General features: G+C 35.0%; 2 protein-coding genes and 1 long non-coding RNA gene across 3 annotated transcripts; all 3 read right to left on the bottom strand.

The window, feature by feature from the left end:
- Nucleotides 1-1,521: 1,521 nt before the first annotated feature.
- LOC131026995 (uncharacterized) lies at nt 1,522-1,919 on the bottom strand. The gene is made up of 3 exons (XR_009102430.2): nt 1,852-1,919; nt 1,687-1,755; nt 1,522-1,590 (listed from the first exon to the last, which is right to left on the bottom strand). It is a non-coding gene; the product is annotated as an uncharacterized LOC131026995 (long non-coding RNA).
- Nucleotides 1,920-9,487: 7,568 nt separating this feature from the next.
- LOC131026961 (heavy metal-associated isoprenylated plant protein 20) lies at nt 9,488-10,939 on the bottom strand. The gene is made up of 3 exons (XM_057956952.2): nt 10,707-10,939; nt 10,163-10,241; nt 9,488-9,988 (listed from the first exon to the last, which is right to left on the bottom strand). The coding sequence occupies exons 1-3, from the start codon at nt 10,827-10,829 to the stop codon at nt 9,690-9,692; spliced, it is 501 nt and encodes a 166-aa protein (XP_057812935.2). The 5' UTR covers nt 10,830-10,939; the 3' UTR covers nt 9,488-9,689.
- Nucleotides 10,940-33,872: 22,933 nt separating this feature from the next.
- LOC131026962 (heavy metal-associated isoprenylated plant protein 20) lies at nt 33,873-35,504 on the bottom strand. The gene is made up of 3 exons (XM_057956954.2): nt 35,274-35,504; nt 34,589-34,667; nt 33,873-34,414 (listed from the first exon to the last, which is right to left on the bottom strand). The coding sequence occupies exons 1-3, from the start codon at nt 35,394-35,396 to the stop codon at nt 34,116-34,118; spliced, it is 501 nt and encodes a 166-aa protein (XP_057812937.2). The 5' UTR covers nt 35,397-35,504; the 3' UTR covers nt 33,873-34,115.
- Between the last annotated feature and the right edge of the window lie 36,585 nt (nt 35,505-72,089).

The following is a 72,089-nucleotide window of genomic DNA, read 5'->3' as shown; positions in this document are numbered from 1 at the left end:
TAGAGGAGGCTCATGTGACCCCACAAGATCAAACAAATTGATCGTATGTGTTGTGGATTGGAAGAAATAGTCCGTCAAATTTTGACAATTTTTTGGACTCAGGGCACTTGAGAGATGGCATCGGTAGGGTATGACTCTCGACGTTCTGGTGCTTTGGGATGCATGATAGGGGCATGCCTAGCGTAAAACTACCCACCCAAACATGCTTGCGATGTTAGTTTGTGCACACGACGAACATAATCAATTCTAGCCAATCTTGCAACTTTTCCTTGCAAGCAACTAACAGTTTTTGGAGCAGGCGAAAAAATGCTACTTATTGAAAATGGCTCCGAGTCATTGAAAACCAAGGTAGGCCATTATAGAGGAGCCTCACGTGACCCCACGGGATCAAACAGATCGACCATATGTGTCATGGATTGGAAGAAACAGTCAGTCAAATTTTGACAATTTTTTGGACTCAGGGCACTTGAGAGGTCGCACCGGTAGGGTATGACTCTCGAAGTTCTGGTGCTTTGGGATGCATGATAGGGGCATGCCTAGCATAAACCTACCCACTCAGACGTGCTTGCGACGTCGGTTTGTGCACACGACAAACAAAAAATGACCATTGCGAGCGTGAGGGTGCTCTCGCACCAAACACATTGTTGTTTATATTCATATTGTCGATTTTTGTTGTTTATATTCATATTGTTGATTACATATGCAAATATTCATTTAAATTTATAAAAGGGCAGCCACCAAATACAATGAATACACAATAATGAACTGAATACAAGGAGTTTTGTAGGGTTAATTCAACATTTTAGAAATTTTATCAAATCATATTCCACGATTGCAATGTTTTATATCATATATTTTTGTTGTTTATATTCATATTGTTGATTACATATGCAAATATTCATTTAAATTTATAAAAGGACAACCACAAAATACAATGAATACAAATTAATGAACTCATTACACATTTATTGGATCGAATATCGATATTTATATATATAAAAAAAGGCATGTCTGCCAAGTCAATACAAGTATTACAAAAATGTGGCATATGCCATGTCCAAATCGATATACAATAAAAATGTAGAATATATCTACATGTATTGGTCATTCTATGACCAAAAATAGCACTATATGATCCCAAACTTGTGGTGGATCATCAAAATCAAGCCTCTTCGGTGCAGGACGTGGCTTTGTAGATGGTTGCAAAACCACAATTCAAAAGCCAAGTTAGAATTCTTTTGTAGAAAATAGTTCACAATAAACAACATAACTATGCATTTAACTTTAATTCCTTTGCAATTGAAATGTAGATTACCTCATCGGCTCATCCAGGAGCTAATATCTTCGCTCTCCTCTCCTTGTCACTCTTAGGAGTTTTCTTGAAGACATACTTAAATGGATCCACATTATGGCCGTACCGCAAAGGAGTCTATTGTAGATTAAATGTACAATTAATACAATGTACTAACATAAATATATAAAAAACACTTAAAAGCTATAATATAGAGAACAATGACGTACCTGTGCTTGAGATGCTTCTCCAATGGACTGAGGATGGCTCGCCATCGATGTAGAAACTGTCGCTATTACCTATACAAAAAATGTACAAAGATTAAATATAATTAATATAATGATAAGTATTGAAGGTTGAAAACAATTAATTTTACATATCAAACAAAAGTGTACCAGATCCTGAGATGCTTCTCCAGTGCAAGGAGGAGGGTTCAACATTGACGAAATAGGTATGGATATTTCCTATATGAAAAAATAATAAGATTATAATATATCACAAGTTCACATGTATGTGTGCATATAATCATGAAATCAAGAAAATAAAGTAGAGATACATACCTCCACCCTCTCTTGATCCGTGGGCGAATCAGGTGCATTCAACATATCCACAAAGCTCAATGGCCACTGTACATGTAAAATAGACAAAAAACACTAATCAATCTACAAACCCCAACTAATACTTGATTTCAACATTTTCAAACAATTGTACAAATAAAAATGTGTTCAATTACCTTCTTCACATGTTTTGGCGTCTTCGAGGAATTCTTTTTCTTAGGACGAGCCCTAGACACAGAGGGGGTACCCTAAAAACACAAAATTAACATGAGATATTAGTACAGATAATAAATTAAACATAATTTTAAAAATCTAAAATGAAATGACTTGCATATTCCATCAAAACAATACACAAAAAGAGTTGTACAAAATATGATACCGTATAGCCTTGTAGGCCAAAATCGATCGCCGAGAGCGTGATGTCATCAATCTGGGACATTTCGTCCCTTGTCAACACCTACAAACCAGAAATTGGACCAAGCATTAAAGATAGTTAGTATATCTTGCATTTTTTTGAATTCAAAGTGTACTATTCTATTTTAACATGTTACAAAATTTATACCTCAGGCATCAAAGTTGCAGCTATGGTAACTGGGGGAGGTGTATGGGATAGCTCTGCTGCATCCTAAAATGCATATTATTTGTCTCAATTTAAATCGATGTATAAATGAAAATTAATTTATGTAATTACAAATTTAAAGTGACTGATAAATAAAATGTTATGAATTCAAATCAACACACCTGTGTCTATGGCTCATGGGCAAACACCATGTCCATCAACTCATCTGTCAGCGTGACATCCTCAACCGTGTGAGCCTGACATCTATAACCACAAATCGTGCATAAATGATATAAGTATCCATCTGCACTGGCTGCATCATCTATCCCTGAGCATATCCTCGAGAAACTGACACACATATGCTCGATGGGCTCTCTGTCACCCTCTAACGGCTCATCATCCAATACAATAGGGTGTGCTAATGATGTCCCATGCTTGATAATGGTACCAGTCAATGTTGTGGCTGCCTGAAGAGTCTGTAGCTCCATCGACTCTTTCAGCTCCAATGGGACAACCTGATGCACCTTGGGTTTGGGTGCTAGGGGGCGGCGACTCTCTGCGGCTAACCGCCTATGGGCTTTAGGTCTATCTTGGGCAGAGCCACTACCTCTACCATGAAACTCTCTCATGTCAAAATAGTTTGGAGGCACATTGAGCACAAACTCACAATATACTTTTCTCAAAAAATATAATGGCACCTCATAATTATTACAAGGTGGATCATCAAAGACCATCCACCACCTCTGCCAAAAAAGATTCTTCATCTGCGCATTGGTACACCAATGTATGAGAAACCTCTTTGCATTAAGAGGTAATGACTGGCCAGTTTTGGGATCAACAAAAACAACACATATTTGTTGTTTAGAAATATTTTTGTTTTTTACTCCATCGTATGATAGCCCATTGGCATAGAACTGACGACACCTATCCCTAAAGCTTCCCCATTTGGTAATTTCTGTGGAAACAGCTATGGCACCACTAGCTAATGTTTCTAGGCTAGTGGTGAGGGATTGATGATAGTCAAGTTCAAAAGTTTTCAATTTTACAATCAGTCTATTGATTTTAGATGTATTTTGTCCTAACTGATTAATTAATTCTTCCTGTGTTTCGGCTGTGCGGTCAAAAGGAGGAATTGGGGGTTGTTCTTGTGTGTTTTTAGGAGGTGCATTTGGTTGTTCTTGTGGGTTTTCAAGAGGTGCATTTGGTTGTTCTTTTTCTGGATTAGAAGAATCTAGTTTTTGAAACAAAAAAATGAAAAAACCTAATCAAAATTAATGAAATTAAATTCAAAATGTAAAACAAATTGCATAAACCGGAAATAAAGACAAAAATAAACAAAAACAAACCTTGATATATATCCTGGAGGACAAATCTAGCACCCCATTTGCGGTTTAGGTGAGAAAATGGGGAAAAAATGAAGTTAAAAACGTGATTTACGGGTAAATGAGACCCAGTTTTTTTTTTAGAAACTTTTTTTACCAGGCACCGCGTACGCGGTTTTATTTGGATTATTAGCGCATACGCACTCATTTTCCAAGGCGTAGCGCGTACGCGCTCATTTTCCAAGGCGTAGCACATACGCGCTTACTTTCCTAAAAGCAGCGCGTACGCGCTACCTTTTCTAGGCTTGGGAAGAACAAACCTAAGCGCGTATGCGAGAATTTAAAATTTTAAAATGACGTATGCGCTGCTTGTTTTTCCAAGTTTAATTTGGGTGGTTTCCACTTTTCTGACCACCATCTCTGTGCACATGCCCAATATTGTATTAAAAGATTAAGGTCCAATTCATTTTATACATCTACTAATATCAAAAGATATTATCTCATATTAAAACAGTTGAATTGAGAGTAAGTTATTGAAGTCATGAAATTTGCAGAATTGATTCTCCTCTCTAACTATTTCATTCCATAATTGTTTATGAAATATAATCTCATAAAAAATTTATACATATAAAAATATATCAAACTGAAGAAAACTTTAAACATCAATTATTCAGATTGAACTAATCCATTGCAATTTTTAGTCATCAACATTTTATATCATATTCTACGACAAAAAATGATCTAGTTTTTCATCATTAATATTTTGAAACATATTTGTGATCATCAATGTTTTGGATGGTACTCTACAATCCATCGTCGGAATGAAATAATTGAAAGAAGAAAATGATTCCATATTCTCCTCTAACATTTTCATCTTCATGATAGATTATAAAATATATCTGCTCTGCCAACTCAAATCTCCACTAAAATATTACTTCTGAAAGAAAATAATAAACCTTGTGTTGGTACGCAGAATATTTATTGTGATACTACTATATAAGACTCCTTTAATTTATACACATATATGTAGGCTACTTAAAATAAATATCAAATATTGTCGACTGACAGTCGTAGGTCACATAAGGAAAAGAGGAGCAGCCTGGTCGGAAACTGGCTAATAAAAGTCCTAAAATTTTTCCCACAAGTGCGAAGGCATACCCCACAAGTGTGCCTATGATGACACGTAGGCTAGTGAAATGACCAACCATAAATTGCCCTTTTAAGTCAAGAATGTTGCAAAGGATGTGATTGGAGTTAGAGGTCAAGTTGTTCAATGTGAGTGTTGTCATATATGTAAGTATTGATATTGGCAATAGTCTACAAGAAAATATCTATCCAACATTTAGAATGCACCTTTGACTATATTTAGTAATTAATTAAAAACTAAAAATTAAAAAAGCTATTGTATTCTAAATTTTAATTAATTAATAATTGCAGTCAAAAGTGCATCCTAGGTGTTGCATAGACATTGTCATCCATAAGGCCTAGAAGGACCCACTATTCTTCAAAAGTATGGGATTAATTAACAAGCTAACAACATATTATAAATTAAAAATCACACCTTCACGTGCAATGGGTATGTTGAAGAGTTGTACAAGGTCAAGTGGGCAAAATTTTGGTCTATTTTTTGTGTATATTTATGTTGAACACAAGGTCTATTGGTAGACAAGATGGAGAGATAGACAGAGGTAGAGGGATAAATAAAGATATAGAGATAGGGAGATAAAGAGAGAGAGGTAGAGAGGAATATATATAGAGGAAGAGGGATGGGGAGAGGGAGAGATAGAGAGGTATAGATGGTGAGATAGAGTGATTGAGAGATATAGAGAGAGGGGGAGAGGGAGAGAAAGGCAAAGAGACAAAAATAGAGAGAGACAAACAAAAAAAAGATAGACAAATATAGAGAAGTATAAATAAATGGGAAGAGATAGCTCAAGAGAGGGGAGATTATTTTTAATCCTCTTGTGTTGATAGAACATTTTTTTTTTTATCCTAAAACAATTGAGCTTCAATAAATTTGTATTTTATATCGATAAGGCAACATTTATATCCCTCAAATCGAGAACACTCCTACTAATTAGTCTTTAGTCTTTAAATAGATATTTGACGAAAAAAATTGAAACATATATGTTAGAAGAAGAAAGACATTTCATAGGTTGCCTACCAATGACAATGTCTTTAGGTTTCATTGAAGATTGAGATCAACTTGGATACATTACAAGAGTGAATAAACAAGCTCTGTCATATACCAACACATCAATTGTGTGTATGCAAATTATAACAATACATACAACAAGGTCCTCTTGATCTGAGTCAATATGGTATGGCATATTTACATACCTATTAATGTGTGTGTTTTGAAGATAGCTTTCAAGTCAATTACATAATAGATTACATGGATTCAAACATGATTGAATTGGTTGACTACCAAGATCAATAAATCAACCTATTCTAGAAGTGATGCAAGATAAAAATAACCTTGGACACTCATTCCACCTCCTAGTAGCATGATGCCATCTCAAAACCCACATGTACGAATCATATTAAATGTATTGGCTTGCATGCCTCTATGGGACCGCATGTTGTCGATCCCTTAGGCCAATTCACTTCTTTTCACAAGAGAAGGCAACAAGAAAATCAAGTTGCTAAAAAAATGTGAAATAAAAAAGAAAGTAATGAAAGCACCAAAATTTGTAATGCCCAAGTTGCATGTATGGAGACTCATTTCGTGAGAAATATAAATGATGACAAAATGAATTATGTGAGAGATAAAGGTTTGGAAATATAGATAGAGAAGAAGATAAAGATGGAGATGGATATGCAGATGGAGAGAATGAGAGGGGGATATTTAAAGAGATAGAAGAGAGAGGGATAGATAGAGATGGAAGAAATAAACATATAAAGAGGGAGAGGGGAGAGGGATGGATAGAGATGGAAGAGATAAATGTATAAAGAGTGAGAGATAGAAAGATACAGACCTAGAGACATGAAGTGATATATGGAGGGAGAGAGAGAGAGGGGGGAGAGAGATGGAGAAATAATGAGATAGAGATAGAGTGAGAGATGAAAGAAGAAATATGTGAGATAGAGATAAAGAGGAAAAAGATATAGATACAGAGGTCTCAATAGAGAGAGAGAGAGAGAGAGAGCCGGGGGGGGGGGGGTAAATGAAAAGATAAATATAGACAAAGCTAGGGAGATGGAGAGGGGGAGATAAAGAGGAAGAGAGAGATGGAGAATATATAGAAGGGAGAGGGATAGATAGAGAGAAATATAGGGATATGGAGGAAGAAATGTGAAGTGTATGTGTGTGTGAAAGAGTGAGAAAGATATGGTGATAGAGAGGGAGAGAGATATATACAAATAGATAAAGATATCTCCACAGGTAATCCTAAGTATGATGTGATTGGTGTTGTTAACAAAGATAGTTTTAGGGTTTTCCATTTCTTTTTCTTTATATATAAAGGCCAATATACTAATAACTTTATAAAAGCTTTTGCTATTCTTTGTGATTTAGAGAGAAGTCATTCCCTTGGATGGAGGAAGATCATCTGTGAATTTGATTCATAAATAATGATTAATATGTTGAATAAGTGATAGGTAGAGTGAGTAAGCTGGCAATTGGCTTTGGTGGTCAATTAGATTGTGAGACTATGAAGATATTTGGGTTATGTTACCTTTTTCCACATTCCTCAAGAATGGAAGAAGGTTTCAAATTGTTTGGCTAAATGGGATTCTAAGAAGATGGGGATGTGAAACATCAAAGACTGCCTAGACATTTGCCACCAAGGAGTCTAGGATTTTGGAGGAGCTTATAATGGAGGACTTGAGAACTTATTTGGGGGTTTAGGGTGTGCCCTATTTAGGTGTCTTTTTGTCCTTGGATTGATGGTCTATTCTTGGACTTGTTGTTTTGTGTTGCTTTGTACTAATCTTTGGTGATTAATAAATTTTAACCCCTCTTTTCCAAAAAAAGGAATAATTAAATAAATAATAAATTTTAATTTAACTATAGGAAAGAAAAGGTTTTAATGAATGAATGAATGAATTAATATTTATTTAATTAATATAAATAATTAATTAAATAAACTCTAATACTTAATTAATTTTATTAATGGTCAAGCAATTAAATATTTAATTAAATTAATTAAACAATAAATATTTTTTCAATTAATTTAAGATATTTTTAGGTGTCTACATTTATAATACTAGGTAGATGCTTATTTCTAAGTCATATGTAATTATTTAGGTACATTTATTTCCTTAGATCTTGAAACGAATGGGTTGGCGAATTCTACATCAACCAATCTCTAGATAGAACTTGATATAGCTACAGGGTTTCTTATGGTCGTATGGCTCAAGATAGGGTATAGGATGGGGAAACAAATATTGGAATATGAAATCCCATTTCATTGTAGATTATATTTCTAGGTTGGACATAATGTGGTAATCTACTTAGTGGGAAAGATTTAAAAAGATAAAGTGGCCATATAGTGGAAAGGGTTGTCTCATGTTCATCTAATGGTTAAAATTTTATCTTCCATAATATATGTTGTTACTATATTTCCAATGTGTAGGTAGCTATGTATTACCATCTCCACCGTGACATTCTAACATAGTCAAATCTCCCCTAGGAGCTATTTCCATGGCATCAAGAGCTAAAGATTTTTTCATAAAAGTAGCAAGATATTTCAAAATCTACACAATTTATGTATGAAAAAGAGATGGTGTTGATAGGTAAAATCAAGTAGCTTGAACATTTGATAGAGAGATTCACCCTTGGTCAAAACCTAATTAACATATCAAGTCCAAAAATAAATATTGAATATAATAAACAAAGATACTTGAGGATTTGCATTAATGATTATGTAAGTAGATGATTCAATGTTGTTTCTTTACTTGTTCTCTCAATGTAATGATGCAATTTACTTGTAATAACTCTAAAATATCAAGATGGGTAGTAATTAATTAGGGCCTATCTTAAATATGTATGTATGTATGTGTGTGTATAGATATGTTTATGTATATGTATATATACATATACATAAACATATCTACACACACACACACATACATACATATGCGCATGTGCATGCATGTGTGTGTATGTGTGGAGCTTTGAGAATTGATAAGATTTAAAAACACCTTTAGAATATTTTTAGTATGTTGCAAGGGAATGTGTTCACTTAGGTCAACCCTTAGAAACATGTGTAAAATATTAGCAAAAGAATGCATACATCCTAGAATGATTATGCAACCTTATATTCATTTTAGAGCACCAAGTTGAAGTATTTGTCTAACTCTTATCCTCTTTGTAATGCTTCTAGGATGAACAGATATAAAAGATCAGAGATGATGAAATATATTTCAATAAACGTCCTTAAATAAAATTACATAGTATCAAATTATAAAAGCATTTATTGGGTCAACTTACAACCATTAGTTAGAATGGTTGGGAGTTGATAAAATTTGAGTTTAAATTTAAATTTTTTAAAGTTAAAGATGTGATTACTAGTTCAATCCTATGCATGTACAAATGAAGAATAAATAACATATGCATTGGGACATGTGTACAAAGAGATGTAAATAATGCATGTTCTAGATAAATTTTAAATCAAAATACCTATATGTATCAATAAGATGTATATATGTATATGTATATGTATGTATGTTTGTATGTGTATATATATGTATATATATGTATATGTGTATATGTTATATATACATACATTTAATAATACTGCACCATTTATCAATATACTCATAATATAACTCCTTTCAATTCATTATAATAAGTTTGAAAGAAGTATATAAAATCTTAGAACACCAGTCTTGGTTTTATTCATACACCTACAAAATCTAACAGTCCTCAAGTGGAGGACTAATACAAAAACATCTAAGGAAAACTAATATTTTACATATTACGGACTAATCTTCTGAGACAAGAATATGAGGTGAAATCACATAAGGGTGCATGCATTTGCATTTTCTTCACTGAACATAGCTCCGTACACTTCATCTGGGCGGTTGGGGTCGATTCCAGTATCGAAAATATCTTTCCTCATATACCCAGGTGGTGCTTTTTTGTCATACGTACGTGCATTCATAACATGTTGTGTTACAGAGTTGTAGGGAACGTATGGCCATATCTCTGCGTTTTTCCCTGTGCCTTGCACTTTCTTCAGAACCTTGCTCGGTTCAATATATCCTGTAACTGTAACTTTTTGCAGCTTTCTGTTTACATCCACTGTTTGTACACCTGCTCCAGACAAAAAATAAAGCCAGAAAAATTCATACATAGCAGAAACAAATAAAAAAGATTGCAGTTACAAGGCTTTTGGTCAATGGAAAGCAAAACCTGGCCAAAGATTTCCTGATTGTAGAACCTGCAATTTTAACACTTTTTCTAATAAGGATGTCTTTTGGTGGTTACCTGACATGCGTTGGAGGGCCTTTTTCACTTTGAGCTCACACCCTGCACAGTCCATCCTTATCACTTTCACCTCAACCGTCTGCATTCCATTCAAGAAACCTTTTTAATAATCACCATACGCTCTTCTTTTCTATTTGAAAAACAATGCTTACAACCCAATAAACTTCTTTTCTATATGAAAAACAATGCTTACAACCCAATAAATCAAACTCATGAAATTTCCATTTATAATTCATAATGATAGATTTTCTGAATTTAATTATGTAAGAGTTTTTCATCCTCAGCATTTTATATCATGGTCTATGTTCCATAGTTAGGATGAAATAATTGAAAATATCATATTTGTGTTTCATACTCTACAATCCATCATGAAGATGAAATAATTGAAAATAGAAAACGATTCCATATTCTCCGCTAACATTTTCATCTTCACGATAGATTATAAAATATGCTCCCAAACTTGATGATGAAAAAAAATCCTATACACATTGTGAAATATATCAAATCTATTTGAATAAATATGTAGAAGGAATGAATAGATTACCTGCAGTGTCATCTCCTTCTTATGTCTTGTACCACGCCGAAATAGATCTGCGAAATATTCCCTGGAACTGCCCTTTTCCTCCTTCGGCTTCAAGTGCGTCACCTCCTTCGTGTGCCTCATCATTTTCCTGCTCTACCAACTCAAATCTCCACTAAAATATTACTTCTGAAAGCAAATAATAAACCTTGTGTTAGTAAGCAGAATATTTATTGTAATAGGCTACTTAAACAAATATTTATAGGCTACTTAAACAAATATCATCTACTATCGACTGACAGTCGCAGGTCACACAAAACGAAAACAGGAACAGCCTGGTCGGAAACTGGCTAATTAAAGTCCTGCAGTTTTTCCTTAACCCATAATGATAGATTTGATATTTTTTTGCAGTTTTTCCTTAACCCATAATGATAGATTTGATATTATTTTTGGATTTAATGGGAAAAAATGTAATGAAGATGTGCTTTAAGCTACTGGGTGCCACTAATGCCATAATCTAATAGAGAATTGCCACGTGGAGCATTCTACTTGGCCAAACTCGTCATGTCACCTTAGATATCCTTTTGTAATATTTGACAGATTTTCAATACATGCGCTTGCTTTTGTGAATGAATGAGTTGAAACTTCCAGATGGAAAGCACAGCGAAATATGGTTGGACCAGAACACTTTGTAATACTATTTAATTGTTCCACCACACACAATATAATATCTAAGATATTTGATTTTGTGTTACGTAGAATCCACCACAAAATGGATGGAAAGAACGTACGGCGAAGATGGCGACAAGTGGCAAGGCAAACTCCACAAGTGTGCCTCTGATGACACGTAGGCAAGTGAAATGACCAACCGCCAATTGCCCTTCAAGCCAAGAATATTGGAGATGTTGTGATTGGAGTTGGAGATCAACTTGTCCAATGTGAGTGTAGTCAAAATATATAAGCATTGATATTTAAAAAAAAAGTTCAACAATATTTGGGTCTCCCTTACGAGGGGGCAAGATCATTGGAGATAAAGTAGGGAGCAAGATCAACTATTCATTGTCTTGAGTTCACATTAAGATTGTTTTCATAATAGGGTCTTCTAATTTTTGAGATGGAGTCTAAAATGTCAAAAATAATAAAATATTTTCAAATGAATATATATCATTAAATTAAGACTTTTGACATCATCACGATCTTTGAATGAAGGCATTTACTTTAATTTTTAAATGTTTCATGTTTAAAATGCTTTATGAAAGGGTCCTTCATTTGAAAGACCCTTTGATGCCATCTTGTTTTTGTTCATATAGTTTAAAAAAAATGTTTTGAAAGAGTTAAATCGTCAATTTGAGCCACAATCACATGAAATTTCATTCTATTGCGGACATTAAAATAGTATTTCATAAAAGTTTGATTTGTTATCTATTTTATTTAATTACTTTTTTTTCTATTTTTTAGTGAACATAGATTTCCTACCAAACATAAGGGTCTCTTTCCAAACACATGGAAAAATATAAAATGGTAGAAAAAACTTTAAAAAATGTGTACACACTTTATCAAAATTCCATGTTTCAATAAAAATGGCAAATACAAAAAGATTGTGTTATAGAATAAAGCCACTATAAATTATAATTAATGTGAATTAAAAAATTAATAATAAATAAAATATAGAATAAAATATTATGAAAAATATGTATGCACTCAATATTAGTTCTAGTGATTTGGGTTTAATAAATTTAGTTTTTATCTCATTTCTAACAAACACATGTTGTGGAATACACTCATCAAAATAATATAATCTACAAATACATAATTATGGTTTACATATATGTTCTAAAAAACAATTAATTCACATCATCTTCAAATTCTAAATGGTTTGCTTACTATAAGTCATAAAAAGTGAAAATTCGGTTAAAAGTTTTGATTTCAAAGTCCCATTTAGACCAAAAAGTTGTACACACTATTGTGGGGTTACAGGAAAATCCAGAATTATGTCAAACTTCTGGCTAACAAAATAGTTTTGAGAAAAAGTGTTTCACTTCAAAGTATTTAGGGTGAAGTAGTTTCACTTAAACTTACATGGCTCCTATGTGGTACAAAGAGTTCCAATTGAATCTCTTTTTGTAAAAAACACGAGCTCAAAATAAATTTGAAATAATTTTTTTAATGGATATCGATTTGTATTGAAGATTTCAATTGAAAGTGTTTCAGCCAAAACTCTTTTAGGTGAAACTATCTAGCTAGTAGCCCAAGTAGAAGCTTAACCCTCTATCGGGGACAATTCAAATTTTTTTTTATCTCGAAATATTTTTAACCAACGGTATTTTCATGAATGTTTTTGCAAGTACATTTCTAATCAAGGTTTGAGCATGGGGCTCAACCAATTTTACTTCTTTTTTTTTTTTCGTAGGGTTTTGCACATGGCCCTTTCTATGAAGCTCTCTTTTGATGCAAAATTTTCCTTTTGAAGATCCAGTGCTTGAGGGAATCTCCTTTACAACCATTCATGAAAAGTATGGTATTTGATTCAATAGCATTGTTATCGGAGAAAGTTCTTCACATAATAGAGGTTTTGGGTCTTTGAAGGTGAATGGATGCCTTGCAAGGAGTGAACACATGCTCATGCTTGTGATTCAACCTGATACTATAGAAGAGGATTTCAAGTATTTTACCAATCTAAAAGAGAAATGGAAAATATTTCATATATTGATTCAAATGGGATGAATTTTACATTGATCAAAATTGGCTAATATATAAAGCCATTATTTGCCTCAAGAACTACCAAAGCTCCCTTACGGGAACATAACTTCCCAACAACTAACAATCTAACTAATTTTTTTTTTTTAAACTATTAACCAAAATAACCTAATTAATGTAAAACTCCAACATCCCCTCCCTTATTACATTAATTTGAACAAGAGTGGAACATTGCAATGCTTTTGAACCCAAACCCTTTTGGAGACTTTGATGAAGTACCTTCACAAATATTCATTAATTTAATGACAAATGGATCAAAGTGAGTGTAAGAGAAATGGTAAAAGTGTATGAGATATATTATTCACCATTAAAAGGATAACACACCTTGACAATAATGGCTTGGATACATGTGCATGTAGCGTAGCAACAAGTTGTCATAGTTTGGATACCTCTAGTATTATGATCAAGTTTGTTTGAAGGTAGGGCTGAAGTTCCTTATATTCCCTCACAAGGATGAGGTTATTTAAAAAATGATGTCTTAAATTTGATGTACAATTCTTTGAGACATGTCATTAACCGAGCTTGTACTTGTATAGAAATAAAATTCTTTGTATCAATTAATCTTCCCAACTTAAATAAATATTGATTAACATAACTTAACTAAGACAATTAGACAAATTGATAAATGAACGATAATAAATGCAATAATTAAATTAAAGGAATTAGATACTTAGCACTGCAATTCATGATGGTCAAATGATGATGATGATGATATCAATACACATAATTGATTCATATGTGTTATAAAATGTATGCATTTTTTTTATGAATATCTTAGAATAATATAAACATGTACAAAAACTTGATATTAGATCCTTAACATCGCAAATTTGATTTTCTTTCCACAAATTTATATTTTCATTCATAAAGTGGGTTTGTCATATGATTTTTTTTAGTAAATAACTAATCTAATAATTCAAATATCCATAAAAAAATTTAGAGATTGTAATTAAATGTTAGAATTCTATAGAGAAATTCAAAATCTATTTATCTAAAATGCTAATCTATCTATTCTGTAAAAATAAAATACTCTAACCAAATACAAATGTGAATGAATTAATCTTGTGTTTCATAATATGAAATTTGTGATGTTGAGGATGTAGATGTGATGATATTTATGTTCCAAGTTTCCTTGCTTACTATTTCCCTCTTTTCCCCACTTTAAAGACTCATTTTAAGGGAAGGAAGATGAAAAGATTACACAAAGGTTGAAGGAGAAAAATATCAGATTAACATACTATTCTAGCGTAGGTTGATTGTAAACATCAAAGATGGAAAATTAAAAATTGAGAAGCACAAACAAAATTTAAAAAAGAATAGATTAAAATAACATACTAATGTAGTGGCATATTGTAAATATCAAAGTTGGAAAAAAGAAGATTGAGAAGATTGAGAAGATTGGGGGATATAAAGACTTGTCTTATGGTAAACTATGAAAAGAGGTGGGCACTTAAGTATTTCTCTAAAATAATTACTCTAACTTGTTGTAACTTTGTGTATTAAGATGCAATGATTGAGATTTCCAAAAAAGCAACAACCAAAGGACTTTTGCTAGGAGAGATGAATTACTTGGGTGATTGGTTGAGCTACTAGGATAAATTGACCTAGAAAAAGGCAATTTTGTAATATAAAAGGTAAGGTAATCTCTAAGTTTGTAAAACGTGACAAATAATAAGAGCATGGTAAAGATATAGTCTGTGTTAGAGTATATAGGGTTATCATTAGACTATGATGTATGCATTTATAATTTTAAGAACTTATAGAACCATTATATGTGTATGTGTATGTATATGCACATTATTTATATATGTATATGTGTGTATATATGTGTTCATATGTATTTATATATATCTAAGTATATATATACGTGTATATGTGTGTGTTTTTATATGTGTCTGTGTGTGCTTACGTGCGTAGATATATACATAAATGGTATGTACACATATTTGTTTATATGTACACACACATGAGTGCGTACGTATAGATATATGTGTGTACATGTGTGTGTATACATACATACATACATACATATACATACATATACATACATATATGTATATGTTTATATATACATATATACATATGTACATATACATATATATATACATATACATATACATTTACATATACATACACACACACACACACACACACACACACACACACACACACACATATATATATATATATATATTTATATATATATATATATATATATTTATATATATATATATATATATATATTTATATATATATATATATATTTATTTATTTAGCCTATATATATGTTCATAAAGCAAGGTTTATTATTTGCTTTCAGAAGTAATATTTTAGTGGAGATTTGATTTGAAAAGGGCAGTTCCAGAGAATATTTCTCAGATCTATTTCGGTGTGCTGCAAGACAGATCATAAACTATGATATGAAATGATAACAGATCATGAAAATATATATATATTCTCTTTCATAACTATTTCATCATGATAACAGATCATAAACTATGATATGAAATGTTGATGTCAGAAAAATTCTTACAAAATTAAAATCAGAAAGTCACAGAATGAGAATTTCATGACTTTTTATTTATTGGGTTGTAAGCATAGTTTCTAAAATAGAAATTGAAGAGCCCATGGTATATATTTCTGTGTGTGCATATGTGTATATATATATATATAGATATATGTATTATATATTTCTGTGTGTGCATATGTATATATGTAGATATATGTATTATATATTTCTGTGTGTGCATATGTATATATATATATATATGTATATATATAGATATATGTATTACCATAGGCTCTTCAATTTCTATTTTAGAAACTATGCTTACAACCCAATAAATAAAAAGTCATGAAATTCTCATTCTGTGACTTTCTGAATTTAATTTTGTAAGAATTTTTCTGACGTCAACATTTCATATCATAGTTTATGATCTGTTATCATGATGAAATAGTTATGAAAGAGAATGTATATATATATTTTCATGATCTGTTATCATTTCATATCATAGTTTATGATCTGTCTTGCAGCACGCCGAAATAGATCTGAGAAATATTCTCTGGAACTGCCCTTTTCAAATCAAATCTCCAATAAAATATTACTTCTGAAAGCAAATAATAAACCTTGCTTTTTGAACATATATATAGGCTACTTAACTGACAGTCGCAGGTCACACATAAGGAAAACAGGAGCAGCCTGGTCGGAAACTGGCTAATTAATGGGAAAAATTGTAATGAAGATGTGCTTTAACGCCATAATCTAATAGAGAATTGCCACGTGGAGAATTCTACTTGGCCACACTGGTCATATACCCTTTGTAATATATGACAGATTGTCAATACATGCGCATACATGACAGATTGTAAATGAATGTGTTGAAAACTTCCAAGTAGGAAATGTGGTTGGACTATTTCTGTATGCCATGCCAGCACACACAATATAATACTCAAGGTATTTGATATAATACTTAAGAATCCTACTAAAAATGGATGAAAAGAACGTACGGCGAAGATGGTGACAAGTGGCAAGGCAAACTCCACAAGTGTGCATATGATGACACGTACACAAGTGAAATGACCAACCATCAATTGCCCTTCAAGCCAAGAATATTGGAGATGTTGTGATTGGAGTTGGAGATCAACTTGTACAATGTGAGAGTAGTCAAAATATATAAGCATTGATATTTCAAGAAAAAGTTCAACAATATTTGGCTCTTCCTTAGGTTGACAACTCAAGAGACATCATTAATTTTCTTTTGTGATGCAAAGACATGTGGAAGAACATTGGAGATACAGTATAAATATTTGAGGGAAGGCAAGTTGTATGTGATATCAATTATTCATTGTTTTGAGCTTACATTAGAATGTTGTTTTCATAATAGGGTATTTCAATTTTTGGGATGGTAAAAACGAGTCTAAAATGTAAAAAATTATAAAATACTTTCAAATGAACATCTACCATCAAATTAAGACCTTTGACATCATCATGATCTTTGAATGAAGGTATTTAATTTAATTTTTAAACGTTTCATGTTTAAAATCTATGCACTTGATATTAGTTCTAGTGATTTGTGTTTAATAAATTTAGTTTTTATCTCATTTCTAATAAACACATTTTGTGAAATACACTCATTAAAATAATACAATCTAGAAATACATAATTATGTTCTACATATATGATATAAAAAATAATTAATTCACATCATCTTCAAATTCTAAATGGTTTGCTTGTTATAAGCCATAAAAAGTGAAAATTTCGTTAAAAGTTTTGATTTCAATGTCACTTTTAGGCCAAAAAGTGGTACATACTATTGTGGAATTAGGGGAAAGCCCAAAATTATGTCAAAATTTTAGCTAACAAAATAGTTTTGAGAAAAAAAATTTCACTTAAAAAACATGGCCCACATGTGGTACAAAGAGTTCCAATTGAATCTCTTTTAGTAAAAAAAAATGAACTGAAAATAAATTTGAAATAATTTTTTTAATGGATATCAATTTGTATTGAATATTTCAATTGAAAGGGTTTCAGCCAAAATTCTTTCAATTGAAACTATCTAGCTAGTAGCCCAAGTGGAAGCTTAACCATGTATTGGGGACAATTAAAAAAAAAACTATGTCAAAATATTTTTAACCAAGGGTATTTTCATGAATATTTCTACAATTTATGGCTAGAGTTTGAGTGTGGGGCTCAACAATTTTTTCTTTTTTCTTTCGTAGGTTTTTGCACATGGCCCTCTCTTGGAAGCTCTCTTTTGATGTAAAATCTTCCTTTTGAAGATGCGGTGATTTAGGGAATCTCCTTTACAAACATTAATGAAAATTATGGTGTTTGATTAAATAGCATCGTTATCGAAGAAAGTTCTTCACAAAATAGAGGTTTTTGGTCATTGAAGGTGAATGGATGTCTTGCATGGAGTAAGTACATGCTTGTGCTTGTGATTCAACCTGATACTATAGAAGAGGATTCCAATTATTTGACCAATCTAAAATAATAATGAAAAATATTTCATAGATTGATTCAAATGGGATGAATTTTACATTGATCAAAATTGGCTATATAAAGCCATTATTTGCCTAAAGAACTACCAAAACTCCCTTCTGGGAACATAACTTCCCAACAACTAACAATCTAACTAATTTAACTTTTTTAAACTATTAACCTAAAAACAACCTCATTAATGTAAAACTCCACCATTCTTTGCCTTATTACATTAATTTGAACAAGAGTGGAACATTGCAAGGGTTTTGAACCCAACCCTTTTGGAGACTTTGATGAAGTGCCTTCACCAATATTCAATAATTTAATGACAAATGGATCAAAGTGAGTGTAAGAGAAATGGGAAAAGTGTATGAGATATATTTTTCACCATTACAAGGATAACACACCTTTACAATAATGGCTTGGATGCATGCGCATGTAGTGTAGCAACAAGTTGTCATAGTTTGGATATCTCTAGTATTATGATCAAGTTTGTTTGAAGGTAGGGGTGAATTTCCATATATGCCCTCACAAGGATGAGATCATTTAAAAAATAATGTCTTAAATTTGATGTACAATCCTTTGAGACATGTCATTAACCTAGCTTGTAATTGTAAAGAAATAGAATTCTTTACATAAATTAATCTTCCTAACTTAAATAAATATTGATTAACAAGTATAACTTAGACAAATTGATAAATGTAAGATAATAAATACAATAATTAAATTAAAGGAATTAGATACTTATCATTGAATTTGAAAATGGTCAAATGATGATGATGATGCACATAATTGATTCATATATGTTATAAAATGTATGAACTTTTTTTGTATGAATATCTTAGAATAATCTAAACATGCACAAAAACTTGATAATAGATCCTTAACATCATAAGTTTGATTTGATTTCCACAAATTTACATTGCCATTGATAAAGTGGGGTTTTCATGTGATTTTTTAAGCAAATAACTAATCTAACAATTCAAATATCCACAATAAATTTAGAGATTGTAATTGAATGTTAGAATTTTGTAGAGAAATCAAAATCTATGTATCTAAAATGACCTCATTCTTGTGAGGGCATATAAAGAAATTGTCAATTCACTAATCCAATAGCATGAACAATGCCTAGTCTACTATGAACAACATAGTGTAGCTTGCCAATCACAGATCTGTACTCATTTTCACTAACAACAGGGGAATCATCTTGCTTTGACAACTTGCAGCCTGTCACCATCGGTGTTCCTACTGGTTTGCAGTCTTCCATGCCGAATGTCTTCAACACATCTTTGATATACTTGGTCTGACAAATAAAAATACCACCATCCAGTTGTTGGACCTGTAAGCTAATAAAGAGCTTTATTTGACTGGTTAGAGACATTTCAAATTCCTTTTTCATTATATCAGAAAAATCCATACACATATCATCATTTCCACCAAAAAATATGTCATCTACAAACACTTCTGCTATGAGCATCTTGTCTCCATCAGTCTTCAAATAAATGGTGTTGTCCTCACCGGTATGTTGGAATCCAATTTTGATCAAATGTGCATGTAATCTCTCATACCATGCTCTCGGTGCCTATTTTAGACCATATAGTGCTTTATGAAATTTACACATCATGTCCTTATCACCAGTCAAAGAAAATCCATCCAGTTGTTCAATGTAAACTTCTTCTAGAATTCCATTCAGAAAGTTTGATTTGACATCCATTTGATAAACTTTGAATCCCTTATATGTAACAAATGCTAGCAGAATCCTTACTCCTTCGAATCTAGCAACTGGTATAAATGTTTCACCATAATCCTTACCTTCTTCTTGAGCATACCCTTTGAAGACTAACCTCGCCTTGTTTCTTACAATTTTTCCTTCTTCATCCAATTTATTCCTAAAGACCCATTTTGTTCCACTTACATTCTTATCCTCCGGTCTAAGAATAAGTGACCATGTCTGATTCTTCTCAATTTGATCTAATTCTTCATTCACCCAATCGTCATCCTTTAGTGCTTCCTTTACTGTCTTGGATTCTATTGTAGAAATCAAACATGAGTTCTCTCGGATCTTTCTCCTGGTTTGCACACCTGCATTCTTATCACCAATTATCTTCTCTTGTGAATGTTTCAATCTGACATATCTAGGTATTGCCTGTGTCAGTTCTACATCTTCCGCATCAGGTTCTTCATTTTCTTCCTCACTGTCATCACTTATCGGTTGAGTATCTAATTCTGCATTTGCCAGTTCTTCATTATTCTTTGCCTTCGGTTCAATGATCACAAGTTTTTTCTCATTATCATCATTTTCGGGTTTTGATCTCCTTGTACCTTCGGACTTATCAGATAGATCATCAACTTCATCAGCCCTATTAGGGGATTTAAATGTTTAAGGCCTGTTAGGACCTACCCGGTTAAGGGATTTAACTTGCTGCAATAGTTAGGGAACAACAATGAAAAAGTGATCTGTTACTTGCACTTCTCAGCTTGCTAGATCAGATCCAGTTATGCTCAACACTCTGCAATTCTCAGAGAGATCTCACACTTCTCTTGGATGGGTCAACACATTCTCTTAAGACAACCGGCACAATAAACATCAACTGTGCCATCTAAATAGCCATCTCTACTAAGTCAGTCACTAAGCCCTAATTACATCATGAAATTACAATACAAATCATAAGAGATCATCTCAGATCAATATACAAATCATACATGCTCAATTACAGAATCGGTCAACTCCGGACCTCTAAATCTTAAGATATGTCTTATATATTCTCTCGTGATTGATTTATGATGCTTAATTACATTGATTTATATGGTCAAGAGGGATCAAATTCCGAAGAGCAAGATCAAATGCTTAAACCACCAGGCCGGTCTCTGCCAAAGAGATTCCTCCAGAAAATCCAAAGGATGAAGTGCAAGTCAAAGGGAAGGTCGGTCACATGCCAAGGAACATTGGAATCAACGAATTGGGGCTCCGCATACAGAAAGGATTTGCAAGATTCACCAATAGCAAAATAGGTCTAGGCGGTTCTAATGTTCTAGACTAGAAAACTATCTCAGAATCTGGAAGTGATAACTTGCCAAAAAATGATCCAAATGTTCCGCAGTTTAGGAATAAGGAAGATGATCATGTTCTCAAGCAAAATCCAACTCCACAAGGTCCAGTGAGCAAATTCAAGAAAATAAAGAAAGAAATGTTGAAACTGCAAAACAAAAAGCAAACTGAAAATAAATGTTTTTGGTTGATGCAAAATTGCCAAGAACTGAGGATGCTCCTGCATCAGAGTTGTTGACTATCTGGGCAAATGAGCTTCTAATCATAGGCAAGGCTAGAATATTGTGGATAGGGGGCAATTATCTTCTGAAATGTCTCATTTGTTGGATTCTTTAGTGGATGTTGGTCCAAAGTTGTGTAATTTTTTCTATGCTAGGCTTGTGGCCCTTCTTGCTTTCTATCTCTTTCTATCTCTTTCTTTGATTGAATAATTTTTTACTCCTCTTTTAGTTTAATATATTTTATTTATTTTCTATTTTTTATTTTTTACTATATTTTATTTATATTATATTTTTATGTTTTAATATTTTTTATCTATATTCTATTTTTTTATTTTTCATACTTTAATTATATTTTTAGCATAATTTTTAACACATTTTATTTGTGTTATATTTTTATATTTTTTCATATATTTTATTTATATATATTTTTATTTATATGATATTTTTAATTTTTTTAATATATATTTTATTCATATTAATTTTTTTTAACTTTCAAATGAATATTAATTTATTATCTTATTTATTTATATTTTTTACTAGGTGAAAAATATGAATTTATTTTAAAAATGATAACTTTCTCTCCACCTTTTCTCTCCCACACCATTTTGTCTAGGCAAAAAGGATATAATAGTTTGATCAATTCTTACACAAATGTGTCATATTATTATAAATTACAAATTACATTCACCGTATTCTTTATGAAATTTTTATGATAGTTTCTTATTTTTTACATAATAGAAAATAACTATTTTATCTAAATTTTAGAGTTGATTGAATGTATATATGATGTTTATATCAAGACAAAATTATATTAATATGATTAAATTAAAATTTACAATCAAATTTATATCTAATACATATATAAATTTGATGTAAAGATTAAAGAAATATATTCAAATTGATATCAATTATTTTTTAAATTATTTCTACATATAAAACTTAAATAAATTAATAATAATCTAAATCTTAAAATATCACTTAAATTAATTACATAATTTTTTTTACTTAAAATTCAAATCTATATATAAATTTTTAAAATTTAATAAAATTAATAGAAATAGTTATAATTTTAAAAAGTAGATAAAATTTATTAAAAAATTAATTTAAAATGTTACATAACATTGATATAATATTAAGTTATACATATTGATCTAACCTAATTGATATTTGAATAATAAATTCAATGTATTATAAATTAAAATTTATTTTTTTATTTCATGTGTTTTCAGATTCAACTTGAAACTTTTCACATGGCTTTTCTCACTTATAGTTGATGTCGCTTAGTTGTCTTTTCTTCTTAGAAATGGCTTTAAAAATAAAACATAGTAAATGCCTATGTAACACAAACTATTCCATATATTATTAAAATATAGAGAAAGAAAAAAAAACCCACCTAACCAGTACAAATGTTTAATACAATTAATGTATTTGTGTCATAACTCATACAAAAACTTACTGATTTGTAAAGTTAATAGATATTTTGTCTTTTTTAAAGGTATGTTTTGATCTCCTTCATTGTTTATTTTGGGATAATTTTTTTTTTTTCTAACTTATTAGATGTACGATTTAAAAATTTAGATAATATCATTTTGATTTTGTTTTATTGATTTTAGGGTTGTTTTTAGTTTGTAAAAATGAATATTAGTGATACTTATTTTTAAATTTTTATCCTTTCAGTTTTAGTGGTAGCTATTATTCGTTGGAAATATTTATATAACTTTGTACGATTCTTTGATTATTATATTTATCTTTTTTTAAAAAGTAAAAGGAAAAAATGTTAGAATTGAGTATAATAAATTAATTAAAACAAATTGATTAAGATAAAAAAACATGTGATGTGTTGAAGTACAATAGAGAGTTATTTGTTGTTTTGATCACAACTTTTTAATTGTAGATCAAAATTATTTAAAATTGTTCAAATTAAATTATTACTAATAGATATATGAATGTGTTGTCCTATTTCAATTAGATCAAAATTATTATTAATAGATATATAAATGTGCAATTACTTGTACACTCTCATAAAGTTATCCACTTCTAATTATTCTCTTCTTTGATAGAGGCTACATATTCTTTGGAGCGCTATTCCAAAATTAAAAAGAATCCATACATTAGTAGAAAGAAAGAACAATCTCACCTTCAATTGCTCTCATGATATCAAGATTAGGTATGTGCAATTAATTATCATAAAGTTTTAGACAAGTCTAATTAGTCTCTTCTTTAATAAAGAAAAATTATTTACAGCAACAAGTTCAAACATGTGTTATTAGTTGTAAGCTTATTAAGTTATAGACTTATAATTATTCTATTAGTATATTTCCAAATAATGGATTTCTAATTTGTTTCGATGCATTTGAATGACATGATTTTAAAAGAGGGGCTAGTAAAAAGGCAAGCAAGTGGACACTCGATGATCAAGAAAAGGAAACAAACAAGATTTATCATCTTTATCAAAAAAATAGTTTCATTCTTTTAAATTTTCATATATACTGGAATGGTTACAAATGATGAATTTTCAAATGTGTTTCAATGCATTTGAATGATAGGATTTTTAGAGAGTAGCACAAAAAAAACAAAAAAAGACACTAGTGTAACTTTGATTGAAGGCTCAAAACAATGATGAAGTTTACCGAAATTATGTACAAAATTCTATTATACAATGATACATGTTTATAGATCTTCACTTTTATACAATTCCTTATGTAATGTTAAAATTAATTTATATTTTCCCGTTAATCACCTATCGACATATCCCTTGCACCTCCTATGACTACAAGTGCTAGTATCAAATATATTTGTTTTAGGTGGAATCCTACACAAAATGGATGGAAATAATGTATGGTGAAGATGGTGATAGGTTTGTATACACAAGTGAAATGACCAACCATCAAATGTCATTTAAGCCGAGAATGTTGAAGTTGTGATTGGAGTTGGAGATCAGGTTGTCCAATGTGAGTGTCGTTAATATTGGTGGAGAAGATATTCTTTAATTTTTAGGTATTAATTGAAAGAAGTTCTATTTTCATACCACTTTGATTTGTGCCCCTAGTACTACTGAATTGCAAAAACAATCAATAATTGTTATAAAACCTCTTGACAAAACATAATGATAACTTTATTAAGTAAAACAATGACAACACAAATATATGAACTCACATACTATAATACAATTGAATGCTCAAGGGCCATTATAACTAAAGAACATCACGTAGTGTCATGTAGACATTACATAAAATAAATGCATAATTAGGAAAAGATAGCCATCATACACAAAATTTGTAACACTCAAGCATTCCAACTTAGAAACAAGAAACCTATGGTGAAATAAATACCATTTTTAATTATAGACAAAAAAGAGCTACATAAAAGTGAACAATCAAGTTGGCACAAATTCAACAGCTTCAAGATCAAGTGAATCACAACTTCAAAACAACTACCATATGGAATTTTGCAAAGTGTTTTGTCATGTTTATTCTTCGTAATGTCAATCATTGGCCCTTTGTAATTAGTTCTAGCTTGAGATACTTGTTTTGTTTTGAGTTATATTTTTCTCTTCCAACTACTTGCTATAGCTATTATTCTTTGTAGTTCTATTTTGTTTCAATAAAAGAAAATAGTCTAGTTTTTAATATAGAACATTCCACCCTAAATACTATATACCCTAATGTAGACAAGTAGTTGATGAATGATGTAGATGAAGTGATTTTGAAAGGAGGGTGGGGGAGTTCAAAAGATGTTCATCAAGATTTGGCTCTCTTTTAGGTACGGACATTTGGTTGAAAAGTCAAGAGATGTCCTTAATAACTATTTTGATGCAAATGCATTAGGTGGGGATCAAAGACTGGTGCAATGTAAAAAAGTTAAATTTTCTCTTGATATGTAGAAGAATGTTGGAGATAAAGAAAGGGATATGAAAGATAAATACTCGAGGGAAGGCAAGTTTTATGTGACACCAACTATTCATTTCCTTGAGCCTACACTAGAGGTTGATCCCAAATTAGGGTGTCTAATTTTTGAGATAGTGAAAACAATGAGCCCAAGATGCAAAAAATTATAAAATACCTTCAAATGAGCATCTACCTTCAAATTAAGGACATTTAACATCATCATGATCTTTGAAAGAAGGCATTTGAATTTAATTTATAAATGTTTCATGTTTAAAATGCTTTATGAAAGGGTGCTTCATGTGAAGCTTCTTTTGATGTCATCCTATTGCTTCTTGTAGATTTTTATTTATTTAAAGTAGGGGTTAAACCATTGATTGAAGTCACATGACATGAAATTTTGTTGTATTGTAGACATTGGAGTAATCTTTCATAAAAGATAATTTTTTGTATATTTAATTTAATTATTATCTTGTCTATTTTTTAGTGAACATAGGTTTTTTTCTACCAAATATAAGGGTCTCTTTAGAAACACATGGAAACATAGAAAATGGTAAGAATTTTTTTTGAAAATTATCTACACACATTATTGAAATTCCTTGTTTAAAAAAATATGGTGGATCCAATAAATTTGTGTTATGAAATAAAGTCAATATAAATTATAATTGAAGTGTATTAAATATTAATAATAAATTAAATATTATGAAAAATATGTATACACTAGATATAAATTCTAGCGATTTGTGTTTAATAAATTGAGGTTTTATCTTATTTCTTATAAAAACATGTTGTGGATTATACTCATTAAAAATACTATAAACTAAAAAACTTAGTTACTTAAAAATGACAAAAAAATATTTTTAATTCTTGTAAATACATAATTAGATTTTACATATATAATCTAAAAACCATTAATTTGTATCATCTTCAAATTAAAAATGATTTACTTGCTATAAATTACTATTTTATTTTAAGATTATATTTGAATTAAAATTTTAAAAATAAATTAAATTTGTTTTTTTCTAATTAATTGTTAACTTACTAGAGTTTAATTTTTTTGATTCAGATAATATATTAGATTAAGGTCCAATTCATTTTATACATCTACTGGTATCAAAATGAATCATCTCCTAGGAAAATAGTTCAGTTGAATTTTTTTAATTAAAGTCATTAATTTTCACAGTTGATTCTCTCTAACTATTTCATTCCTTGAAATATAATCCCATAAAAGAACTCTACATCCAAAAATATAACAAACTGAAAAAAAAAAACTTTTAATAATGATATTTAAAGTAATAATTTCCCATCGTCAACATTTCATATCATAATCTATGATTTATTGTCAGATGAAAATGATCTTTTTTTCCATCATCAACATTTTAGATCATATTTGTGTTTCATACTCTACAATCCATCATCAAGATAAAATAACTGAAAAAAAACGATTCCATACTCTCCTCTTAACATTTTCATCTTCACGACATATTATAAAATATGCTAGAAAAAAACCTACACAATTTGAATAGGTTACCTGCAGTGTCATCTCCTCCTTATGCCTTGTACCTCGTCAAAATATACTGTCGACTGACAGTCGCAGGTCACACGTAAGGATTACAGGAACAGCCTGGTCGGAAACTGGCTAATTAAAGTCCTGCAATTTTTCTGTGGCCTATAATAATAGACTTGATATTTTTTTTGGATTTAATTGGAAAAAATGTAATAAAGATGTGCTTTATACTACTGGCTCCCATTAACGCCATAATCTAATCTAATAGAGCATTCTATTTGGCCACACTGTTTATGTCACCTCAGATATCAGATATCAGATATCCTTGGTAATATTTGACAGATTTTCAATGCATGAGCTTGCTTTTGTGGGTGGTTGTGAATGAATTGTAATCATCCCCTGAGTTGAAACTTCCAGTAGGCTATTTCTCCATGCCAACACAAACAAAATAATATCTAAGAGATGTGTTTGAGTTTCATACTGTTCTAGGTGGAATCCTACACAAAATGGATGGAAACAATGTACGGTGAAGATGGTGACAAGTGGGAAGGGATACACCACAAGTGTGCCTATGATGACACGTAGGCCAACCACCAATTGCTCTTTAAGTCAAGAATGTTGTAGAGGATGTGATTGGAGTTGGAGGTCAAGTTGTTCAATGTGAGTGTCCTCATATGTAAGCATTGATATTGGTAATAGTCTATAAGAAAAATATTTATTTCACTTTAGGATGTATCTTTGACTATATTAGTAATTAATTAAAAATTAAAAAAGCTATTGTATTTTAATTTTTAATTAATTAATAATTGCAGTCAAAAGTGCATCTTAGGTGCTACATAGACATTGTTGTCCATAAGACCTAGAAGGACCCACTATTCTACAAAAGTACGTGATAAATTAACTAGCTAACACATATTATAAACTAGCAATTGTACCTTCGTATGCAATGGGTACGCTGAAGAGTTGTAGAAGGTCAAGTGGGGAAAATTTTGGTCTATTTTTTGTGTATATTTGTGTTGAACATCAGGTATGTTGGTAGACAAAGATAGAGAGATAGAGAGAGGTAAAGGGATAAATAAAGATAGAGAGATAGGGAGATTAAGAGAGAGGGTTAGAGAGGATTATACATTGAAGAAGAGGGAGAGGGAGAGGGAGAGGGAGAGGGAGAGGGAGAGGGAGAGATAGAGAGGTATAGATGGTGGGATAGAGATATAAGGAGATATAGAGAGAGGGGGAGAGGGAGAGGGAGAGGGAGAGAAAGACTAAGAGACAAAAATAGAGAGAGACAAACAAAAAAAATATAGACTAATAAAGAGGAGTAGAGATAAATGGGAAGATATAGCTCAAGAGTGGGGAGATTGTTTTTAATGGACTCTAGTGTTGATAGAGAATTTTTTTTTTAATCCTCAAACAATTGATCTTCAATAACTTTGTATTTTGTATTGATAAGACAACATTTATATCCCTTAAATCAAGAACCCTCCTACTAATTAGTCTTTAGTCTTTTGATAGCTATTTGACGAAAAAAATTGTAGACATTATTTCAAGGAGGAGAAACATATATGTTAGAAGAAGAAATGCCTTTCATAGGTTGCCTGTCAATGGCAATGTCTTTGGGCTTCATTGAAGATTGAGATCAACTAAAATGGATTACAAGAGTGAACAAACAAGCTCAGTCATATACCAACACAACAATTGTGTACATGCAAATTATAATAGTGCATACAACAAGGCCCTCTTGATCTAAGTCAGTGTGGTATGGCGTATTTACATACCTATTAATGCATGTGTTTTGGAGATAGCTTCAAATCAATAACAAAATAGATTACATGGATTCAAACATGACCAAATCGGTTCAATACCAAGGTCAACAACTCAACCTATTCTAGAAGGGATGTAAGATAAAAATAATCTTGGACACTCATTCCACCTCCTAGTAGCATGATGTCACCTCAAAACCCACATGTACGAAGCATATTAAATGTATTGTCTTGCATGCCTCTATGAAACTGTATGTCGTCGATCCCTCAAGCCAATTCACTTCTTTTCATAAGAGAAGGCAACAAGAAAATCAAGTTTCTAAAAAAATGTGAAATGACAAAGAAATGAAAGCACCAAAATTCGCAATGCCCAAGTTGCATGCATGGAGACTCATTCCGCATGAAATATAAATGATGAAAAAATGAATTGGGTGAGAGAGAAAGGTGCGGAGATATAGATAGAGAAGAAAAAAAAGATGAATATGGAGATGGAGATGGAGAGAATGAGAGGGAGAGATAAAGAGATAGAGGAGAGAGGGATAGATAGAGATGGAAGAGATAAACATATAAAGAGGGAAAGATAAAGAGAGAGAAGAGAGAGGAATGGATAGAGATGGAAGAGATAAATATATAGAGTGAGAGATAGAAGGATAAAGGTATAGACATGAAGTGATATATGGAGGGATAGAGAGAGGGGGGCAAGAGAGATAGAGAAACAATGAGATACAGATAGAGTGAGAGATGAAAGAAGAAATATGGAGAGATAGAGATAGAGAGGAAAAAATATATAAATATATAGAGGTCTCAGGGGAGAGAGAGAGAGAGAGAGAGAGAGAGAGAGAGAGAGAGAGAGAGAGAGAGAGAGAGAGAGAGAGAGAGAGAGAGAGAGAGAGAGAGAGAGAGAGAGAGAGAGGGGTAAATGAAAAGATAAAGATAGAAAAATCCAAGGAGATGTAGAGGGATAGATGAAGAGGAAGAGAGAGAGATGACCAGATATATAGAAGGGAGATGGATAAATAGAGAGAAATATAGGGATAGGGAGGAAGAAATAGGAAGTGTATGTGTGTGTGAAAGAGAGAGAGATATGGAGATAGAGAGGGAGAGATATATATACAAATAGATAGAGATCTATCCACAGGTAATCCTAAGCATGATGTGTTTGGTGTTGTTAGCAGAGATAATTCTGGGGTTGTCCATTTCTTTTTCTTTATGTATATAAAGGTCAATATACTAATAACTTTATAGAAGCTTTTTCTATTCTTTTTGCTTTGGATAGAAGTTGTGCCCTTGCATGGAGGAAGATCATTTGTGAATTTGATTCACAAATGATGATTAATATGTTGAATGAGTGGTAGGTAGAGGGAGCGAACTGGCAATTGGCCTTAATGGTCAATTAGATTGTGAGACTATGTAGATCTTTGGATTATGTTAGATTTTTCCACATTCCTCGGGAATGGAAGAAGGTTTCAGATTGTTTGGCTAAATGAGATTCTAAGTATATGGGGATGTGGAACATCAGAGACTAGCTAGACATATGCCACCAAGGATTCTAGGATTTTGTAGGAGCTTATAATAGAGGACTTGGGAGGTTATTTGGGGGTTTAGGGTGTGCCCTATTTGGGTGTCTTTTTGTCCTTGGATTGATGGTCTTTTCTTGGACTTGCTATTTTGTGTTGCTTTGTACTGATCTTTGGTGATTAATAAATTTTAACCCCTCTTTTCCAAAAAAAGAATAATTAAATAATAAATTTTTATTTAACTATATGAAATAAAAGGTTTTAATGAATTAATTAAATAAATTAAAATATTTAATTAATGGTCAAATAGTTAAATATTAATTAAATAATAAATAATTTTTTAACTAAGTGAAGACGTTTTTGGTGTCTACATTTATAATACTAGGTAGATGGTTATTTCTAAGTCATATGTAATTATTTAGGCACATTTACTTCATTAGATCTTGAAACGAATGGGTTGGCACATTCTAATGTATTGACCAATCTCTACGTAGAACTAGATATAGCTAAGGGGTCTCTTATGGATATATGGCTCAAGATAGGGTATACAACGAGGAAACACATATTGGAATATGAAATCCCATTTCACTGTAGATTATATTTCTAGGTTGGACATATTGTGGTAATCTACTTAGTGGGAAAGATTTAAAAAGATAAATTGGCCATATAGTGAAAAGGGTTGTCTCATTCTCATCTAATGGTTAAAATTTTATCTTCCACAATATACGCTGTTACCATATTTCCAATGTGTAGGTAGCTATGTATTCCCATCTCCACCATGATATTCTAACATAATTAAATCTCCCCTAGGAGCTATTTCCATGACATCAAGAGCTAAAGATTTTTTCAGAAAAGTAGCAAAGCTATTTCAATATCTACACTTATGAATAGAAAAGGGATGGAGCTTGAACATTAGGTGGAGAGATTCACCCTTGGTCAAAACCTTATTAAAATATCGTCCTAAAACAAATATTGAATATAATAAAAAAACATACAAGGATTCACATTAATGATTATGTAAGTAGATGATTCAATGTTGTTTCTTTACTTGTTCTCTCAATGTAATGATGCAATTTACTTGTAAGAGCTCTAAAATATCAAGATGGGTAGTAATTAATTAGGGCCTATCTTAAATTTGATATACTTTAGCACACAAGTTAATAATTTTTGTACTTTAGTTAGGTCATAGAAAACTATTTGGATGGAGCAGTGGGGCCCAATTGATATTAAATTTAAAATTTGAAAGTTTGAAGGTTTTGTTCATATCGATAAAATTGAACTAGTTCATTTTTATGACTAAAAACCTAACCTAAGTAAATTAAATGGTAAATTAAAGCTTGGAATTAGTTCTGGGGATGTGCAATGTAATAAAATTACCAAAGTATCAATTTATTTACTAGCTTCTAAAATAGAATATGTGACTTGGATAATATTCATCATTTAATAACAAATGGGTGAAAGTGAGTGTAAGACAAATGGGAAAAGTGTATGAGATTTATTTTTCACCATTACAAGGATAACACACCTTTACAATAATAGCTTGGATACATGTGCATGTAGTGTAGCAACAAGTTGCCATGGTTTGGATACCTCTAGAATTATGATCAAGTTTGTTTGAAGGTAGGGGTGAATTTCTTTATATGCTCTCACAGGGATGAGGTCAGCTCAAAAATAATCTCTTAAATTTGATTTACAATCCTTTGAGACATACGATTAACCTAGCTTGTAATTGTAAAGAAATAATATTCTTTACATCAATTAATCTTCCTAGCTTAAATAAATATTAATTAACACTTGAATAATTTAACGAACAATTTAGAGAAATTAATAAATGCAATAATTAAATTAGAGGAATTAGATACTTAGCACTGCAATTGATTATGGCCAAATGATGATGATGATGATGATGATAAACATAATTGGTTCGTATATGTTATTAAATGTATGCACTTTTTTTTTATGAATATCTTAGAATAATCTAAACATGCACAAAAACTTGATATTAGATCCTTAACATCATAAGTTTGATTTGATTTCCACAAATTTACATTTTCATTGATAAAGTGGGTTCTTTTTTTATGTGATTTTTTTAGTAAATAACTACTCTAACAATTCAATTATCCACACCAAATTTAGAGATTGTAATTGAATGTTATAATTCTCTAGAGAAATTTAAAATATATCTATCTAAAATACTAATCTTTCTATTCTAGAAAAATAAAATGCTAACCAAATGAATTAATCTTATATTTCATATATAAGAAATCTTGTGATGTTAAGGATGTAGATATGGTGACATTTATGTTCCAAGTGTCCTTGCTTGATACCTCCCTCTCTTTTCCCCACTTTGAAGACTCATTTTAATGGAAGAAAGATAAGAAGCATAGACAAAGGTTGAAGGAGAAAAGGATTAGATTAACATACTATTGTAGCCTAGGTTAATTGTAAAGATCAAAGCTTGAAAATGGAAAATTGAGAGTCACAAACAAAGGTTAAAGGAGAAAAGATCAAAATAACATACTAATGTAGTGGCATATTATACATATCAAAGATAGAAAGAGGAAGATTGAGAAGATTGGGGGATATAAAGAATTGTGTTATGGTAAACTATGAAAAGAGGTGGATACTTGATGTATTTCTCTAAAATAATCACTCTAATTTGTTGTACTTGTGTATGAAGATGCAATGGTTGACATTTCCAGAAAAGCAACAACCAAAGGACTTGAGTTAGGTGAGTGATGAATTGCTTGGGTAATTGGTTGAGCTGCTAGGATAATTTGACTTAGAAAGGGGCAATTCACTCACACACACACACACACACACACACACACACACACACACACACACACACACACACACACACACACACACACATGTACACACATGTACAGATATATGTATACATATACATATAAATATCATGTGTGTGTTTGTACCTTTGAGAATTGACAAGATTTAGAAACAACTTTAGAATATTTTTGGTGTGTTGCAAGGGATCAACCCTTAGAAACATGTGCAAAATATTAGCAAAAGAATGTATACATCCTAGAATGATTGTGCAACCTTATATTTATTTTAGAGCACCAAATTGAAGTATTTGTCTAACTCTTATCCTCTTTGTAATGCTTCTAGGATGAGCAGATATAAGAGATTTAAGATAATGAAATAGATGTCAATAAAAGTCCTTAAATAAAATTACATAGTATCAAATTATAAAAGCATTTGTTGGCTCAACTTACAACCATTAGTTAGTATGGTTGGGAGTTGATAAAATTTGAGTTTAAATTTAAAGTTTTTAAGTTTAAGATGTGATTACTAGTTCAATCCTATGCATGTAGAAATTAAGAATAAATAACATATACATTGGGGCATGTGTACAAACGGATGTAAATAATGCACATTCTAGATAAATTTAAATCAAAATACATATATGTATAAAAAAAAATACATATATGTATCAATAAGATGCAAATAAATATATATGAAAATGTATATATATATATATATATAGAAATAAATAAAGACATACAGTAAATAATACTGCACCATTTATCAATATACTCATAAATTTCTTCTCAATTCATTACAATAAGTTTGAAAGAAGTATATATAATCTTAGAAAACCAGTCTTGGTTCCATTCAAACACCTACAAAATCTAACAGTCCTGAAGTGGAGGACTAATACAGAAACATCTAAGGAAAACTAATATTTTAGATATTAAAGACTAATCTTCTGAGTTAAGAATATGAGGTGAAATCACATAAGGGTGCATGCATTTGCATTTTCTTCACTGAACATAGCTCCGTACACTTCATCTGGGCGGTTGGGGTCGATTCCAGTATCGAAAATATCTTTCCTCATATACCCAAGTGGTGCTTTTTTGTCATACGTACGTGCATTCATAACATGTTGTGTTACAGAGTTGTAGGGAACGTATGGCCATATCTCTGCGTTTTTCCCTGTGGCTTGCACTTTCCTCAGAACCTTGCTCGGTTCAATATATCCTGTAACTGTAACTTTTTGCAGCTTTCTGTTTATATCCACTGTTTGTACACCTGCTCCAGACAAAAAATAAAGCCAGAAAAATTCATACATAGCAGAAACAAATAAAAGAGATTGCAGTTACAAGGCTTTTGGTCAATGGAAAGCAAAAACTGGCCAAAGATTTCCTGATTGTAGAACCTGCAATTTTAACACTTTTTCTAATAAGGATGTCTTTTGGTGGTTACCTGACATGCGTTGGAGGGCCTTTTTCACTTTGAGCTCACACCCTGCACAGTCCATCCTTATCACTTTCACCTCAACCGTCTGCATTCCATTCAAGAAACCTTTTTAATAATTCACCATACGCTCTTCTTTTCTATTTGAAAAACAATGCTTACAACCCAATAAATTAAACTCATGAAATTTCTATTTATAATTCATAATGATAGATTTTCTGAATCTAATTATGTAAGAATTTTTCATCCTCAGCATTTCATATCATATTTGTGTTTCATATTCTACAATCCATCATCATCAAGATGAAATAATTGAAAATAGAAAACGATTCCATATTCTCGTCTAGCATTTTCATCTTCACGATAGATTATAAAATATGCTTCTAACATTTTCATCTTCACGATAGATTATAAAATATGCTCCGAAACTTGATGATGAAAAAAAATCCTACACAATTGGATTGTGAAATATATCTATCGCGAGTCTCTGAGCCGTGTGGTCCTACTATCCCGGTCCGAATGTCGCTCTTGACAATCTACCAAAAGCCTTCTCTTCTCTTGATTTGCTCTTCAGATCGAATGCCCCAGCAGCCCCAACTCCTGCCCTCCCGGGGGGGCAGTGATATGAGCAAAACGGATTGTGAAATATATCAAATCTATTTGAATAAATATGTAGAAGGAATGAATAGATTACCTGCAGTGTCATCTCCTTCTTATGTCTTGTACCACGCCGAAATAGATCTGTGAAATATTCCCTGGAACTGCCCTTTTCCTCCTTCGGCTTCAAATGCGTCACCTCCTTCGTGTGCGTCATCATTTTTCTGCTCTACCAACTCAAATCTCCACTAAAATATTACTTCTGAAAGCAAATAATAAAGCTTGGGTTGGTAGGCAGAATATTTAGTGTAATACTACTGTATAACTCCTTAAGCAAATATATATAGGCTTACTTAAACAAATATCATCTACTGTCGACTGACAGTCGCAGGTCACACATAACAAAAACAGGAACAGCCCGGTTGGAAACTGGCTAATTAAAGTCCTGCAGTTTTTTCTTAGCCCATAATGATAGCTTTGACATTTTGTTGGATTTAATAGGAAAAATTGTAATGAAGATGTGGTTTATGCTACTGGGTCCCGCTAATGCCATAAGAATTGCCACGTGGAGCATTCTACTCGGCCAGACTGGTCATGTCACCTCAGATATCTGATATCCTTTGTAAATATTTGACAGATTTTCAATACATGCGCTTGCTTTTGTGGGTGGTAGTGAATGAATGAGTTGAAACTTCGAGAGGGAAATTTGGTTGGACTAGAACACTTTGTAAGGCTATTTCTGTATGCCATGCCAGCACACACAATATAATATCTAAGATATTTGTTCTTGTTTTAGTTAGAATCCTACACAAAATGGATGGAATTAACGTAGGGGGAAGATGGTGAGAAGTGCCAAACTCCACAAGTGTGCATATGATGATACGTACACACGTAATAAAGTGTTTCATATATATTAAAAATAGAAAACATTAAGTTAAAAAATAAGCATTCATTACATGCATCATACTTCAAAATCGACCTTCCAAAATTGGGCCTATAGTTTAAACATTAAGTATTTTCATAAAAGATTAAAATGGAAAATATTTAAATTTTAATATACCTTGTCATCGTCCATATTAACTGACATAACAACATCACCACACCACGTGCGCACCGATGGACTCATATCTGGCCCAATAAAGGTCACGTAAGGATACTTCTGTGTCCATGTGTGCCTCATACCACACGAGCCTCTGAACACATTTCCGCACCCGCCGTTCCATGTGTCCAGCTCGAACAAGCATGAACTGGTCACTTCATCGCACATACCGGTCATGTCACTAGCATTCACACTCTCATCCATTGCAACAATTGTGTAAGGCCACCAATTTCCATACAAAATTAATCTACGAGCAGTCTTAAATGACGAAAACAAATTGGGTTTGCAAATTGAATGGAGATTCAAAATTCAAATTCAACATAGTACAAACATTAAAGAAGGCAAAACAACATATTCATGTATATATACAAATGGACACGGGGTAAGTGCACCAAGATGGTGTGCAAAAAGGGGTATAAGTGGACACTTTTTTTTTTTTTTTGAAATCAGATAAACCTGAACTTGGAGAAGAAAGTTGAGAGCCATCCACTCAAGATATGAAGATACTCAAAGAACAAAGATTCCAGTACTCTAAATCTAGTTTCCAAACTACTAAATTTTTTCAAACTTTGATAAGATTAAGAGGGTCAAATTCTTCGTGCACGAAAAACAGACCTTGATTTTTTCTGAAAAGCATAACATAGTGTCTGACGTGCGCATCAAAAAAGTCATAGTTAGATTTAGTATTTTGACAAATCCTTTGGCAGAAAGATAGGTAAGAGTGAGCACTAGAAGTTGTGTATTTTTTTGTAATTTTCTGTTGAGTATTTTTTTTTTATGATTTTTCCAATAGAGCACATCCTGAAAATCAGGTACCTATTCGTGCGCGGAGCATAAATTGTATTAAAACAATCGAAAATGCAATTTTTTTTATAAAATTGTAAAGAATCAAGTGCACTACAATAATATATAAAGTTTTTTAAATTTGGATAAGTAGATCAAAAGTTATTAAAAAAATGGTACATGTATGTCTCTGAGAACTATGGAGACACTGATAAAACAAATTCAATAATAATATGTTATTGTTGTTCAAATTTTTTTTTAAAAATATGGTTAGAAAGCTCAGAATATGGTGGCAATTTTAGAAATACCCACTTGATGAAGTGTAAACCTGATGATGACAAGTCGAGAAACCAAGTTCATAAAACAAAACACACGAAGGAAGGAAATCAAACTTCCAAATTGTAGCTTTGTCATCCAAGCCTATTCACAAGCCTAAATAGACAAGAGCGCGTATGAGGTTTTATTTGAATAAGCACCGCATACGTAGTTCTAAGGAGGAAATACCGCATACGCGGTTCTTCCAGTGATACTATAACATAAAGAAATTAATGTGTATGTTTAAAATGTGTGCACATATACATAAAATATCTACATATATACATATTATACATATACATATATGTATGCACACACACATGTATGTATATGTATATAATATGTGTATGACGTGTATATATATATGTATGTATGTATGTATGTATGTATGCATTATCTTTTGATATTTTATGTGTATTATATGTATATGTGTGTGTACATGTATATGTATATTGATATATATTGTCTTTTGATATCTTATTGTACATTATATTTCTCTCTCTCTCTCTCTCTCTCTCTCTCACTCTCTCACACACAGGACCCCACATAACACCTAATGACATCATGTAAGGTCCCTTAGCACACATATGACCCCTTAAGACCATATGATGTCCTAAGGGGTCATATGATGTTCTAACACATGTGCGGCCCCATTATGGCCCTACATGACCCCCAATGATGCCATATGGCCACTTCAGACCATGTATGATATCTTAAGGGGTCATATGGTGTTGTAACACATGCGTTGCTCAATTAGGACCCCATGTGACCCTTAATGACATCATGTGATATCTCTTCTTCTCCCCCCATCCCCCTCTCTCCCTTTTTTATTCCTCTCTCTCCCTCCCTCACTCCCTTCCCCATCTCTCTCTCTCTCTCTCTCTCTCCCATCTCTCTCTCTCTCTCTCTCTCTCTCTCTCTCTCTCTCTCTCCCCCCTTAGGACCCCACATAACACCACATGACCCTTTAGGAGCATATGATGTCCTAAGGGGTCAAGATGGCAAGATGGAATTATGGTGTCGTAAGGTGGCAAGATGAACCATTATTACAATATAAAAATAAGTACCAATACTTCTTACAAGATTAACAAACCAACATTCTCCCCCTCTCTCCCTTCCTCCATACCCCATCCCTCTCTCTCTTCTTCTCTCCCTCCCCACTCTTTCTCTCTCCCTATCCCCTTTATCTCCCTTACTTTCCCATCTCCCCCCTTCTCTCTCTCTCCCTCCCTTAGGACCCCACATAACACCTAATGACATCATGTGACCCCTTAGCACACCACATGACCCTTTAGGAGCATATGATGTCCTAAAAGACCATATGGTGTCCTAAGGTGGCAAGATGAACCATTATTACAATATAAAAAGCAATACCAATATTGCTTACAAAAATAACAAACCAACATGCTCCCCCTCTCTCCCTTCCTCCATACCCCATCCCTCTCTCTCTTCTTCTCTCCCTCCCCACTCTTTCTCTCTCCCTACCCCATTTATCTCCCTTACTTTCCCATCCCCCGCTCTCTCTCTCCCTCCCTAGGATCCCACATAACACCTAATGACATCATTTGACCGCTTAGCACACCACATGACCCTTTAGGAGCATATGATGTCCTAAGGGGTCATATGGTATCCTAAGGTGGCAAGATGAACCATTGTTACAATATAAAAAGCAGTACCAATTCTGCTTACAAAAATAGCAAACCAGCATGCTCCCCCTCTCTCCTTTCCTCCATACCCCGTCCATACACAAATTCAACTTGGTAAACAACTTCTTTATTTGAAAATTGGCTACAAGCCTCACAAGTTGTTTATAATTGGAAAAAATTTCATTATCACCCACTTTTCTTGTATAGAAAAAATTCAGAAACACTTTCAAGATTTCTCCTCCTACCTCCTCCACTATCACTTCTACTCTTCTATTCTCCATGAAACCTGGAACCTGAAACACAATACTTACTCCTCCCACCTCTTTCACCACTATATTATGTTTTCCCATCTCATTATATACCACTTGGAACATAATAATCTTAGCTTCCACCTCCTTTATCACAATCACTCCTTTCTTTTGAACCATCAGATCCCATTCAAACATGGCCCGAAAAACATCTGACCTGTTCACCTACTAATATATTATAAAACAAAAGACAATGCAATGTCCTTAATCTGAGCTCTTCTCTCTCTCCCATCCTCTCTCTCTCCCTCTCTCCCTTTTCCATCCTCTCTCCCTCTCCTCTCTCTCTCTCTCTCTCTCTCCCTCCACCTCTCCCTCCCCCTCTCTCTCCATCCCTCTCCCTCTCCCTCTCTCTTTGTCCCCCCCTTTCTCTCCCTCTCCACCCTCTCTCCCACCCCTCTCTCTCTACCTCTCCCTCTACCCCCCCCGCTCTCTCTCTCCCCCCTCTCTCTCTTCCTCTCTCTCTCCCTTTTCCCCTTTCTCTCCCTCCCTCTCCCTCTCCCTCCCTCCCCCTCTCCCTCCCTCTCCATCCTCTCCCACCTCTCTCTCTCTCTCTCTCTCTCTCTCTCTCTCTCTCTCTCTCCCTCCCTCCCTCCCTCCCTCCCTCCCTTTTGCTTCACATTTTCTTTACTGCAAGTAATGCGTACGAGGTTTTGATAAGTTAAAAGTGCATACGGGGTACTGGGAATATGGACGTTGGCCTACTGAGCATTTTTAGGGACTAAAAGCGGGCATGGGGTTACTGAACATACCGTGCACGTGGTTCTTGAACATACTTTTAGTTGTCCAACAACCTTAACAACCTCAAAAGAATTTTTTGAGGTCATTGAAGGCCCCACTGCAACTGTTACTTCAAGTCACCAAGATAACTTATTTATACAACCACCTCCTAAGTCACCAAGAGAATTTATTTCAAGTGTGTTATGTAAAAGAGATGATGCTTGCATTTATTATAAGATGATGTGTTTGAAAGGTTCTTGTGCTTCATGTGGTGGTTTCCAACATTTGCCAAGATATCTACATTTGGATAGCACACATGAAATTGGTAAGAAACTAGTATCTTTTGGAAAGTACAAGATAGTGATATATGGGGTCAAAGATGGAAAAGAATTGAAGAGATGTGAGTTAGTGAAAAATGATATGTGTAGCTGATTTTATAAGAATGTTTAAAGAGAAACTAGTTTATTAGTACATAACACATACACATGGAGCTCGGTGGTCAGATGAGCAATTCAAGTTATGCAAGGACACATTTCCTCTTGGTACCATTGTATCTATAGTTGATTTTGCTGAAAATTATACACTACAACCTCAAAATGAAGTTCAATCTATATATTACCATTCTACACAAGTTTCTATTTTTGTACACATAACATTCATTCATGCAGATGGTAGCACAGAGGAGGATAGAAAGGTTGTAAGAGAGTATCACTTCTACATAAGTGATGATCGTACACATTTGTCAGAGTTTGTGCAAGGATACTTTAAAGTTTTCTATGATAGTTTAAGGGAAATGAACATATGATAGAAGCAACACATAATATGGTTAGATAATTGCACCTCACAATTAAAAATGCAAGGATGTTCTATTGGTTGAGTAGGATGCATGTGACAAGCGGTGTATAATTTTTTTGGAATTTCACTGAGGCTGGACATGGAAAGGGAGAGCATGATGGTGTAGGAGCATGTGTAAAAAGAGCCCTAGCTAGAGAAGAATTAAAGTATGAAGGTGGTGCTGAGTTGACAGATGCAACAACAATTGTGCGATGGTGTAACTCTACAATGGGACCAGGTAATGCAGGTACGCCAATGGTTCATAGATATATTTGGTTGATCACTAAATCTGACATTAAATACTATCAAGATTGGTGTACAGTTGCAGGATCCTAGTGACATGCACTCATTTCGGAGTTCAAATGCAAGTTCACCGATAATTTATACTAGATAGATTATATGTTTTTGCTCTTCATGTATGTATTTTTTGTGGGAGGAATGTGAATCACAAGAGTGGGTTGACAAATGGTCTTGTAAACAGTTGCTTCTCATTGATACCTATCAAATTCCAAGAGCACTGCACTTGAACCAGATGGAAGCATTAGTTGATTTTGATCATGTATCCGACCTAGTGGAACCAGGTGATTTTTTGGGTAAATGTTTTTGGCTCATTTTGTTACATCAAACATTATTTTTGGCAATAATTATCATTCTATAATATGCAATTCATGTGTACACAGTTGTTGCAGAAGAGAACAATGAAGAAAGAACAAATTACATTTTTTGTCGTTGTATTGAGCCTAAGAGAAAATTGACAACCACAATCATTGATGGAGAGGGTATTGAGTATCTAGTAGGGTCTGTTGTCATGACAGGCACATGGCTTAGGAGATACCCTATCAAGAATTCTGATGTTTATTTGTTCCAGGACTTTGAAACACACAAACATATTCTTCATTTCTCCAACCTTGTTGTTGCAATAAATATTCATTTGATTAAGTATCGTGGTAGACCTCATAACAAGATTTTATGGAAAGTTCGTGAATTTGACCACAAGGCAATACTTGACACAATATGAGTTAGAGCCGATCCAGAAGACTCACTTGATTGATTCTACAGTTCAGGGTAGAACGATTTTGAGAATTTTGTATATATCATCGGCGAATAGTTCTATATTCGTTTTTTGTATATATAAATGCCAACGAGCTGATTTGTACATATTTAGGGGCATAATTTTTGTATATTTAAATGGCCATGAGTTGATTTGTACATATTTAGATGCCAAATTTTGTATAATTAAATGACAGTGAGCTGATTCGCACATATTTAAATGCCAAATTTTGTATATTTAAATGGCGATGAGCTAATTCGCACATATTTAAATGCCAAATTTTGTATAAAAACCCATGAGATGATTTGTAAAATATTTTTTGAATACATGACTAGGAAGATAACCGAGATAGGTCGTTATAGACGAGCCTCACGTGACCCTAAAACAGATCAATCATATGCATTTTTTGGACTTAGGGCACTTGAGAGATCATGCTGGTAGGGTATGGCTCTCGATGTTCCAATGCATTGGGAGGCACAATAGGAGAATTCCTAGTGTAAACCTACCCACCTGAATGCGCTCGTGATGTTGGTTTGTACCCACGATGAACATAATCAAATCTAGCCTATCTTGCAACTTTGCATTGCATGCCACTGACAGTTTTTGCAACACGTGAAAAAATGCTACCATTTGAAAATGGCTCCGAGTTGTTAAAAACCAAGATAGGTCATTGTAGATGAGCCTCATATTACCCTATAGGTTCAAATGGATCGATCGTATGCTTCCTGGATTGCGAGAAACTATTCGTCAACGTTTGATATTTTTTTGGACTCAGGGCACTTGAGAGATCGTGCCGGTAGGGTATGCTCTTGACGTTTTGATGCATTGGGAGGCACAATGGGAGCATACCTAACGTAAACCTACCCACTCAGACACACTCGTGATGTTGGTTTGTGCCCATGACAAACGAAATCAAATCTAGCCTATCTTGCAACTTTGCATTGCATGCCACTGACGATTTTTGCAGCAGGTGAAAAACCGTTACCATTTGAAAATGGCTCTGAGTCGTCAAAAACTGAGATAGGTCACTGTAGAAGAGCCTCACGTGACCCTATAGGTTCAAATATATCGATTGTATGTGTCCTGGATTGTGAGAAATTGTTCGTCAAAGTTTGACAATTTTTTGGACTCAGGGCACTTGAGAGATTGTGTTGGTAGGGTATGGCTCTCGACGTTCTGACACATTGGGAGGCACAATAGGAGAATGTCTAGCATAAACCTACCCACCCGGATGCACTTTTGTTGTTGGTTTTTACCCATGATGAAACTTTGACAACATTGACAACTTTGACAACAACTGAGCAACTTTGACATCTTTTATCCAAATGACTCCAAACTTTCACAAATGACTTCAAATGATCATTAATGGTCCCAAATCACCTTATTTAGATAAAAAAAATGGAAAACAAGACAAAAACAAAAATTTGACGAAAGGAATCAAAAGCATCCAATGATCATTAAGACAGATCAAATCCGACCATTGCCATTTAATTTCATTTTGATTGAGACAAGGAGTTTTGTAGGGTTAAATCAATATTTTACAAAGATTATCAAATCATATTCCACAATTTCAATTCTTTATATCATATATTTTTGTTGTTTATATTCATATTATTGATTACATTGGCAAATATTCATTTAACTTTATAAAAGGGCAACCACCAAATACACTGAACAATTTTTTTATAAATAATCATTTATATATATCAAAATGCACAGTAAGCAACACAATGAATAGATTCTGTATGTATCGAATATGCTTATCAATACCAACTAAATGTACAATAATGAACACAATACACATTTATTGGATTGAATATCAACATTTATATATCTCATAAAAGACATTATGCTAAGTCAATACAAGTTTTACAAAAGTGTGGCATATGCCATGTCCAAATCAATATACAATAAAAATGTAGAATATATCTACATGTATTGGTCATTCAATGACCGCAACTAACACTATATGATCCTATACTTGTGGTGGATCATCAAAATCGAGCCTCTTTGATGCAGTACGTGGCTTTGTAGATGGCTGCACAACCACAATTCAAAAGCCAAGTTAGAATCCCTTTGTAGAAAATAGTTCACAATTATCAACATAACTATGCATTTAACCATAATTTCTTTGCAATTGAAATGTATATTACCTCATCTGCTGATCTAGGATCTATTGTCTTCTTTCTCTTCTCCTTATCGGTCTTAGGAGTTTTCTTGAACACAAACTTGAAAGGATCCAAGTTATGGTCATACTGTGTAGGGGCCTATTGTAGATTAAATACAATTAATACAATGTACTAACATGTATAGATAAAAAACACTAAAAATATACAATATAGAGAACAAAAGTGCACCAAAGCCTCAGATGCTTCTTCAGTAGTCTGAGGAGTGCTCGCCATTGATGGAGCAGTTGTGGCTATTACATATATGAAAAATGATTAAAGATTAAATATAACTAATATAATGATAAGTATTGTAGGTTAAATACAATTAATGCAATATATAAAACAAAAGTGTACCAGAGCCTGAGATGCTTCTCTAGTACACGGAGGAGGGCTCGCCATTGATGAAGCGGCTATGGATATTTCTTGTATGAAAAATGATAAGATTATAATTTATCACAAGTTCACATGTACACATGCATATAATCATCAAATCAATAAAATAAAGTAGAGATACATACCTCTGCCCTCTCTCGATCCTCCGACATATAAGGTGCATTCAACAATCTACAAAGCCCAATGGTAGTTGTATATAAAATAGATAAAAAACACTAATCAATCTACAAATTCCAACTAAGACAATTTCAACCTTTTCAAACAATTATACAATTAAAAATGTGTCCAATTACCTTCTTCCCACGTTTAGGCATCGTCGAGGATTTCTTTCGTTGAGGATGAGGCCTAGACATGGAGGGGGTACCCTAAAATAAACAAAATTAACACAAGAGATATTAGTAGATAATATTAAACATAATTTAACAAATCTAAAATTAAATGACTTGCATATTCCATTAAAAGAATACATAAAATAAGGTGTACAAAATATGATACCGCATAGCTTTGTAGGCCAAAATTGATCCCTGAGAGTGTGACATCATCAATGTGGGACATTTGGTCCCCTGTCAACACCTACAAAACAAAAAATTGTCAATCATTAAAGAGAGTTAGTATATCTTATATTTTTTTGTGAATTCAAAGTACTATTTTATTTTTACATGTTACAAAATTTATAACCTAGGCATCGAGGTTGCAGCTGCAATAGCTGCGGGAGGAAATATAAGATGGTGTATTAACACCCACTATTGCATCCTGAAATGCATATTGTTTGTATCTATTTAAATCGATATATGAATGAAAATTTATTTGCAATTACAAATTTTGAGTGACTGATAAATATAATGTTATGAATTCAAATCAACACACCTATGTTTGTGGTTGGCTAGCAAACAACATGTCCAACAATTCATCTGTCAGTGCCATATCCTCGATCATGTGTGTCTGACATCTGCTCCCGTAAATCATGCATAGATGGGACATGGAGCCATCTACACTAGCCTTGACATCCATCCCTGTGCATATGCTTGAGCAAGTGGGACACACATGCTCAATGGGCTAACCAACACCAGCTACCTCATCTCATGGATCATCATTTGGGCCAAGAGGGTGTACTAATTGTGTCCCATGTTGGATGATCACATCAATCAATGTTGTGGTTGTCTGAGGAGTCTGTAGCTCCATCGACTCTTTCAGGGTTACTGGGACTGTCGCATGCACTTTGGGTTTGGGTGATAGGGAGTGACAACTCTGCAGGTCTAATACCCTACGTGCTCCAGGTCTATCTTGGGTAGAGCCGCCACCTCTACCATGGAACTCTCCCATATTAAATTAATTAGGTTGCTCATTGAGGACAAACTCATAATATACTTTCCTCAAAAGATATAATGGAACCTCAAAATTATTACAAGGTGGTTTGTCAAAGACCATCCACCACCTATTCCAAAAAAAATTCTTCATCTGCACATTGGTACACCAATGTATGGGAAACATCTTTGCATTAAGAGGTAAGGACTCACTAGTTCTAGGATCAACAAAAAGAGCACATATTTGTGCTTTACTTATGTTTTTATTTTTCACTGCATCATATGATAACCCATCAGCATAATAAGTGTGACACCTATCCCTATAGTTTCCCCATTTTGTAATGTGACTCGAAATTGCAGTGGCACAACTAGCCAATGTTTCTACGCTAGTGGAAAGGGATAAATGATGGTCAAGCTCAGATGTTTTCAATATATTAATCAGTCTAGTTATTTTAACAGTGTTTTGCCCTAACTGATTAAGCAATTCCTCATGTAGTTGTTCGGTCTAAAAGAGGAGTTGGAGGTGTATCTTGATGGTTTTGCTATGGGTTTTGTTGTGGTTTTTGCTATGGGTTTTGTTGTCCGTCTTGTTGTGGTTTTGGATTTTCAAAATATGATATTGGTAACAAAAAAAAACTAATCAAAATCAACTAATTTAAATTGAAAACGCAAATAAAAATTATCAAATGTGCAAGAAAAAGAAAAAAATTTGCATAACTAACCTCTTTCCATGGTGATTGGGTATGAAGAAATGGAGCCTGTGCATGGTTTCGAGGGTAAAACACACCCAAACTTGCTCTCGGCTGTGGGGTAAAAAAGTTATAGTCGACAGTTTAAAAAAACAATTTATTAGCAGGGACCACGTATGTGGTCCTTTAGGAACTAAGACTGCGTACGAGGTCCTAGTTCCTGAAGGACAATGTATGCGGTCTTATTTCCTAAAGGAACCTGTACGCAGTTTTGGCCCTTTAGGCTCGGCCACAACGAACCTAACTACGAACGGGGTATTTTAAAATTTTAATATCGTGAACGCGGTTGCTATTTTTTCAAGTTTTTTTAGGCCATTTTTTTGCACATCATCTTGGTGCACACACCCCATGAAATCATCCCATTGCAGTCACCAAGAAGACACAACAATAATCGAAGAGGAGCAAGGAGATAGAGCACGTCGAAGAGGAGGAAGAAGACAGAGAAGCAAGAAAACACATTCTTTTTTCCAGGTATTAATCTTCCTCATAGTCCATGTTTGTTTTCATTTACCTACAATAATGAGTATATACATGTTTCATTTCTATCTTTCAGTTTCATGCAATCATTTCTATATACATTTACTTGTATGTTTTAGAAAATAACTATTACATACCTTACCAAAAACCTTCAAAAAAAATCACCATACAACAACACAGATTCAATCCTTGCAGACCCCATGGGTCCATTTACCCAGAAGTCTCTCAGGTCCCATTTTTGTTGTGGCCACTGCTCATCACCTTCTTCCCCACCCGCACTGCCACTGCCTCTATACCACCTTATTTCTCCCGAACATACTATTCCAATAATTTCCACCCCACAACCACTTCCCACCTCCTCGTTTCTCGATCCTCCCCATTTATCCATCTAATAAAGGGAAAGAGGGTAGTAACTCCTCCCTCATCGGTCCCATTTTGAAGATCAAATCCAATTCCTAGGATGGCCTTGCCAAGCAAAGGCTGTAGGCCAAACAACCATTCCTCCCCCATGCACCCCTTTAACATCCACTGTACTTTGCATTCTTCCCAATCTCTAGCCCCCATGCCACCACCATGCTAACAATTTCCACATTGGTTTGATACCTATGTGGTGTTTGCATGAAGCAATCTTGAAGAAACACCTTCAATACAGTGAGGAATTCATCATCATGGTGCTTGAAAATTAATTTCAACCTCTTGTCCAAAATTTGGCCAACAAAAGCGAGTTGTTGTCTCATTATGTAAAGGGTGAAAGTGGATTCCATGGTTTCCTGCAACTCCCCATTGCTTCGTGTCCCTTGCAGAGTATTTGAAATAGACTACATTCTCCACACATAACCTACTTCACCCCTATAAATACTACCAATCTCTTTAGTTTATGATCTCCACTTAAATGCTTTGGAAAAATAGTGGTGCGCCAAATCTCTCGACGATCTTTCCATAATTAATGCACCCTTCTCATTTGAACAATGCAACTGCCACCTCATACCACTAACTATATGCCATTTATTGCGAAATGCATGGGAAATTACAAAAGCACTAATAATTGTCCCTTTTCAATTCCCACGGCTCAACATTTATTTCTCATGCATTTTACATTGTATGTATATGTATATGTATATGTATATGTATATGTATATGTATATGTATATGTATATGTGTATGTGTATGTGTATGTGTATGTGTATGTGTATATGTATATGTATATGTATATATATACATACATATGGGTATGTGTAGGATCATGAGGGGCAAAAAAGTGTCGATATGAAAAAAATTGTCTCCTCCACTCACCCAAAAACACAAAAAATCCATGTTGAATTTTTGCTTGACTTGGATGTTAGTACATCTAACCATGACAAAAGCCCAAGCAAATCAGATATCTGATATTAATGAAATATTATATTAATAAAATATATATTATATTATATATTATACAATATACTATATAATATTTCATATAATATTTAATATAATATATCATATAATATATTATATATGAATAATATATTAAATATTAATTATTATATATTATTTAATATATAATATATTATATATAATATAAGATGTCAGAAAAATGAAAAAGGTGTCGGATATCTGATCCCTATGGGTATTTTTATACCCACTAGGACAGCCTGTGGGTCATTTTTCACCCACGAGCTGCACGAAGTGTCGAATCCGATATCGGATTTAATCAAATATTCGATTTGAAGGCATTTTTTTATGAATTCTTCACAAAAGGTATACTTTTATTTTGATTTTTTTGTCTTTTTATCAATTTTTCGCATTTTTTTGATAGAAATTAGGTTTTTCCATTTGAAATACATTATTCTTTAAAATTTGTTTACTAAACTCAAATTTTTAACTTTAATCAGGTAAAATGGGAGATAACAATGACAATCCTAAACAACCACAACCGCCACAACCACAAAACCCTCTGTTACCAAACCCACCATTACCAAACCCCCCCTCAATTCAATATTTAATTGGTTAAAATTTGAACCAATTGAGGGGCACTGCGAATATTTACAGTAGAATCCTTCGTCTAGCCCCAATGTTAGCTCCACTTAATGGCATAATAAACAATGTAGAAACTGTCACCGTGGAGCACAATTATGTTCTTTTGTGGCTAGCGTAGACACCTAAAATTGTCCAGTCTAATTAAATAAATATTTTATTTATTTAATTATCTTAGCCTAATTCTTCTATTAATTAAATAAATCTTTATTTATTTAATTAATTCATTTATCCTCTTCTATCCTTATTTCTCATTTAAATAAATACTTTTATTTATTTAAATTATCCTTTTATAAATTAAATAAATATTTTATTTATTTAATTGATCCCACTTCCTCTATTAATTAAATAAATCTTTATTTATTTAATTAATTCATTAACCTTTTCTACCTATGACACATGTCATTCATCTCTTAATTCCTACACTACCTACTCTCTTATTATTTTCTTATTTCCTCTACCTACCCTTTAATCATAGCCGACCATTTATCTTTTACACCTCTCAATCTTATCCCTCCATTTCTTATAGTGTCTTCTATATAAGGAGATGCTTCTTTCATTATCAAACCCCCCGATGATTATTCGACTACTCTATGCTTTCGAACTTTCATATGCGATCCTATTTGCAACCACATTTCTGTTCTTTGTTGAGCTCTTGTGCACACATAAAATCTGAGAGCAAATATATCAAGCAAGATCAATGGAGATAGGAAGAATGGAGATCCAAACCCTATTGGACATGTGATGGTATAATCTTTGTGATTTCGTTTGATTTGCATTATCTTAGGTAATCCTCATATGTTATGGTGGATCTTTGTTGTTGTTAGGCTAGGGTTTTGTGGTTGAATTTATTTAGTCTTTCAATATTGTTGTTTCCATTTTCATCGGATACATTTTGGCATGCCTGGTGGGACTCTTGTCCCTTTTGCATTTAACATCTTTTGTGCAGATTTTGTGTTTTTGAAGTTGCAGATCTGACATTTCTGACAACATTTTGATATTTTCACGTTTGCGTACATTCATATCGTGTTTTTGATTTTTTGCCACGTCTATGACATCTGGAATCGCGTTTGCGCCTTCGATAGTTTTTTCTTTTTTTGCAGATTCCAGGAAACGCGTCTATGTTCCCTATTCACGTCTATGTTCCCTATTCGCATCTATGTTCAGGAACCACGTCTGTGTTTAGGAACCACGTCTATGTTCAGGAACCACGTCTGTGTCAAATCTAACTGCGTTTGCGCATTTATATAGCGTTTGTGTTACTGACAACCGCGTCTGTGTTCAGTTGTTGCATTTTGGCTTCTTTGATTCGGTTTTTTGTCATTCGGATTTCAGATCTAGTTTATTTTGAGCTAACATCTTCAGATCTAGCTAACGAAATTGGTGTAGCTTGTCTTGAAAGAAAAATCATTTTGTCGAAGGCCCCTATTTCACAAAGTCTTTTGGATCTAAAATTTACCTAACTTGTGTGCTTGCAGGAAGGGGTGATCATGTGAAACAATCCAAACTACTAACAAATCTTTGTTGCAGGATCTTGACAAGGGTTTTCTTTTGGATCTTTATTGTGTGCCTTATTTTCATAGATTATCAAACACTTCAATTGGTGCACTAAAATTGAACCAGTGTCTTTTGTGTCTTGAGCAATAGGCTCTTTTGTTTCATCTTTAGAGGGCCTGTCTCCCCGTGTGGTCATTAGGATTACTAGTGAGGAGAGAATGACCCAAGTGGTAGTGAGGAAAACCCACCTCTTTCGAACCACTATAAATAACTATATCCATGGTGAAAACTATGGATAACATGTGCTGATTAGTTCTTACCAACACTATGTCTCCCCATAAACCCGTTTGATCAAATTTATTTGATCATTTGTAGGGCGTAACCCCTACTGGTTGGGAGCCTTCTATATTTACAGAGCTGAAAGTGCTGCATGTATGGCCACATGAGTGGATGCCCTTACTAGTACCTTTTTATTTTAGAAGCCAAAATCCTTCTAGTCATTGGGTCAGAAGGTCGGACCTCTGGAGCGACCCACACACATACGGTTCTTAGTAGAGATACAAAGTTCACCACGGGGAGTTTTCGTGGGGACTGATGCTTGGCTACCTCGAGAAGTGAGTGCCGAGGGTGGAGCCAGTGGGGTCAAACATTTAAGTATCCGCTCTAAATAGTGTAGCCTCGAGGGAAACCCCATGTGGGATGAACAACTATTGTCCTGGCTAGCCATAAGAATTGTGCTTGACTTATTTTAAACAATCAAACATTCAAGACCAAACATCAAAACATTGTGTCTTTTGTGTCTTCAAGTGTATGCAAAACAATTTCACATCAAACAACACACTTTTCTTTGAGTCATTTTGAGTCTAAACACTTGCAAACATTGTGTCCTCATCAACACTGTGTCCTCTTATCACGAAAAAAAGTCAAACATTCAGATTTGGTCACAACAAGAAACTTCACACATTGGAAAAATTGCACAAATTTTTCAGAAACGCATCTGTGTCTGACAGAACCACGTCTGTATCATCTAAATGCGTCTGTGAAGAGCAGAAATGTGTCTGTGTCTGACAGAACCGCGTCTATGTCATATAACCAAGTCTGTGAAGTGTACAGGCACGTCTGTGTTCAAAATTGAAAAACTTTTGCAGTCCAACAAACCAGAACGTTCAGTTTCAGACTTATTGAGCTTCCTAGGTTATCTCTCTAGGTTTTCATCTAGCATTCAACCTATCTCTGGGTCTCACAAATTCCATCATTTCTTTACACCTTGCATTAGATTCACATTTGTTTAAACTTGAGTCAAAAGGACACTGGCTTGTCCTCATCATACTTTGTCAACACACTACATACAACAACATTTTTGCTAAGTCATCCCTCATCAAGGTCTATCACCTTTGGGTCTCATTTGGTCTTACTTAGAGTCAAGGTCAACTTACCTCATCAAGAGAAACTATCATCCCTTTGGAAGTCACACCTACTCTACTACATACATACTTCGTCTTACACCTTGGACATTGCAAGTACACTTCAGATTCATTTACATTCCATCCAACTCTTGGTCAATACCTAGTTCATGGTTGAAACCCATTCCCAAAAATCTAGGAGAGAAGCTAAAGAGGCTCAAGAGTCCATAAACATGAGTTCCTATGAATATGACAATGATATCTTTTTCAATTTTGATCATACTACATTACCTGACATGGATGCCTATAGAAACATTCCAAATGTTGAGAACATGAACACTACAAAAAACAATTATACACACAATGACAATATGAACAAAATTTCAGTACATTCAGCAGAAGTGGAAGAATCCATTATGGATCCCCGTTTCAATAGATTGGTTGAGGAAATAATGAGGAGAGATAGACAATATTTCTTACAAGTGATGGCACAAAGTGGAGCCAAGATTCCTCATGATTTTGACATGTCCCAAATAATTGAAAATTTACCTTTGCAACAAACTCACTCCAACATGGATCAAAGGAGGCCTAATAGTGGAGGCAATAGAGGACCACATATGGTGCCTGAATCATGATCATCTTTGTTTAAAAAACCAGAGGTCCCATACACACATGGTCAAGCATATGATACTCACCTTTGCAGACCATTATGGAAGTCTTACGCAGAAAAATATACTCAATCACATACCAATGCTAAGGACCAACCACCAAAGCAATTGGATATCCAAAGGCATGTTCAAAATTTGGACACAAGGAAACCCCGCGTCAAATTTGGGGGCAACACACTAGAACAAACTCATGACAAGCCTATAGAGTATGGTATACATGGACAAAGCAAATATTCCATTCCTCAACATGACTCTATACCAAGTGGTACATATACACAACATCACTATAGACCTCCTCCATATGAACATGTGTATGATCAATATCATCCATATATGCAACATGCTCCTCCTCCACCTGGTGGTTCAGGCATGGGGTATGGTCCAAGAAGTTGGTCTCCACCTAGGAACAATTTGGAACAACAAATTAAGGACTTACAAAAGAAAATGGAGGACATAAATACACCTAAGCCAATTTACACAATGAGAGACATATGTCCCTATCCTTTTGACAAAAACATTCCAATGCCTCCATTTCCTACACACTTTGTGACACCTAAGTTTGATAAGTATAGAGGAAAAGGGGATCCTAAGGCACACATAAGACAATTTTTCACAGCTTGCATTGAGGTAGCAACAGAAGAGACATATTTGATGAGATTATTCCCACGTAGCTTAGGTGATCAAGCTATGGAATGGTTCTCCCAACGTCCACCTGGAATTAAGTCATGGGGTGACTTAGCAGAGGTATTTTTCCAACATTTCTCATACAACATAGAGATAGACATATCAAACACTACTTTGTGCAACACCAGGCAAAGGGATAGAGAGTCTTTTTCATCATTCTTACAAAGATGGAGGAATTTAGCTAGCAGATGCTCTTGTGAAATTACACAAAAATAAATGGTAGAGATGTTTACCCAAAATGTTAACAAAGACATTGGTTATGACTTGAGAAAAGCTTGTTTGTCCAACTTCAAGGACATCATTGAAAAAGGCTTAGCGATAGAAAATGTCCTAATTGAACAAGGAGTCATTAAGATATTCAAGGAAAACAAAGATGATTATAAAGGAAAAGACAAGCCAAGATTTTAGAATAAAAACAAGAACATAGTCAATGATGGTGTTGTTGATGCCAATACAGTGCGACCAAAAATCATTTTTTCCAGATCAAGCTCTACAAACAATCAAGTGAATACTCAAACAACTTCAAAGTCATGAAGGAAGTACACTCCATTGGGAGAACCACTAGAATTAGTTTTCAAAAAGCTAGTGGCAAACAAAATCATAACAATTCCAGATTTGCCTCCATATGAGCTAAAGGTTAAACCAAATTGGTGGAATGACGATGAGTATTGTGAATTTCATAAGAGAAAGGGTCATAAGATAGGAAATTTGCATCGACCAAAGAACATCATACAAGACCTTATTGATAGAGGTGACATTGAGATTGAAGGACACTCATCCAATCAAGAACACGAGATGTTTAAGGAACCATTCCCAAAACATGACAAGGGAAAAGCTAAAGCCACAAATGACCAAATCAACTATACCAGAGCATCTTATAACTAAGATTAAACTATCAATCACATTTTGATGGACAATTATGTCTCTACCATTATCATCAAGGACAAAATGCTTGAGACTTCTACCCAAAGACCCAAGATTGTCCTAAAAGGCATTGGTTCTTCTTCCGAACCTACCTCTGAATGTAATGTTACAACTCGTCGAGGTAAATTCACTTTGTAAGGTGCTCTAGCTAAAAACACCATTTCCTCATCAACTAAGCTTGAGTATGACCTTGTAGAACAGTTGGGGAAGACACCTGTGCTTATCTTAATCCTTGAGTTCTTATGCATATCCCCCATACATAAAGCCATTCTTGACAAAATCTTGAGAGACACTTCTGTCCCTACTGATCTGAACATGGACTAGTTTAAGCCATGGTGGGATACCTTTCCATTCCACACTCCCTTACATTCATAGAAGCTGATGATGCCTCCGTAAGTTAGCCACATAATGCACCTTTACACGTTGAAGCCTTTCTACACAAACATCAAATAAAATGAGTCCTGGTAGATGGAGGAGCAGGTCTCAATATTTGTACATTAAGCACTATTAAACAACTAGGATATTCAGATAAAGCTGTGAATTCTACAAACAAAATTACCATCAAGGAATATGATGATGAAGAGTGTTCATCCAAAGGCACAGTTACCTTGCCTCTCAGAGCTGGGCCAGTTACAAAGGATGTGGTTTGTCAAGTCCTAGACCTGGATCTCACATACAATATATTACTAGGACGTCTTTGGATTCATGAAATGAGGTCAGTCCCATCTACATATCAGCAATGCATTAAGTTTCCTCATAACGAAGTTGAAATAACAGTTAATGGTGATCCTAATCCATTCATATATTGCAATAACTTGAGACCAAAAACTGAAACAATCATTCCAAGTAATAGGGAAGTTGTTCCTTCTTCTGCATACATTGATCTTGAATCATTAAAACCTTCAACGTCAAAACAAGGTGAGCTTAAAGGGAAATTCTAGGACAAGGGCATGGGTGAATACACTTTGAATCAAACCATGTGTTTACAACAAGTTATGAGTTCACCAAAAGAATATGGACGACCACATCCTACTAAGCGGGTATCTATCATTACACTTAAATGAGATCCTACAATCTTCCAAAAATTGGGTGAAATGGACGAAGAAGACTTATACAAAATTCTTTACAAAGACTCTGAAAATGATACACAAGATCACATCAGCATACCATGTGAAAAATATGGCAAAGGGTTCAAGATCCTACAAAAATTTGGGTATGATGGCAAAAGTCCTCTTGGCTTAAGAAAGGAAGTCATCATTGAACCTTTACAACCTGAATTGACATTCAAAAAGGAACGCTCAAAAGGACTTGGTTTCATGTCTTCCAAGGTAAATACTCAAAAGATAGGAGAAGCATTACAAATCAAAGCTGCCAAAATTCAACAAGAAAATTGCTATTCCATAAACTCTAATGAATGGGAATGGGATTCAGACAAATTTGCCAGTGACTATGAGCTCACCGAGACATTCAGAGAACCACGTGAACCCACAGAAGAAGAGGAATTTTATAGAAAATTCAAAGTTGGTCAAGAAACAACCCCTGAGGATCCCACACAGTCCTTGCCTCTAGGTTCTAGGTCGAAATCATGAAGAATGAGAACACATGTCCCGGAATGCGCTACTAGTGATGACAATTTGGATTCGTTCACGATCAAGACAAATGAGGAGAGTGCCAATGATGACCTTGATAACTACCTCGACATACCTGAATATAACTGCATCTTCACTCTTAGCCCCGCTAACTTCAAAGACATCAAAGGCCTTCCCCTTATTTACCACCAATTTATTGACTGGGACCATGAAGGACCTGTATAGTTTGACACATTCCAAAATGATGAAGCTTTTATAGACTATCTAGGTATACGAGATGATCTTCCCCTTGGGGACCATAAGGCAGGATACACTATAGAACTCAATAGCGTGACATATTTTGGTGAGGGTGTTGGTCCTTCCAGTCGCAAAAACATAAAAATAAAAGCAAAACAAGGGTCTTATGGCGAAAACCACGTTGTGGCACTGTCTAACCCCAAAAAAGTAAAAAGAAAGGACATATCTGAGGGCGAAAACCTCTCTGAGGCACCTGAAGATGGAAGGCTTGACATTCTCCCAACATCATATGAGGAAAAATCATCTATGTTGGTATAGGAGACCATTAAAACAAAATTTGGTACAAAAGAAATTCCACATAACATATTTCTGGCTCAATCTCTAATAGAGACAAAAAGATCAAAGTTCATAAGTTTCTTCATAGAGCGACAAATCAATTTTGCATGGTCATACACTGATATGCTTGGATTAGATCCAGATTTGGTAATGCATCATTTGACAGTTAAACCGGGGGCAAAACTAGTGAAACAAAAATTAAGAAAGATGCATCCACAAGTGGCATTATTAGTCAAAGTAGAGCTTGAAAAATTATTGGATGTCAGATTCATATGCCCAATTGATTATCTTGAATGGATCTCCAGCTTAGTGTATGTCAGTAAACCAGATCATAGCATCAGAATATGTACAGATTTTAGAGACATCAACAAAGCTTGTCATAAGGATGACTTTCCATTACCAAATATTGACTTGATCATAGATCTCACAATAGGTCATGCGATGTTATCTTTGATGGATGGATTCTCTGGTTATAATAAAATAAAAATTGCATCCGAGGATCAACACAAAACAACATTCACTTGTCCTTGGGGAACTTTTTGCTGGAATGTCATGCCCTTTGGGCTCAAAAATGTAGGCGCTACATATCAAAGAGTCATGACTACTATCTTTCATGATCTCATGCATGTTATTGTGGAAGATTATGTTGATGACCTCTTGGGAAATTCAATAGATAGAGATACACATTTGGACATACTTTTAGTCATCTTTGATCGGTTGGAAAAATATAAAGTAAGATTAAACCCCAAGAAATGTGTCTTTGTAGTAACCTCTGGGAAGCTCCTGAGATTCATTGTCTCAAAAAGAGGAATCGAAGCCGATCCAACAAAAGTCAAGGCCATCCTAGAGATGCAACCACCAAGAAATATCAGTCAACTTCAATCTTTGCAAGGGAGACTCTAGTCCATACAGAGATTCATAGCACAACTTGCAGATAAATCTAATCCTTTTCAGCACCAGCTACACAAAAACATCAAATTCAAATGGGATGATAACTGTCAACAGGCTTTCTAGATACTCAAAGATTACCTTCTGAATCTGCCAGTATTGATGCCACCAGTTTTAGATCAACCTCTATTACTATACATATTAGCTACTTCAACATCATTGGGGGCACTCTTAGCACAATAGGTTGCCGAGGGCAAAGAAAAGGCAGTCTACTACATCAATTGCACATTGGTGGGATATGAGCTAAACTACACACCAATTGAGTGTGCATGTCTCACTGTGGTCTTTGCTTCGCATAAATTATGACATTACATGCTAACTCATAAAACTAAGTTGGTTGCAAGGATCGATCCATTGAAATACCTTCTTAATAAAGCAACACTTACTGGGTGACTAGCCAAATGGGTGATGCTCCTAAGTGAATTCAACATTGAGTATGTGGACAGAAAAGCAATAAAAGGACAAGCTATTGCAGATCAGTTAGCAGATGCTCCCATGATAGATGATGTTCCTCTAAGTTTAGAATTTCCAGATGAATCCATCTTAATAGTGTCACATGCAAAGCCTTGGCAGATATACTTTGACGACTCATACACATAGCATGGTGTAGGAGCTGGCATCCTCTTCATAACTCCTTAAGGGGATTCCATACCAAAATCATATCGATTATCATTTCCTTGCACTAATAACATAGCAAAATACAAGGCATTAACAATTAGATTACGAATTGCAGTTCAGTGGAAGATCCATGAATTTCATGTTTTTTGGGACTCTCAACTTGTAATTCGTCAAGCAACTGATGACTACCAAACAAAGGATGAGAAATTAATGCCTTACAAAAGAATGGTGGATGACCTAAAGCAACATTTCACGAAGTTATACTTTGAGCAGATACCAAGAGAGTAGAATCGAGCCGCAGATGCCATGGCTACAATTGCTTCCCTAATTGATCTACCACATAATGAAACCTGCTATGAGTTCTTGGTGGATAACCTTTAGGTTCCCTCGTATGAAATCATTCCTACTGAGATGATATGTGTTGTCAGTTCTGATTCCCCGTTATATGGTTCCATTTCACATACCTTCATGACAATACCCTTCCTCCCGACTTATCCAATAACCAACGTCGCACTTTCATTCGCCAATCTTCTTGATACGTCATTTTAGCCAATATCCTATACCGACGAGGTCTAGATGGCACTCTTCTTATATGTTTAGAAAGAGATGAAGCTTAGATTGCGTTACATGAAGTTCATGATGGGATATGTGGTCCACATTCTAGTGGTCCTACCTTAGCCAAGAAACTCATTAGGACTGGATATTACTGGCCCAATATGGAAAAAGACTCATATCAGTTTGTCAAGAAATATAAGCACTGTCAACTTCATGGAGACCTCATTCATGCACTAGCGCAAGAACTCCAACCAATTGCGACTCCTTGGCCCTTTTGTCAGTGGGGACTCAATCTCATAGGCAAGATTCACCCTCCTTCCTCCAATGATCATAAATTCATCATCACTACCATAGAGTATTTCACAAAATGGATCGAAGCTGTGCCTCTTACACAAGTCACTGGAAAACAAATTGCTACATTCATTCTCAACTATATCATTTGTCGATACGGTATTCCTGTTTCCATCATCACCAATAACGGGCGTCCCTTCAAAAATCAGGATGTTTGTGAACTCTGTGACCGCTTCCATATTACCCATCATTTTTCTACACCTTATTACCCCTAAGGTAATGGTCAAGCTGAGGTGTCTAATAAAACAATCCTTAAAATCCTAAAAAAGAAAGTCGACGACGCTGGCCGCAATTGGTATATCCAACTTAATCCCACACTTTGGGCTTACTAAGCAAGCATCCACACACCTATAGGAGCTACACCCTATTCACTTGTCTACGGTGCTAAAGCTATCTTGCCTATTGAGGTCGAGTTACCCTCTTTATGAGTTTCCTTGCAAAATATTATCAGTGATGAAGACGACAGGGTCTCTCACTTACAAGAACTTGAACTATTGGATGAATGAAGACAAACTGCTTTTAATCATCTTAGGGCTTATCAACAACGAATGAGTCACATCTACAATCATAAAGTCAAGCCTCGCACATTTGAGGTAGGTGATTTGGTTCTCAGAGAAAATCCTAAAAAATCAACAAGACAGAGAGAAGAAGGGCAAGTTCAAGCCAAACTGGCTTGGTCCTTACATCATCACAACAACATATGGATCTGGTGCATATTAGCTCTCAACCATAAAGGGTGAACCTTTGGAGGATCCTATCAATAGCATGCACCTTCACAGATTTTACACATAGCTCTTCAGAGTATTCTAATTCAAAAATACAAAAAAGTTCAAAAATTCAAAAATACAAAAAAAAAATCATAAAAAAAAAATCGTTACTTGGTGAAAACCTAGCAAGCAGGCACCTTGTGACACAAAAAAATAAAAAAAGTAAAGAAAAAAATTTCATCCAATGGTGAAAACCACTTTGGTGGCGCCCTAGGCAAGTACCATGGTAAAAACTGGGTCACCAGTGCCATGCGTAGAGACATTGCTCCTCCCTCCTTTAGGATTCAGTCTCATCACTTCACTTTGCACACACTCATAGCCTATCTATCCATAATAAACTTACCCAATCCCATCATGGCTTGTTATTGATCTTCCTAAGATTTGTTAGCCATACATAATAAACATTCATTTTCGCCCGTTTCAGTCCATAATAAATCAGCTCCTATCTGTGGCTAAAGAAAATCCTAAGTGTAGTAATGGGTGTGGAACTGAGAGCATCACCTATTCTAAGAAGTATAGTTTCTTCCAGTTTTCTTCAGTTTATCCACGCACAATCTGCAATAAAGGAGCATTTGCATCGCCAATCCGCAATAAAGTTTCATCTTCTCTGCAATAAAGCATTAGTTTCATGGATTCAGTCAGTTTCATATGAGACACAACAACAAAAATGGGCTTCAACAAATCAAATCTTTCAACAGACTCAGACAACATTATGGTTCAGTGCTATCTATCCTTTTGTGAAAGTAAACATTGTGACCACAATTAAATAAGACTTATACAAGTGACAAGAGACACTAAACTTGAGGACTACAGTGGATGTTGGTGTCGAGTCTTGGTTTTCTTTTGATTTTATCTTTTGGTGACATGTCTTTTAGCTTTTCCAGGATGTCTTTGACTAGAGATTCTATCTCTAGGATGTGTTTGACTAGAACGACGAGGATGGGGTATCGTCACCTATTTTTATTTGTTGTCTATGGATTGTCTCTTAGTAATGCTATGACTTGTCCAAGGATATGAGGACACTGTGAGTCTAGTATGAACTGGGGCATTCCTTGTTTGAGACTATCTTATCTCCATGCAAACAGGTACAATGACTTTCTGGGTCGAACATATGCCTTGATTGTCATAACCTATTTTGCCATAATAAAGCTCAATGATGATAATGCACAAGAAGCTCTTTCACTTCCATATCTTCTATCTTCCATCCCCCTTTCTTGATTGACCTCCATCATCCTTCTTGAGTCCATGTAGCCTGGTATTACATGATTGAGTATAATGACACGCCAAAAACATTTGCATTTCATGTAGTTGCACCTGCATTATCGCATATGAAGCATTTCATACATACATATAGATATCACAATTGCATCACATCCTGCACATAACACATGTTAGCACATTTTACAGTTTCATCATGTAAATAATCATTTGCATCGTCATATTCATTTGCATTTCATACATTCACAGTTACATCATGCATAACTTCAAAAAAATAAAAAATAAAAAATATTGCATTTCATTATGTACATATTTGCATCCATAAACATAACCATCACATAGAAACATACATCATGAAACATCTCATCACATAAGTACACATGCATATAGCTACTACAAAGATGAATCATCTCATATATATAATCATAAGTGTCATGATATAATGATGTCAAAATCATATGTCTACAATCACCCGAAGGTGTCTACATCATCATACAAACATGGTACAAAAGCTGATACATAGGGAGCCCTCTAAGGCTATGATGAACTCCCTCCCTCGAAGCCACCTGGCCTCGACGGAGTCTGAGCCCTGGAAGGACCTGCCCCTATAATCATCTCTCCCGTCCCCTCTGTTTGGTGGTGGTGGAGGACCCATGACCCCACCATTGGATGCCTATCTTTTGTCCCTCCCTCCAGTGGTCGTCGCTGTCCGTGATGGTCTACGGAAGCTCTTGGCCCGGTGCTTTGGTGGCACGACCCCATTATATAGGTCTCTCCAGTAGCCTATCTTCTCCCCGGCTCATAGAACATAAGCATAACTAGCTCCTATATCCTCTACCACCTGCCTCCCTACCCTCAGTGTTGTCTCAACCTCTTTATAACGCTAGATAGCCTGATCCCTCTCCTGCTCTGTGTCCCTCAGCTATCTCCGGAGCCTATCCCTCTCAAGATCTTGGATCTCATCTGCCTATCCCTAGCAGATCTCCCTCAACTCCAGTAACTCATCCTCCTCCTCCTCCCCCCTGTACCTATGGCTATACCTATAGTTGCTCATGTTATTTCCCCTGCCCCTATCTTCATCCCTGTCCCTATACCTGCCTGGGACCTTGTGCTACTGGCACCTATAAAGGAAATCCACCTCTACCTCTCACCACCCGAACTTGTCTCTCCTCTCCACCCTCTCTCTGTGTAGCCACTCTCCTCCCCCCTATCACACCCCACCTCCTTTGCTGGCCTCTACCCCCACCATCTCCATCACCATCCTCATCCCCCCCACCATCTCCATCTATCTGCTCACCCGGATCTATCAGTCGAGGAAATGGATGCTCAGCCCAATATGCAGTATACTTTGCATCCATCCCTACATCCTCTATCTCTGGCCACATATCCCAAGGCAAGGGAGTCATCTCCACCAGCTGCATCACTTCCTGATCATATGATAATAACGGCCCGAAGTGTGCCTGATCCCTCACTATCCGAGCATAAATCCTGAAACCTCATGGCACTCACTGAATCCTATCGAATTGCCTGCAAACCCTATCAACCAACTGCCTCTCCAGTACATAGGGAATCCACCCAATCAGATACCTGCTCCTGAAGGTGTATGGCAGCTCCATTGCATCATCCTCCCACTCCTTGCACTCTTGGTATGGTCTCCATACCACAGTGTCAATCTCATCAATGACCCTGCACCAGTGCTCTAGTCTCCCAATCTACGACTGCGAGGTAATCATGTCATATAAGTGAACAAAATTGTACCCATGACCCTTGCCTTTGAAATGAATCAGTCGGGTCACCAACAGATGCTCATAAGCTCATACCTGTAATAATGTCACTCCACAACCCAATCCTATGGATCCATGGTATACAAACTGATGGAACTCATAATATAAATGTGCCAGCACGCACGATCCCTAGGCATATATGGTATGTTGTGTCACCAGTGTCTCCAAGGTGCTCCCTGTTGTCTTCAAAATCTGATTCCCTTTAACATCCTCAAAATAATATGGTTTAAAGCTTGGTGCAGAAGAGATATCAAAGATAAGGAAATTCTCAAGACAACATATGACAAGGTTTGTTTAGACCTTCTACACTTCGGGCTTACTCAGAGCCCAGGTGGGTATACCTTTGTGAATTAAATTCACGCTTTTCAACATAAACCCATAGCAAACCAGTCCAGAAAACCAGTGGGTCTATTCACCTTGAAATCAACTGAAAACAAAGAATGGAAATTGTACTTATGTTCAGCATTTTTGATCAACAAAAGTATACAATAAACAACTTCAATTTAATACCAGTGCCTTATCCAAGGTCATAGAGTCATCTAAACTCAAATAAGACTCCTCAAACAAAACATCTTTATGCTTCCCGTCGACTTGGTTTCTATCAATCCTTGTATATGCCTGACACTTACAAGAACTCAAGCGTTATAAACCAAGCTATGGTCATCAGAATTCAAAGTTCATTCCAGAGAGTTTACTGGTATGAGTGATCCCCGCCTCTTTAATTTCCCTCCTAAAGAGAAAAGCTAACAAACACTTATACTAAAATTGCTTTGCAATTCCATTCAAACATAACAACCTTGGATTATTTAGAATGAAAACAGTAAACAAATTTGCGAAAAAACTTGAGGACAACACAGAGCTTTACTCAAAATTGATGGTCTGTATATTGATATTTAGTTCAAAAAGTATTACAAGAAATTTTGATTCTCCATTAAACTCAGAAAAGCTCAGATAAATTTCTGCAGCGTTTTCTTACAATTTTTTGCGATCTCTTTTCCTCTAGTCCTGGTATCCATTTATAACAACATGGATGCACAAAGCTTCGTACTTCTCAAGGAGAATTTGTTACAATCATTTATTTCAAAATAAAGAGGTTACAAGCTTTTCGCAAAAGCAGTTACAAGCTCTTTTCAGCCTCTGCAGTTACTTCAACATGTTGTTTGGTTGCAACCTCTTTTGTCTTTTCAGGGGTGCTCTCCAACTGTTCCAGATCCTGGGTGGCATATTTAATTGCCCACTCACTATATATCTCTTCTATTGGCCATGAAAAATTAATCACATCATCTTTAATTTTAGTCAACCTTTTCCAAGAATTCCTCAGTTTGTTGACTTCTGAATTAAGAAAACCAAAATGTGACTTAATTTTTTCTATCTCTTATATTGTCACAACAAAGAAAAAAGTATCATCAAGATCAATGATTCCTTTAACTCTTGCTGAAAATTTGGCTTCTATCTCCTTAAGCCATAGCTGCTTGTCTTTTAACTGATCCTGATTAGCAAAAATTCCTGGGAGCAACTCAAAAACTTGATCAGTGTACTCCTTCTTGCACAAATTAACCTTCCTATCCACATTATCCACCTCTGCTGCCAATTGCATTAATACTTTAGCGACGAGAGAAGTGGATTTAATAATGGGATTGGCTCTTGCTTCATCACAGGATACACACATGAACTCTAGATCTTGCTCCCTAGGCCTCCATCTGTCAAAAATGGGTGTCAAAATGGCCTTATCTCTCCCCAGCTCATTCCATATTTCCATAATTTTTCCCACATTATTGTAGAGCAATGAGGCATTTATTGTATCTGCAAAACTGGAGATTGTGGTGGCCCTTACTTTCTCCTCATATTTCCCTGCATACAAGGCCTGAGCTTGTTTTAGGTTTTCTAGTTCTTGGGGAGTGATCTCAATCATTTGAGAGCTGGAGAGTGTTGGAGATGGTGGAAGTTAAATGATAGGGCTAGTAGGTGGAGTTCTTGTAGGAGAAGAGGAAATCATCAGTGTTGAAGACTCACCTTGTTGGTATTGTCCCATCAACTGGCTCTGCAATTTAGCAATGATGCTATCTTTACCTCTTACCTCTCCTTGGCACTGTTATAGGCCTTTAAAACTGTTTCCAACTTAATTTGGAGGGCCTCTTTTTTTTTGGCTTCCTTCTCTGCCACTGCAACACTAAATTTTGCAGTTTCTAACACAGTGCTAGCAACCTCTACTACCCCTGTACTCTGCACTCTCTTTACCATCATTCCACCAAGGTAGCTTGACCCTGGGGTGTCTTTGCCTTTCTTGCTCTCATTTCTCTTGAGAGACCACATGACTAATGTAGCATTATCCTTATTGAAAGTAACCCCTTCCATGGGTTTAGTCTCTTTTCTTACTGCATCTAATACCAAGGCATCTGCAATATCCCACTCTGGTAAGATAAGCACTCCAGCTTGTGCTACCATATCTCTTCCCTACTCAGGGGTGATGGTTTTGAATTCTTCCATCATCTCTTGTTTTATTTCTTCTTCCACTGAGGCTGGGTCTTTATTGGGCTGCTTAGCCTTTCTTGTCTCACATCTAGCATTATATCTATCTATATGCTATTTCCAAATGAATTGCATAAATGCTTCCAATGTGACAAAATTGTCATCAGCTAGAAAGGCACTACTTGCCTTTTTTATCTCAGGTTCCCACTCCTGGCCTTTAAGTTCAATGGAGGTGATATCCATTTCAGCATTAATGGGTTCTTTTGGCATCCCTTCCTCCACTTCATCATAGGTGTATGCAATTTCCCCTAAACTACCCAACTGCAAGAGGTGTTCAGCTGCTGCTTCTTCATCTCCTATATGGATAGGGGATTGGAATGGGGAATACAAAGGTGTATCTGATTGCACTTCCTTCCCCACCCTTTGCTTCTTTGGGCTGTCTTGGATGTCAATGACATCTTGTATCTTCCTCTTTCCTTTGGATGTAGAGGGCTCCCCTGTTGTAGGCACCAACACATTGTAACCTGATTTCTTATGTAGTGTGTAATCACCAGGAGGAATTGCTTTGCTGGAAGCTGGCCTGCTTAGGATCATTCTGGCTTTTTTAGGGTTTCTCTTAATCACAGCTTCCCTCTTCTCCTTTAGTGTTTGCATCACATCCTCAAAGCAAACAATCAAAAACTTTATTTTCTCTTCTAGTGGGAAGAAGCTAGACAATGGGTCATAGCTAGCATCAAATTGATGCACAAAATCCAAGTCTTTCTTATAAGCCACCCACTTTTCTTTCCTTAGCTCCTGCTCATCTAGATCAAACTCATTTTTGATGAGGTCTTTAGGAAACTGGAATTGATGAGGCCTACCTCTGCATGCTACCTTCTTCCTAAACACACCGTTGAAGAAGTCCTCTGGATCAACACACCTGGACACTGCAGTGGACAAATGATAAGGTTTGAGGAAATCCTCAAAGCAATTCCAGCCTCCCTTTGTTATTACAAATTGGTGGGCTATGGTAGCTGCAGGGAAAATAGTCCCTTTACCTCTGCCTATCAACTCTGCTTCTTGTAGGCCACCAATTTGCCTAAGGATCTCTGCTATTCCCACTTTGAGAGGGACCTGGTAAGGTAACAAAAATGGAGTGCCCCTGAAACCAAAAACTCTGAAAACTGTGGAGATTGGATATAAATAAATGTCACCCCAGTTATGAACAATTTTTATATTCTCTGCGAATTCTTTTGGCCTTATGAATTCCAGAAGAACCTTGGGGACTCTTGGGTTATCAGAGCAGAGGAGAGTCCTTATTTTGGATGCAAAATATTTATCAAACTTCAAAAAACTAGCATCCTCTCTGTCCCATGACAACACAGTACTCCATAATTGTACTGGCATTTTTTCTCCTTCCTTCTCCTTAACCAGGTCTAGTCCACTAGCAAAATAATCAGCACCTTTGAAGAGAAAAAGGTGCATTAGGAGTGAATACCATCCGAAAGGTCTGTCCACCTTTCCATTCTTTATTCCTATCAACCCTCCATGGATAGCATCAGCAATGAAAGAGGCATAATCAAATGTGATAGCAAGAGAAGGATTCAAAATCTGGGCAATCATTAGCAAGTAATGATTCGGCATATTTGCTTCAGCATCTTCTCCTAGAACTTGACAAAGTGCCCAATACATTCCTTTAGCCCTTAGGGTAAACATACTTAATGAGAAGGGCTCTTGTGGGTTAGGTCCTACAACTGTTAACCCTCCTATTTTCACAAAAAGTTCCTTGAGAGGCCCATTCCTCAGATGACTTCTCTGTGCACCATAAATCTAGGCTAATGATGTGAAATTTATAGGTTCTAGGAAGTTTGTGAACTCATTAAGCCCGAATGCTGTTCTAAACTCTTCAGCATTAATTTCAAAAAGGGTTTTCCCATTTACATCCCTGATGCATCTTGTGACTGAATCATAATTTAATGCCATTTGGGTTAGCAGGTCTGTATCCATGAATACCCCTGGGACTACTAATTTCCCAACATCTAATTCATAGATATTGTTTTGAGGGGCAGGAGAATTTCTCATTCCGAATCCAACTTTAAACAACCCCAACCCGGACAGTCCAACCTGTGGATCTCTCAACCAATTACCTTTATCATATAATCCTTCTCCTATCTTTAGGCGGAGAGCCCTGGGCATTAACTCTTTAGCTTTTGATGCTTGATTGGTTGACAACGTCAACTATTCTAAAAAATCATCACATACACTTCTTTCTAAATAGTTAACCTTGCCGGAGAATTCCCTTTTAGGAGCCATTTTGTAAATGTAAGAAAATAAATGTCACTCTTAAACAATCCTGCAACGAATGAATTATCTTATTTAGAACACTACACAAGAATTGCTACAAAAATATGAGAGAACATGTTCTTTGCTTGAAGGAATCAGCTCTGCAATTGAACCGACTTGCTCTGTATATCAGGAAAATAACTCTACGTTTGCTCTTCTGCAAAATCCTTTAAAAGATATCTTTACCCGGTTGTTAGGAAATCAAATATTTGTACTTAGGGCCTTAACTATAACATTGATTCCACATGTTTCGGCCGCCTCTTCAAAATTGAATTCATACAAGAATTCATATTTTTCGCTCCAACGGGTCACAATATTCCTGCAAGTGTTTCATTTTGTTCTTTCGCAACTTCGCGAGGCATAACTATTGGGTAGCTTAGTCCTGCGAAATAACGCCAACCGTTCGATCAAAAGAAACTTGATCGAGCGTTAGATTAACTAATGGCTTTGGCCTTTTTTTGGGTCCCCCTTTTTTATTGGCTACGTAATACCACATGGCGTCCAACCATTGGCCTTGAAATCCATTTCGCATTCCACATGACACTGGTCGCGTGTCTTTCCTTTTATACTGCCAGTTCCACCTTGGCGGGCCCATACTTTCTTCTTAGTCCACGTGTCATCATGACACGTGGACGGTTCTCATTCACTCTCGCTATTTCACGGGGTATAAAGAGTGAGCACCTTACCCTCGCAAAATAGTGCGGGCTGTTAGATCATCTCTCAAGATGATCGACATTTAATCCTCTAAAAAGGCTCTCAAGAGGGGTGGGCCCACTGACTCGTCGTAAACACCTGGCATCCTGTCACTTTCAGCGCTGATCTGTTGCTCTGTCATTTGCCAAAAAAAAACCACGGGGCCCCACTTTCGTCTCAACAACTGCATCCTCTAGGTCATCATCATGACACGTGGACGGTTCTCGTTCACTCTCGCTATTTCGCGGGCATAAAGAGTGAGCACCTTACCTTCGCGAAATAGCACGGACCATTGGATCATCTCTCAAGTTGATCGGCATTTAATCCTCTGAAAAGGCTCTGAGGAGGGGTGGGCCCGCTGACTCATCGTAAACACCTGGCATCCTGTCACTTTTGGCACTAATTTGTCGCTCTGTCATTTGCCAAAAGAAAAACATGGGGCTCTAGGTGTTATTAACAGTTGTACCTGCTAGGTCATATCTACCTGTGACATGACTCACCTCTGGGGTCCGCCTTTTAGCCTTTAACCCTGACCCGCTGGCTGTTGTGACTTGTGCCACGTGCCACCATTTTACTCGCTATCAACAACTAGCTGGATCATCAATGTGGCATGCCATGTGGTTTTCGCTATTTCATGGGGTATAAACTACACGCAACTTCGCCTAGCGAAATAACGCGAGCCGTGGATCCATCTGCGAGATGCGCACTAGTTACTAGGCCCGATAACTTTAGAAGAAAAACATACAAGGCATAAATTTTTTTGATTAATCAACATAACCGCCTAGGTAGACAACAAGGGGGGACACATCCTACGACCCCACGACCCATTACTTAAGTGAATAAAGTAACGGAAGATTAGAAACCAGAGGGTTTAAAACAAATACGATAGGATCTAAAATCAAAAACCCTCAAACCCTTAAAGGCTAGAACAAAGCTGAAGCATTTGGAATTACACCCTATTCGAAAAAATCAACATACCATAGCCAATCATGGGAAAAGAGAAACCCAATTTTAATCAGTGATAACACTCCCCTAGCCCACAACCAACCCTCGTGTCGCCCTATCCATACACAGGACCCCATTGATCACTCCTACCAATAGTGATGGTAGTGCCAATCTTGTCCATGTCATGGTATCCAATGCCACGTGTCCTGCCTTCATCTCCAATCTAGGATCTTAAAACACTCATCTCAGGGCGTCCCTATCTTCATCTCAATCGTAGGGAATCAACTCCCCATCGATCAGTATCCACAGTATCCTATACACATCCTCTAAGGTGACTATCATCTCACCCATTAACAAATGGAATGTGCATGTCTTGGAGTGCCATCTCTCAGAAAGTGTAGTCAACAATCCCATGTTCACCCAAAACTCAGGCACATATAGAATGAATTGCAAACCCATAACCTCAATCACTACTCTGTCCTCAAAAGTCAGCTCTGGTCATAAACTCTAAGTCGATGGGAATCTCTCCCGTGACTCCAGCATAGGTAGGTACTCCTGTAGTCAAACAAATCAACTCTATCAGTCAAAGTGGCATTCACTGTTCATCACAAAATGTTGCTTATTATCCTAAGTGCTTATGATACTCTATCCTAGTGACACTCACTATTCATCACAAAGTGTTGCTTCTATTCTAGTGACACTCACTGTTCATCACAAAGTGTTGCTATTTATCTTAGTGGTACTCCCTGTTCATCACAAAGTACTACGTGTTTTTGCACTCCCTGTTCATCACAAAGTGCTGCTCATATTTGCACTCACTATTCATCACAAAGTGCTGCTCTTTTTAGTACTCCCTGTTCATCACAAAGTACTATGTCTTGGTACTCCCTGTTTATCACAAAGTACCTCGATCTATCCTAGCCCTATTTGCTATTCTAGTCTTCCCTAGAGGACCTGCTTGAGTGTATCCTCTCAGCAACTTATCCAATCGACAGCGTATGTTCATCACAGAACTGTTGATTCGACCTAGAAGACACAAACGCGCCTTCATGACATAAATGTGCTTACATATTGCACAAACACGCCTGCTCTACACAGATGCGCCTGAAATACACAGACGTGCCTATGCTCTGCACAGACACGCCTGCTTTGCACAAACATGCCCACATAGCACAAACATGCATGCACAATGTAGACATGCTCCTATTTGACATAGATGCCTTTTCCTGCACAGACGCACCTGGCACAAGCACAAGCACAAACGCACCTAGCTAACCTAGACGCACCTAGCACCAACACAGACACGCCTCGACATTTTTTGACCTTGTTTGACATATTCTAAAATGCATTAAATGCGCTACCTATCATGCATTAATGACAACATTTATTGCACTAAAGTACAAGGAGGTTTTGCAGTACTCATCGACTCTCCTACATCTACTAGCCTCTAAAATTGGCGAACGCGATTGAATCTGTGAACCAATGCCATCACTGTTGACTACTGTTGCTCTATTCTCTATCTGCATTATGATCTTTTGGATGTGTGGATGACAATGAGGATGTATTCCCCTCGTGGTCTATTTTATAAACTGCCCTAGCCCTAGCCCTCATTTCTCGAGTTAGTCTTCTTTATCCCGTGACTCTGTCACTCTATTTGGTCAGTCCATTCTAAGCTTTCTCTCTTATCGAGAGATTGTCTGTGATCTTTTCAGACATTTCCATCCAATCTCTCGACGGGGCATATCATTCCCATCTTGGGGCAACTTTGTATCAGTTCATCTTATCTTCTTTGAAACAACGCGACAAGTTGCATTATCTCAAAGAGGGGCAAAATGTAGACAACTAAAATTGTCTAGTCTAATTAAATAAATATTTTATTTATTTAATTATCTTAGCCTAATTCTTCTATTAATTAAATAAATCTTTATTTATTTAATTAATTCATTTATCCTCTTCTATCCTTATTTCTCATTTAAATAAATACTTTTATTTATTTAAATTATCCTTTTATAAATTAAATAAATATTTTATTTATTTAATTGATCCCACTTCCTCTATTAATTAAATAAATCTTTATTTATTTAATTAATTCATTAACCTTTTCTACCTATGACACATGTCATTCATCTCTTAATTCCTACACTACCTACTCTCTTATTATTTTCTTATTTCCTCTACGTACCCTTTAATCAGAGCCGGCCATTTATCTTTTACACCTCTCAATCTTATCCCTCCACTTCTTATAGTGTCTTCTATATAAGGAGATGCTTCCTTCATTATCAAACCCCTTGATGATTATTCGACTACTCTACGCTTTTGAACTTCATATGCGATCCTACTTGCAACCACATTTTCGTTCTTTGTTGAGCTCTTGTGCACACATAAAATCTGAGAACAAATATATGAAGCAAGATCAATGGAGATAGGAAGAATGGAGATCCAAACCCTATTGGACATGTGATGGTATAATCTTTGTGATTTCATTTGATTTGCATTGTCTTAGGTAATCTTCATATGTTATGGTGGATCTTTGTTGTTGTAAGGCTAGGGTTTTGTGGTTGAATTCATTTAGTCTTTCAATATTGTTGTTTCCATTTTCACTATATACAACGAGAGTCCATGAGGAATATATATATGGATGGCTTGACCTATGATCATGTCAAGGAGCTTGAGATATCGAAAGCCGATATTACCACATTGTTTATCAATCCTAGCACTAGACAACCTGTAGATGTGAAAAAAACAAAACTTGCCATCAAATGGTGTCAAAATGATGATATTAAAGAAAAACTTTTGGGATCGTTGGTGGATGGTTTTTGATAGACCACCCAACAAAAATCGTGATATCCTATTTTATTTCTTTAAAAAATTGTATGCTGAGTTTGTTTTAGGCAAGCATGTCAACTACTTTTACATCAAGCCTTTCTAGGTGTGGGTTTAGGTATGCCTCAAGATAGACCTATGGCAGTTTGAGTATTACAGGACCCATATGTTCCCCCTCCTCTTGTTGATCCCCCACCTTCAGTACAACATCCAGGTATTATT

The sequence above is a fragment of the Cryptomeria japonica genome, chromosome 10, assembly GCF_030272615.1.
Source record: "Cryptomeria japonica chromosome 10, Sugi_1.0, whole genome shotgun sequence".
Taxonomy (NCBI): domain Eukaryota; kingdom Viridiplantae; phylum Streptophyta; class Pinopsida; order Cupressales; family Cupressaceae; genus Cryptomeria; species Cryptomeria japonica.
Note: the sequence above shows the minus strand (reverse complement) of the source record. Positions and strands in the feature narration are given on the sequence as shown.

Coding starts and splice junctions, on each gene's coding strand:
- LOC131026962 (XM_057956954.2), bottom strand. CDS start 35,396: ATGATGACGCACACGAAGGAGGTGACGCATTTGAAGCCGAAGGAGGAA. Junction 34,668..35,273: donor AGAAGGAGATGACACTGCAG/GTAATCTATTCA, acceptor AATGGAATGCAG/ACGGTTGAGGTGAAAGTGAT. Junction 34,415..34,588: donor GGCCCTCCAACGCATGTCAG/GTAACCACCAAA, acceptor TGTCTGGAGCAG/GTGTACAAACAGTGGATATA.
- LOC131026961 (XM_057956952.2), bottom strand. CDS start 10,829: ATGATGAGGCACACGAAGGAGGTGACGCACTTGAAGCCGAAGGAGGAA. Junction 10,242..10,706: donor AGAAGGAGATGACACTGCAG/GTAATCTATTCA, acceptor AATGGAATGCAG/ACGGTTGAGGTGAAAGTGAT. Junction 9,989..10,162: donor GGCCCTCCAACGCATGTCAG/GTAACCACCAAA, acceptor TGTCTGGAGCAG/GTGTACAAACAGTGGATGTA.